We start from the raw sequence: 72,089 nt of genomic DNA, 5'->3' as shown, positions 1-72,089 counted from the left end.
TCTTCATTGGGAAAAAAAAAATCACACATTCAAAAAATGCACTGAAGAGAATTTCACATTTATTGAAACCACTGTCTGCACTGTCTCCTTTCCACTCAAAGTCACATACCATTTGAAAACAACTGAAGGTTCACATAGTTTGTCTCTTGGTGCGTTGGGTCAGCATATTATGGCTATAAGAGTGTAGAATATCATGGGATTGAGCCCAATCAATGGCATAACAAAGTACATCTTTATTTGGCTCAGGAGTTTACAGAATTCAGCTGACTTGGTATTGGCTCTGCTGACCTTTCTGTTCTTATTCATGCTTCACTGGTCAGTAATGGGTCACCTAGGCAGCTCTGTTGACCTTGCTGTGTTATTCCTGAAATGAGGGGTTTATAAACGATGCCCTCAGTTATAAATGATACCCCTGTTTTCGCTTGCTTTGTTTTTTTCAGAAACTGGGTGAGGCAAATTGTTTGGAAGAGGGAAAATAATAAAGGGACAGGCATAACAAATTCCCAAGCCTTTCTTGTACTTTCCACCTGCTAACATACTGTATGTTGACACTCAACAGAGAAGCACAAACTCAACACCAATCCAGATTTACAGTAGCTTGGGGAGTATGGTAGAAGGTGCTTATCAGAAATCCTGAAAGTCACAATAGAAAAGGCCGTGAGTACAGGGAGGGAGAAAGAATCCAGGCCATACAGGGGAGTCTACAATACCAGAAATATACTTTTATACTAGCTGCGCCATCACTTCTTGATGTTTATGGAGGCTTTATGTACAGTACATGAAGGAAAGCTACCTGTAATCTTTTCAGTACACATAGAATATTAGCTTAATGCTTTACTCCAAAGTTTCTTGTGTTCTATACTAGAGTGAGTTGCTTTATTATAAAACGTATGATAATTACAGAATAGTAATTATGTTTATCCTTGTTTGATTTTTTTTTTTAGTGTACTGGGAAACTTTAATAGAATCAGGATGTAAAATATTAATAAAGTTGAAGCATTTTAATTAAACTTTGAGAAGGTTTATAGTACATGCTTTTATATTATGTGTCATTTTGAAAAAAAAATTAATAAGAAGGGCACATAGTGTTCACGGCTTATTAGAAAGTGAGGAAAACTGTAGAATTAGGTGTACATTCCATCCAGTGTTTTTAAGTGAGCGCAGAACAAGTATTGCCACTTTACAGAACCCAGCAGCTCAGCTGATCTGAGCAGATCCTCTGTCTTTTCCGTATTCACAAACAAAAACCCAACCCGCAGCCCTATTGTTTATGGACTTGCAAAGTTATGCAGATGTTGGGCCCTTTTGTAGTCCCCAATTTTCTTTATCATCCTGCATTCTTGTGAGACCAGCTAGCTTGGAATGCTTTCTAATTGCAATCTTCCTAGTCAGACGTGAGCAGCTGGTGAAAAAAAAAACATTTTGTAGTCCTTGAATTTCCCACTCTTTTAGTTGAGTTTAATCAAAGCACAGTGACAGCCATGCTAATAGGAAAAGTTGCATCAAACAGGCTGTTTCTGCTCAAACTTAGGATGCATGAACAGAAAGATAGAAACATACATCTTGGCTCAAAATGTAAACTAATCTGTGAGAGGAAGGAAGTTTTAAAGTAATAATTCTCCTGTGAGCCTCTGTGTCATATAATAACTAATCACAATGTTAAAATAGCTTTGAATTTGTGGTAAATTAGTCTTTAACCAACGAACTCAATGAGACAGCTAGCAAGGAGAGTGTGGAAATCCACTACAGGTATGCCTGTGATATAAAAACTAGATTTTTAAAACTATGTCCCTGCTCTTTTTTAATTATTAATAGTATAAGACAGCATTACTTTTGTATTGGACAGATTCTTTTTCCATTGATTCAGATTTAATTCCAACAACAACTAGCTCAATAAAAACCCTTCCCAGCTGACTAGTTTGCTATGAGTCACTCCATACATTTGGTTCATGGATTCTTCCCCTTTTCTGTTATTGAGGTGTCACTGTTGCTTTTGTTCATTTGGTTTTTTAGGACAGGGTCTTTGTCTTTACCACATACTAACTCTACTGTGGCACAGGTGAGCCTGGTGTTTGTGAATTTTCCTATCTCAGCTTCCTGAGTGCTGACATCATATATGGCATCATAATGTTTTGTTTGTTAATCTGAGCTTCCAATAATCTAGCTTTCGGGACACTGTGGGAATGGAATTTCTGGGTCAGTGTTTAAGGGACCTCTGGGGAACTCCATCCTCCTTTTGCCCTCTGGAAGCACAAAAAATCATAGAACCTGAAACAGTTTTAGCTTTCTCATATAGGAAGCCTCAGGTGCATTGCACACTGTCTCTTCCAAGAGAATCTACTTACATATGTTTGCTATAACATGGACTTATTTAATCACTTGATAAATGAATAACCCATATGTTTAAAGAAAGTAATAATTCCTAATCAAATATTGATGCTAGTCTAGTAACTTTGATCAAAACGGTCAAAATCACTTGAGAACGGCTACAGAAACCATCTGTTAATAAAGAATGGTATTTCAAATTGAGGTTTTTATATGAACTTTTTGTTGAGTTTGCAGTTTTGCCTATAATTCTGGATGTTATTGAGTATATTTTGAATTTCTATATATAAAAGTTTGTTGAAAATAATATGTACTGATAAAAAGTAGAGATCCTAATTCATGTTTTCAAGGAAGAAATTTGCCTTTCATAATGGTAGCTCAATTATAGCTCAACTATATGATCTGATGAGAAAATAATCTGGTTACCTGTTATTTTAATGTTGCCAGAAATATGAAAGAAAGGGAAAAAGTCATAGTTTTTGAGAATACATCTTAAGTCACAGGGTCCTTGGAACTTTGTGAAATTGCAGTAAAATGCTAGCTATAGCATTTCACTTGATTTCTGCTTCTCAGGATGTACTGTGATCAGCACTGAGCTCATATCATCATCACCTTTCCCAGACTGCTAATGACACAGTTTGTTTGTTGGTTGGTTAGTGTGTTTGTTTACAAAACTATCTACTTATTTTTTTAAAAAATTTTTATTGGATATTCTCTGAATTTATATTTCAGATGTTATTCCCTTCACCCATTCACATCCCCCCCATTGCTTCCATGAAGGTGCTCCCTCTTCCACCTACCCTCTCCCACCTCAGCACCTTGGCATTCCCCTTCACTGGGAAAATGAGCCTTCACTGGACCAAAGGCTTCTCCTCCCAATGATGGCAGAGAATGCTGTCCTCTGCTGCTTATGCAACTGAGGTCATAAGTCTCTCCTTGTGAACTCATTGGTTGGTGTTTTAGTCCCTAGGAACTATGGTAGGTTTGGTTAGTTGATAATTTTATTCTTCCCATGGGGTTGCAGACCCTTTTAGCTCCTGCAGTCTTTTCTCTAGCACCTTCATTGGGGTCCTTGTGTTCAGTTTGATGGTTAACTGTAAGCATCCTTCTCTGTATCAGTATGACTCTGAGGAGGCATCCATATCAGATTCCTGCCAGTAACCACTACTTGGCACCAACAATAGTGCTTGGGTTTAGTGGCTGCATATGGGGTGAATTCCCAGATGAAGCAGTTTTTGGGTGATCTTTTCTCTAATCCCTGCTCCTCTATTTGTCCCTTTATTTCCTCCCATGAGTGTTTTGTTCTCCCTTCTAAGAGGGGCTGAGGCATCACTGTCTGGTCTTCCTTCTTTTTGAGTTTTATAAGTTCTGTGAATTGTTTCTTGGGTATGCCTGGGCTTTTTGGGCTAGTATCTGCTCATCAGTGAGTACATACATTAGTGTTATTTTGTGACTGGGTTACCGCACTCAGGATGATAGCGCCAAGTTCAATCTATTTGCCTAGGAATTTCACGAAGTCATTGTTTTTAATAGCTGAGTAGTATTCCATTGTGTATATGTACATCAATTTCTGTATCTATTCCTCAGTTGAAAAACATCTGGATTCTTTCCAGCTTCTGGCTATCATAAATAAGGATGCTATGAACAGGGTGGGACATGTGTCCTTGTTCGATGTTGGAGCTTCTTTTGGGTTTATACCCAAAAGTGGTATAACTGGGTCTTCAGGTAGTACTAAGTCCAATTAAGAATGCTTCTGTAGATAGTCTTTCTGCTGATCAGCAGGAGGTCTCTATTCAGCATCTGCATAGCACCTAAGAGCCAAGTGTCCTTATTACTATATTATTAAGGATGATGGAACACACAGCTATCCTTTATGGTAAATTATAAAATTCCAAATTTAATCTTTACTTCTAATGCGTGCACAATCAAAAGGGTTGACATTACAGAAATGTACTTGTAAAGGTTTTCTTTAAAATGCATACAGTATAATAATCATATGCATAAAATAGTAGGCTCTGTTGGAAGCCCTCAGTAGTCCTTCCTACTAGGAATAAAGGAACAGTTGTAAACAAACATGTTTAGATACAAAGCTGGCTAGATTCAGAGCTCTACTGACTGCTATAGAGGGAAATAACAGGCAGGAGCTATGCAATCATAAAGAAAAAACGGTACAATTCAAACCAAGCATTAAACACTTTGTGTGATATTTGGTTACTTTGAGCTAAATGTTCCATTTTTAGTCTGCACACTTGTATTAAGATTCTTTTATTGCCACCCCATGCTCCCCCATGCTTGCTTCTTATCTAGATCTTGTTTACTGGGCTTCTGAAACCTGGAGCTCCATGTCAACCACTCATACTCAGGGTAAAAATTAGAAGTCTCCTTTGATCTTCCCACAAGACAGCCAATTTATCTTATTTTTATATTTTCTAATTTAATTAAGAATCTTATGTATCAGTCAAGATAAAGACTTGTGAATTAATTTAACGTTCTGTCAACATATTCAATTATTCCTTTTCAAATGCGGTATTCTCATGTCCATTCCTCTCATGTAATTGATTAGTTTAGGTCATCAGGGATCCTGGATGGTACAATATTGATGTGTGCTTTAATTGGATAGCTGTTCCATTTTATGATTAATCTAAGGTGTAATTGTATTTTGAATGCTTGTCATATGGTATTTATTTCTCTATTTTAGTTTGTTATTCCATATAGTTTTAAGCTTGACTAAACTGCATAAAATAAGAATTATGTATAAATTATATCTTGGTCACCATGAAGTAGTCAATAAATACATACAAATGTAAAAATGTGATAAAATATGACATTAAAAAAACAGTAAAAAGGAATTTGGATCCTAATCTAGGTTGGCATTTCAAGGTTCAAGATTGCATTGTGTGCCATGTTCTCACTGTGAAGATCCAAATGGATGGTGCAGATGAGGAAGGGGTAGTCTTTTACACCTAAGAGTTCTGAGTAAGGAAAGATATATATTTAAAGACACAATGCTATTTTCATAGTAATACATATACATTTAAAAATGCACTGTACACATCAATAAAATTTGAAAAACTGATATAACAGTATTTGTAGACACAAGTATATTTTACAAAATCAAAATTCTGTTTCCCATTTGTGTCTTTGCTGAACAGGGCAATATTCAGAGATTTTCAGTCTTCGTATGAAAAATGTACCAACTTTATTGTACACAGAACACCTATATGGATGAGAGGACCGTTCTGTCAGGATGTTGATTTAATCTGTGGCATCAAAAGAGAATGCCAAATCATGTACCATTTGCCAACTGGCACCTTCTGTGGTGTTCTTTTTCTTTATAATAATCTCTTCTCAACCTGGAATTTCATTTGTGCATTGGCACTATAAATTTAACCTCACTGTATGATGCAAGCTTTGATTCTGCTACAATTTCTGTCAATGAAATTATTGGAGATTTTTCCATTAGACTTGTGTTTGAAAACATCACATTGTTGGCTGATTTGGAACCTCTTCATTGCACTAATTGTTTATAAAAATTACACTCCATAAGCTTTTTGAGGGAACAAGTACGTTAATGAGTACACCATTTTGAAAATTGAGGATAATTTACATGCTGTGGAAACACAGATACTAGGCATGTCTTTCAAATTATTTTAAGCGCATTATTTAGAGATCATTTTTTAAATTTATGGTAGTAAAAAATTATAAAATTCATGCTGCTTGATTTAAAAATTTTTTACATGAATATACTTACATGACCATTAGAGTAGATCAGAAAACTTGCTTATATATACCATGTCCTCAATTGCTGCTGACCAACGTGCAAGATCAAAGAGTTCTGCTACTGCTTGAGAGGGCAAAGATATAAAATTTAAGCTTGTGTAGATTCAAGATCCTACCTATACCATTACAATGGAGACTTTCATTACTGTGATCTTCATAATTTTGTGAAAACTACTGTATCACAGGCATACAAAGTTTTCCTAAAAAAGAAAGAGAAATGAAAAGCTTTGAGATGGTCAAGAAAAAAATGTATTGCTTTGCTGCAGAACAGGTACAAGAAGAGAGATTTTTCCTCCTTTAGCAAGAAGTAGAGATAAAGGGTCCTTAAGAGAATAATAGGAATATTAATAAATCCCTCTAAAGCCTCATATTCTACATATTCATAGAAATAATAGCTACTAACTGGAAAAATTTAAAAACACCAAAACTATTATATAATAAAACCCAACTTCAACTAAACTTCAGAGAATGAGCAATGACCTTCTCTGCAGGAGTAATGAGATAAACATGCATACATATAAAACAAGAGTATATTTTAGGGGATATATATTTTGTTCACTGAATGTCTCCCCACTCTCATGGATTGTCCGATTGACAGAGGACAATAGGGCAGAGTCACCAAAGGGGTTGCTGGGTCTAGAGTGGAGGGGTTCAGTGATTCAAAAGTCCTGTGAATACCTAAGGTGAATGACCAAACCTTCCCTGGGACCGCTATAAAATTTGGGGGAACTGAGGATAAGAAAATCCAAGATGGTCAAAGGTCATGGCTGGGGGCTTAGTGTACCTGAAATGCCTCATTAGCATGAAAAAGCATTTCAGGAATCTTAGGTTCTGGCTGAACAAGTTTTATAAGGATAAAGAAAACTAATCCTGTAATCTAATTGAGGCTAAGTAGTATTCCTTGGTTAGAGGCATTTGTGGAGATTTAGAATTCCCCAGAGAAGGTAAGAGAAGGAGAAGCCCAGTTAATGAAGGGACTCTCCCATACTGTTTTCAGTCCAGAGGTTAACTGGTAATGGTGAACTCCCATCTTATTTGGAAGTTTTTCTACACTTTAGCATTTCCTTTTCAAAAATGTCATACTATCTGTCATTCAGAAAAGGGTTGTGAGATTTTAAAAAGGCAAAAGCTTAGGAGTGTAACATGCTACATTTTTATTATTGTTCCTTCTTTTAATTTAATTTTTCTTTTTCTTCTTTTTTACACTCCAGATTTATTTCACTCCTGGTCCACCCCCTAAATGTTCCACATCCCATGCCTCCTCCCCATACCCCTGTCTCCACGAGGATGTCCCAATACCCCCGACCAGAACCCCTCCAGACCTCTAAATTCCCTGGATCTTCCTGTCTCTTGCATCTACTCTGACTGAACCCAGACACAAAAGACCTCTATGTGTTGGGGCCTCATATAACCTGCTGTATGCTGTCTTATTGGTGGTCCAGTGTCTAAGAGATTTTGGGTTCCAGATTAATTGAGGCTGCTGGTCTTCCTACAGGATATCCTTCTTCCTCAGCTTCTTCCCCACTTCATCCACTGGGGTTGGCAGCTTCTGTCCCTTAGTTTCATGTAAATATCTGTATCTGACTTTTTCAACCACCTGTTGGGTGTTTTGGAGGCAGTCTTGATAAGTTCCTTTTAATTATGGAAAGCTCCATAGCCTTAGTAATAGTGAGGTCATGGGGCCTCCCCTTGAGCTGGATCCCATTTTGAGCCTTCTGCTGGACTTTCTTTTCTTCAGGCTCTTCTTCAGACAGGAACAAATATGGGTCAGAGTTTCGACTTTAGGATGGCAACCTCATCCTTCACTTGGTGCCCCGTCTGTCTGTTGGAGGTGGGCTCTACAAGTTCCCTTTCACTATTGTAGGGCATTTCATCTAAGGTCCCTCTCTTTGAGTCCCGAGAATCTCTCACCTCCCAGGTCTTTGGTATAGTCTGTAGGGTCCTTCCAGTATCCTACTTTACAAGGTTTCCAGTTTCCATTCTTTCTGCTGGCCCTCAGGGCTTCAGTCTTTTTCCCCGACCTAATACCAGATCATGTTCCCTTTTTACCTTCCATTGTCCGCTTTTCCTCCCAGATCCTTCCCTCTATCATCCCTTGTGATTACTTTCTACTCCTTTTCAAGTGGGACTGAGGCAATCTCACTTGGGCCCTTCAGCTTGTTGAGATTATTGAGTTCTGTGAACTGTATCTTGGGTAGTCTGGACCTTTTATTATTTTTTTCTAATGATCACTTATTTGTGAGAACATGCCATGCATGTCTTTGAGGGTCTGAGTTATCACACTCAGGATATTTTCTAGTTCCACAATTTGCCTACAGAACTCAGCATGTCTCTGTTATTCATAGCTGAGTACTAGCTACTGCAGAAAGGCTATGAACATTGTGGAACATGTGTTCATTTTGCATGGTGGGGCATCTTTCTGATATATTCACAAGAGTAGTATTTCTGGGTCTTCACGTAGAATTATTTCCACTTTTCTGAGGAACCTCCTGGTTGATTTCCAGAGTGGTTGTACCAATTTTCAAGCCCCCCAGCAATGGAGGAGTGTTCCTCTTTCTTCACACTGATTGAAGCAACCATACTAAAATCACGGACAAGGATGCCCATTCTCCCCATATCTATTCAATAAAGTACTTGAAGTGCTAGCTAGAACAATAATACAACAAAAAGAGATCAAGTGGATACAAATTGGCCAAAAAGAAATAAAGGTATCACTAGTTGCAGAAAATATGATAGTATACCTATTATTCAACTAGAGAATTTCTTCAGCTGTTAAGCAAATTTAGCAAAGTATCAGGATATAAAATTAACTCAAATAAATCAGTAGCCTTCTATTATACAAAAAACAAACAGGCTGAGAAAGAAATTAGGGAAACTGCTTCCTTCACAATAGTCACCAATAATATAAAATACTTTGAGGTAACTCTAACCAAACAACTGAAAGATCTGTATGACAATAACCTCAAGTCCCTCAGGAAAGACATTGAAGAAGTTCTCAGAAAATGGAGAGCTGTTCCATGTTCATGGATTGGCAGAATTAACGTAGTAAAACTAGCTATTCTATTAAAGGCAATCTACAGATTAAATGCCACCCCATCAAAATTCCAACACAATTCTTTAAAGAAATGGAAAAAGCAATTCTCAAATTCATCTGGAAAGCCCCCCACAAACAAAACAAAACAAACAAACAAACAAACAAACAAACAGAATAGCGAAAACAATTCTTAATAATAAGAGAACGGCTTGAAGAATCACCTTCCATGACCTCAAGCTCTACTACAGAGCAATAGTAATAAAAACTGCATGGTATTGGTACAGAGACAGACAGGTGATCAATGGAATAAAATTGAACACCCAGAAATAAAACCACACACTATATAAGCTCGATTTTTGCCAAAGATGACAAAAACATACAGTGGATAAAAGAAGGAATCTTCAATAAATGGTGCTGATCTAACTGGCTGCTTGTATGTAAAAAACTGAAAATAAACTCATATTTGTTACCATTCACAAAGATCAAGTTCAAGTGGATAAAGGGCCTCAACATATAACCCTATACACTGAATGTAATAAAAGAGAAATTAGGAAAGAGCCTTTAACTCATTGGCACAAGGGAAAATTTTCTAACAGGACTTTAATGACTCACCCTCTAAGATAAAAAAATAAATCAGTAAATGGGACATAATGAAACTGGAAAATTTCTGTAAGGCAATGGACATTGTCAGTAAGACAAATCGGCAAACTACAGAATAAAAAAAAAAAAATCTTCACTAACCCCATATCTGATAGATGGCTAATATCCAAAATATATAAAGAACTCAAGAAGCTAACCTCCAAAAATCCCAACAGTGCATTCAAAAATGGGATATAGAACTAAACAATTCACAACAGAGGAATCTTGAATGGCTGAGAAGCACCTAAAGAAATGTTCAACATCTTTAATGATCAGAGGAATGCAAATTAAAATGACCTTGAGGTTCCACCTAATATCAATCAGGATGACTAAGATCAAAACCTCAGGTGACATGCTACTTTAGCAAATAAAAATGTAACAGACTTAAAGGTAGATGACAAAAGTGAATCTCAACACATCCAATCTGTAGTTTCAAGTTCTAGTACCTCCTAAATTCCCTTTGCCTCTTTACCCAGTCAACTTTATTTTCCTTCTTCTTTCACCTATAAAAGTGAAACAAACCAAACAAGCATAAAAACAAAGAATAAAAATAAAAACAAACAAATGTCAACAAAATAAAAATTTCAAGGCACAACAAACTGAAAAAAACAAAGATCAAAAACAAAAAAAGCAATATAGATTTGTTTTTAAATTTAATTTTATGTTGGGAGAATATTTCTGAGCATTGGGCTTTCACTGGTGTGTGATAGATATACTTACAATGTTTTGAGTGGAAGCGATTTCCCCTCATTCAGCAGGTATCAGTTACAAAAGTTTCTACATGAGGAGTAGGAGCCCACACCCCTTTCAGTTACTGGGACTGCATCTGGCTAGAACCTGTTTATGCTTTATGAGTGTTGCCACAGTTTCTGTGTGTTCATATAGATGAATGTCCTCTTGTGACTGGAAGACACTGCTTTCCTGAGTCATCCCTCCCCCTGCTGCCTTCTCTTCCACATAGATCAATTGTTCTCAGCCTTCCTAATGCTCTGACACTTTAATTCAGTTCCTTGAGTTGTGGTGACCCACAAGAATAAAACTATTTCATTGCTACTTCAAAATTCTAATTATCCTAGCATTATGACTCAGAATATAGATATCTGACATGTGATTCAAAGGGTACAGGACCCACAGGTTGAGAATGGCTGACATATATCCTTGGGGCTTTATGGGAAAGGTTCGATAAAGAAATTCCACTTGGAACTAAGTGTTCCAAAGTCCCCCACTCTCTGTACACTGTCATGACAAGGCAGCCACTTTTTACTTTTTTTTAAATGGAAGGCTCTCTTCATGAGATGGAACTAATTTCTAATACCAATAAAGTGATGGAGAGCTAGAGATAAGAAAGGTAATGGGCCTAAGGGAAAATCCACTATCATTCTTCTTCTAAGGGAGCATAGCAATGGAATGACTTCTAATGAGATTTTCTACATCCACAGGTCAGTTTTTCACTCAGCCCTCATCACTAAAACATTTTCTTTCAGTAGATGGATGTTAACACAGACACTCATAATTAGATGAGAACTTCGATCATTGATGTTATGTGAAACAAAACCGAAGAATTTTAACAGAAAGGTGGAACTTAGGAAAATGCAAAAAGACAATGTTAGAACCCCAAATCATGATGTCACACATGGAAACACTTATGAAAATACTCTGAAAAAAAAATCCATGATGCAGAAGAAAAAGCTTGGAAACCATCATAGTTGAACAAAACTAGAGAAGGGTAAAACAACCAAAATCAAAAAATACAAAAAGAACTAAAAGAAAAAAATAAACAAGCAGATAGCTATGAATGTGTGCAACATTATTAATAATTATGGAAGTAAAAGCTAATGTAAATATCATTGAGAATTCAAATATTTAGTTTATATATAGGATTGTAACACTTGTGTAAAAAGTGTAAAATAAGTAACCTAATAAACACTAATAAACTGAAATTAAAACAGCAACTTCTTTTACCAAATACCACAATCTAATAGTGTTGCTATTCCAATAATGTGCACATCATGTATCAGTGAAGTAATGTGAGCACAGTGTGATGAAACTTTCCATACTGCTTGAATTTTTGGTGTTTAAAGGCCAGTATTCAGTACAGGCCAGTATCCAAAGAAAGGAATTCCTATCCATGACCACTAAAAAGATAAAACCTATATAAATTTGGAGAATCTGTTACTATGAAGGCTAGGTTTTGGTAAGATTTACTGACCATGTGTCTGGTCTTTCTGTGCAAGTACACCTTCCTCATGCAATGCCTTTTCATAATATTTAAATTATCTTATCTTGACTTCCCTTTGGGAAGTGGTTTGAAACCTGCTTGTTCAATTGACATGATATAATATATTGATAGTATAACCTACAAGAATTGGCAACACCATATAAACAAACTCAAAGAACAAAATCACATGGTCATCTCACTAGATGCTGAGAAAGCATTTGACAAAATTCAACACCCCTTCATGTTAAAAGTCCTGGAAAGAACAGGAATCCAAGGTCCATACCTAAACATAATAAAAGCAATATACAGCAAACTAACAGCCAACATCAAACTTAATGGTGGAAAACTTGAAGCAATCCCACTAAAATCAGGGAATCGACAATGCTGCCCACTCTCCCCCTACCTATTCAACATAGTACTGTAAGTCCTGGCTGGAACAATTAGACAGCAAAAGGAGATCAAGGGGATACAAATCTGAAAGGAAGAAGTAAAAACATCACTCTTTGCAGATGACATGATAGTGTACTTAAGTGACCCCACAAATTTTACCAGAGAACTCCTATAGCTGATAAACAAGTTCAGCAAAGTGGCGGGATACAAAATTAATTCAAACAAATCAGTAGCCTTCCTACATGTGGAGAAAGAAATAAGGGAAAAGATACCCTTCACAATAGTCACAAAAACTATGAAAAACCTTGGTGTGACTCTAACTAAGCAAGTGAAGTACCTGTATGACAAGAACTTCAAACCTCTAAAGAAAGAAATTGAGGAGGATCTCAGAAAATGGAAAGATCTCCCATGCTCATGGATTGGAAAAATCAACATCTTAAAAATGGCCATCCTACCAAAAGCAATCTACAATTCAATGCAATCCCCATCAAAATTCCAACCCAGTTCTTCATGGAATTGGAAAGATCAATGTGCAATTTCATCTGGAATAATAAAAAACCTAGAATAGCGAAATCCATCCTCAACAACAAGAAAACATCTGCGGGAATCACTATCCCTGACCTCAAGCTATATTACAAGGCAATTGTGCTGAAAACTGCATGGTACTGGTACAGAAATAGGCATGTGGATTAATGGAATAGAATAGAAGATCCAGAAATGAGCCCTCACATATATGGTCACCTGATTTTTGACAAAGTAGCTGTAAACATTCAATGGCAAAAGGACAGCCTATTCAACAAATGGTGCTGGTCCTACTGGCACTTAGCATGCAGAAGAATGAAAATAGACCCTTTCTTATCTCCTTGTACAAAGCTCAAGTGTAAGTAGATCAAAAATCTTCATATTAAACCAGATACACTGAAACTATTAGATAAGAAAGTAGGGAAAACCTTAGAACACATAGGCACAGGAGAAAATTTTCTGAACAAAACACCAATGGCTCAAGCTCTAAGGTCAAAGATTAACAAATGGGACTTAATGAGATTGCAAAGTTTCTGTAAGGCTAAGGACATTGTCAAGAAAACAAAATGGCAGCCAACAGAATGGGAAAAGATCTTTACCAACTCCACATCAGATAGAGGCCTAATATTCAAGGTATACAAAGAACTCAAAAAGCTAGACACCAGAGAATCAAACAACCCTATTCAAAATGGTTTACAGAGCTAAACAAAACGTTCTCAATTGAGGAATATCTAATGGCTGAGAAACATCTAAGGAAGTGCTCAACATCTTTAGCCATCAGGGAAATCCAAATCAAAACAACCCTGATATTCTACCTCACACCAGTCAGATTGGCCAAGATCCAAATCTCAGATGACAGCAGATGCTGGTGAGGTTGTGGAGAAATAGGAACACTTCTCCACTGTTGGTGGGGTTGTAAACTGATATAACCACTCTGGAAATCAGTTTGGTGATTCTTCAGAAAACTAGACATAGTACTACCTGAAGATCCAGCTATTCCACTTCTGGGCATATACCCCAGAGACACTCCAATATACAACAAAGATACATGCACCACAATGTTCATAGCAGCTCTATTTATAATAGCAAGAAGCTGGAAATTACCTAGATGTCCTTCAGTAGATGAATGGATACAAAAATTGTGCGACATTTACACAATGGCATACTACTCAGCCATCAGAAACAATGACTTAACCAAATTCTTAAGAAAATGGTTGCATCTAGAGAATATCATCCTGAGTGAGATAACCCAGTCACAAAAGAACAAACATAATATGCAGTCACTGATAGTGGGATGCTAACCCCTGAGGCTCGGACTGCCCCAGAAACAACTCAGACTGTGTGAAGTTCAAGAAAAAAAGAAACAAAACAAAAAAACAACTACATAAATAACTGTCATGCTCAATCCTTACACACCAAGGAAACGTTGACCAATTCCGGGTTACATCCTGTTTTACATGTACTTTTTTCTCATTGTAACTAGTAAGACCTTAATGCAGAGTATCAAACCTTAAAAAAAAAAAAAAAAAAAGCAAGCACTGACACAATTGTATTTGTATACATTTATGCAAAAATGTTTAAAATTTTTTTCTTTTATTTTTGTTTTTTAAAATAAAGTTAAAAAAAAGGATTGGCAAAACACATACTAAGATATATGTTATTGGTCTGCCATAATGACAACCTAGACAGATGCATACAATCAACTTTCTATTAATTAGTTAATGAAAAAATGATTTAATGATTTACAAGGACAACTAAAACATACAACATGAATGTATGTGAAGGTCATTATGCTAATGGAAAAATTAGACTCTAAAATCTAAATGTAGTATTATTCCAGTTACACACATCATATGCAGATAAAATATACAGGGTTAGCAACACAGATATGTATTTTCCAAGTACTTGAATTATTATGTGGATGTAATATAATCATTCTACATCATAATGGTAGTTATGGTGGTAACCACATTACAATGGTAGCATCCATATGTCTATGGGCATTAATCTATACAATTATAGTTTAAGTTTTATTTAAACCTACCTCGATGAAGTTAAGATAAGATCATGGAACATGTGTAGAAATGGAATTCATAATAAGCAAATGAATTTCAGACTTAGCTGGACAAGGAGTCATTTTCTAGAGACAGCCAACAACATAGCACTTGTGTTTTCTCTGTTGGCTTGGTTAGTGTCCCAGAAGAACTGTTCAACCAATCTTTCTTAAAAGGTTTAACATTGGCTGAAATACTGTAGTGCAGATTTGGAGGGGATGCTCACAGTGCAGCATTCTGCTCTTGAGCCTGTACTTAAGGCAATTTTTTTTTTTTTTTTTTTTTTTTTTTTTTTTTTTTTTAGTAAAGTACAGGGTCTATCTACTTTAACAATGTTTGGTATCTCCTGCCTCACAGATCCCCAAGGTATTCTCTTCAGTGGACTGAACTTCAGTTGTCTGGCGGTTTAGGAGATCGACACCATTCATTTGAAAGCTAGCTGTGAGGACTCTGGGAAACTGAAATCAGACTTGCAGTCTTGGTCTCTTATTGCAGAGCACAAGGCTCCCCTTCTTCTTTAGATGCTCTGTTCTTTTAGGTCTACTGAAGATTCTTCAGAATTTTTTTTTCTATGTTTTGCTTTCATATTTAGGATTTTTGTTTTGTTTTCTAAACAACTTCATGGTTTCCTTCTCCCATTAAATTCTAAACTGCTCTGATTGGCTTGTCAGTAACGAAGGTTGTCTATCACTCACGTTCCTATTCCATTGACCTCTTTCATTATTTGCTTGACATTAAATACATTTTACATGGCAAGAAATACCTTTAATGGCATGATCTGGAAGAGAAAGTATTTGGAGTGTGTTTTCATCCACCATCATTAACCAAGTGTAAAGTATGTATATTCTCTATTTGCTAGGTAAATACAAAATAATTACTGAGGTTATCAAAGGAGGTGACACCATATGTTACTGTTAACAAAAAAGCAGGAGGGCTTGCACAGAAGCATTGCTAGGAAGTGCCACAGTAGCGTACCCCTTGTAGTGAACGGCTCACAATATTTTCATTTTTGTTAAGGACATTGCTTATTCAAGTGTCCTCTTATTATTATTTATTCATGCATTTAGGTGTTTGGCCCATACCATGCTTTGAGGTTGCATTCAAATTATACATAATAAGAATAATCTAAAATCACAGGCCAATTTACCCATTTTCAAAAGAAAATAGAGTCATCATGTGGGCATGGATATTTACAGGAGTTTGGCCAACACAATCTATTGCCTTAAGCAGGTTTCTATTGGAAGCCAATTTCTGTGTGGAAGTTTGCTGTAGCAGGGCAGAAAAGTCTTATGATCCAGATATTCATTGGCATCTGGATATGAGAGTGGTAGAGATGCCAGGAAAGCTGGTGTGATTGAGTCATTGGCGAGAGAGCCATTCCTTGGACAGGGCTTCTCTGCATCCTGCCAAAACATGCCTCTCTCCATTGCTTATTTTGTATGTATTTCCACTGCTAACATGGTTCTCTGAAAGAAGTACTTGTTTATTTACTTTGGATCCTTTCTGCAAGTGCTAATGTTACTTTATCTGTTTAACCTATAAACTGTTACGTGATATTACTTACTTATAAGCCTGAGATCCCAATATGTCAATATAGACTCTTCTGGACACTGCATACTTAGCAGAACTTGGGTTAATTATTGAGTAGTATTACACTAATCATTATACTCTGATTTCACTTACTAATAACATCATTTAAAATTAATCACCATACTAATAAACAGAATTTAACAATATTTTGGTTATTTTAAATAACTACTATGCCAATATAGATGTTAATAGGTGGCTTAATCTCATTTATTTTTAAAAATTAAAGATATAAAATTGAGAATTTTAAAACATAACATCTTGATATATATTTCTAATATACTTTAGTATATAAATTAATAAAATTTTGATATAGATTTTTGTCAATAATATTATTCTAAGAAATGTGAAAAATATCAAAGGAACATTTATGTCAGTTATCTTGTTTGTTTTGAGAAAATGTAACAAAACATAATTCAGTTATGTCTGAAATATATCCACTAAGACGAAAGTGATCACTTTGGCCTTGAGCCAATGTGTTTTAAATAAAGTTGTTAGTTATTCAGATTTTGTAGGGGAAAAGCAGATTTTTGTAAGTTTTCTTACACAGTCTAAATTTAATATTTCTTATATGCAAACTAAACACATGAAATGAACTAAATGATTATATAATATCAACAGTTTGTTAGATAATTTTGTCATAGTTTCTATAACAAAATTTCTATGTGACTAAGATTGTACAAGCTCAGATTTCTATCTCTGGCTACATGGCTGAGTCCAGTAAGTTTATCCTATTTCTAGTCCTTGTTAGGTTAATCAGAGTAGTGGCTTAAATGAGAAAATTCTACTCCATAGAGTTATATATTTGAATGTTTATTCCTTTGTTAGTAGAATTATTTCCAGAGGAATTAGGATGTGTGGCTTTGCTGGAAGAGATCTGTCATGGAGGGTTTGCTGTGAGGTTTCAAAAGTTCATGCCAGGAACAGTCTTTCTCATTTTCCTTGCTCCAGATGTGAACTTCAGGTATTACTTCAGCAACATGCATGCCAGCTAGCTCCTTTTCTCACAGTCAATGATTCGAATTCTGGAGCTGTAAGTGAGTCTTCATTTAAATGATTTCATTTATATGTAACTTTCACATCCCGAAAATCTCTCTTTGAAATTTCTAACACTATATTTAAACCTTACATTCTAATTCTTGCTACTCTAGGCTGTAGTGTCTCTTCACAACAATGGAACCATAATTAAGATAGGTAAGACTCAGAGAAAGAAAGATTGGGGGAAAACTGTTGAGAACTTTCTTGGAACACGCAAAATGAACAGCCATTTCTAGACTGGATTCCCAACACCTCAAAGCAAAATTATTAAAGAGGAGCTAAGAGATTTCTGCTTTTTCTTTAATTCGTTTAGTTAGAAACATAGCCTGCAAGGGGAATTAGTAAGCAATCTTTGTCATAGCGGAAGGGCTTTTCCAGGGCATGAATCAGGGTATAAGATTTAAATATAGCATTAGAGCATTTCAAAGACAGATTTTTCAGGATGTGTGATCCATGTGTTGGAAATTATACTTGAAGCTGAGGGAAGAATCAAAGAACTGAGAATGCTTTCAAGTACCAGAGAAGAGAATGGTGACAAGGGACAAGAAAGTGCAGAACAGAAGAGGAAACACATTGAAGACACACTTGAGTCCCTTCTTCCTGCTATTGGGATAATATCTTTTTGTCATTTATATAACACTTGAATATTTTCATAATGAGTTTTTTAATTTCTTGACAATGAACAATGCATTCTGATCAAATCCAGCCCTCCCTGCACATCATATCATACTATTCTCACCTGACTCACAGCTGAACCCTTCCTTCCAAACGAGTCACTCTCTCACTCTTATCTCCCTCCTTTCCTTCTCCCTTCCTGTCTTTTCATTTTTTCCCTACTTCCTTATTTTCTCTCAGTCTCTTCCTCCTCCTTCCTTTCTGTTTTTGTGCAAACCATGTACATGCGGATACACAGAGCTGCTCTGTGTTCATGGCACCAACAGCCATGGTATTTCCAGGAGAAAGTGATCAAAGTGATCGCTCCATTTCTCCTGATACCTCAGTTCTCCCATGCTTCACACTGAGTATTCAGTGGAGTGACAGCAATGTTGTTTAGAGCTAAATAATTAACAGACACATGCTTGCAGCCTTTTAGCATAATATTCCTTTTCTTGACACCATCTACTACTAAAAAAGGCTTCTCTGACCAAATTTGAGAGTTCCATTAGTCTTCTTGTACAAGCAAACATCCACATACAATTTACCTGTGTCAGTATTGTACCAGTGCACACACCTTTGACAGGTAATTAAGTATAATTGTGCACAGTATAAGGTGGAACTGATTATGTGGAAAATTAAATATCAAGGAAGAAGGATTGAATCACTCAGACAAATAAGATAGTGTGGTATTGAATGTAAGAAAAGGTGTATACGCAGTTTATTTAGATGGAAAAGCATATAGGAGTCTTAGCTGATGCTGAAGGTGATTTCCAAAGTCAAGGTTTTACAACTGCTTTGAATTATATCCATCAAGAAAAGAATCTAGAGATAAAAAATAGTGAAGGCTCAGAAAAAGGGTGAGAATATGATATGTGCCACACCATAAAGCCTTTTAGATTCACTTCTGGCCAGACATAATGCCTACTCTATTTCATAAGCCTGGATTTGAACATTAATTAACAGAGAATGCAGACATTGAAGGCCAACAGGACAAAAATGTCATACAGGCAAATGTATGAAGTCTTTTGTTTCATGTTTCCTACAAAATGAAGAAAATTCTTAGACATAGCAAAAAGAAAATTATTCATGATATCTTCAAATCATGAGCAAAAAGGAACTCTTTCTGTCAAGTGTTTGGTCACACTGTCAAGAAATATTGCTAGATTTTAGATGAGGATTTAGAATGCTCCTCATTGCTTTGTATGGCGTGGAAATCAATCCCACCATTTAAAAATGAGACCAAGCTACAAAGTAATGTGACCCTCAATAACATAGCTAATTTTGGTTTTCTCTGTATTTTACAGGGAAGCACACACAGTTCAAATAAATGGTTTTTATTTAAATACTGAAAAATTGTGCACTTCTGCAGTAATAAGAAGTAAATAAAATTTTTTTTTTCTGAAAACCTTGTATTATTTGAGAGTTACTACTGTTCTGACAGGTCACTTAATCACACTCTATTGTGTAAGTATTCTATTATTTATTCTCTTGATTACATCAAACAAGATACCATTGCCTATTCTTTGTTTTTGAGTTTCCCAAATGCATGAGTATTATCATAGTTTTCACAATAAATGACAGGATCAGGATGCAACTTTAATGACATGCATTATAAGAGTTTTGTAACTAGCTTCTTTTCATGTTTATTTGAATAGAACTAATTTCATATGTCAGATGTTAAATAAAAGGGGTAAATTTTAAAGACAGGAGACCAAATACATTTGAATGGCTAGCTTTTAACATAATTTTTACTATAAGAGAAAATATAAGAAGACCAAGAGAAATTATATTTCTAGCCTGTAACTTTAAACATGGATTCTATTATTCCTTATGTTTTCTAATTTTAATCATAGATTTGAATATCTATAGTAATCTTATTAACCTCTAGTTAATAACTAATTAGGTGAGGAAATAAATGTGAATTTTTCAGACTATTTAATTTGAGAGAAATAAAGAGTAGTCAAATGATGATCATCATTTCTCATATAAAGTGCCTTACTCAAGTATATTTTACCTTGAAATTTGTTGTTCAAGGGTATCTATCTGCTCCTTCTCTCTGACTGAATTGAGAGGGGCTGATAAGAAGTTAATGATTAAGCATATGCTATTTCTACACTAGTTGGATTCACTACCAACAACATAGTAGAGGATAAATTAGGCAAATCTAAACAGGAGTAATAGCATATATGATACCATCTACATAATAAGAAACATTATGATTTATTTCATGTTTACTTTATAGTGAGTATTTTTTATTCTAAGAACAAGTCAAACAGTCAGCAATTACAGACAAAGGGATTGGAGATATCTTTTAATCCATTAGAAAATTCCTTCCATGATAATTTTTAATAGAACTTGTTCCTAATATTTGAAGTCATTTGGAGGTGGTCCCTATTCTTGTCCACTGCTTTAAAATATGGCAGGAATCTAAATCACTTCTTGTATATTTTCTACTCAGAATAATTTTCTGTTGTAACTTTAAAACATTATAATACTTTCTGTTATGAAATGAAAGAACCCACTATTCAATGGAGAAGCTGCAAAGTCCCCCAAACTTTCTGCACTATTCCAGGGACATAGCTTAGATTATCCTTTTTTTTTTTTTTTTTTTTTTTTTTTTGTTGTTGTTGTTTTGCTTAGATTATCCTAACTACTGTTTGTCCTTGGAAGAAGACAAAGATTAACACAGATATCAGAAGAGACCCACTCAAGTGAAAAAGTTGGAGGGAGTAGCTCCATAACAAAAATTAATAGATTTTTAAAAAATAGAACTCAAGTGGACACACATACTCCCACGCCTATTTATTAGAGATCATTTTTAGTGTGGTGTACATTCAACCTAAAATAGAATAGTAGCAGACTAATATGAAAGTCTAATTAAAGTAAAAATGAAGTACATTAAGAGTAATTGCAAAAGCAGCAGTTAGATGTTTCTACTTAATGCAGAAGAGAGTTGTGAAACATGAGATGTTCTTTTCTTGGTCTGATGAGGAGTAATTTACAATAATATATGGACATAAGGGAAAACAATATACATATTGAAACTATCATTTTAAAAACTCCATGGTAAGAATAACCGATGTTAAAATTTTTTTTTTCATCTAAACCAGATAAAGTAGAATTCCAGACAGTCAAACTCTAAACAGTTTTAAGTATTAAAGTTGGTCGTCTGTCAAGAGTCTGAGGTTTCACTGGAAGTTCTGTACTGGTTCTCTCACACTATTCCATGTCTCAAAAAAAAAAAAAAAAAAAAAAAAAAACAATTAAAGAGAGTACTTGCCTCCTCAAATCCCTCCCTACTCACTTACTGGGGTATTCACTAATGAATAGTAAAATTTCCAACATGGAAAACATCCTTGAAGAGTGAGAATAAACTGTAGGCCAAGTGCTTCTGAGAACAAAAAAAAAATCAAATTTAATAAACTAGAGATGTCTCTGACCCCTCTACTCACTGCTTTCTAAGTGGTGAGCAGCTACTTAGGCCCCAAACAGAACACAGCCTGCTGTTTTCTAAGAAACTAAGCTCCAGGGCGCTAAGGTCTATTGTAACTTTTATTAAGATACAATTCAAAAATTATTTCTTGTTTTCATAGATGTAATTTGAGAAGAATATTTACTTTCCAGATTTTTACTTGCTAGTAACTAGCAATGGGACCTTCACATTTTACAGAGCAAAATGCAAATTGGACTTAGATTTCTTAAGAAAAGACTCCAGCTACCTCTTTGATACATTTTATGGTTGTAGAAGGCAGAAAGCCTTTTCTTTCAGAGAGGCACTTTAGTATCCTCCTAGGAGGCTCTGAGACTGAAGCCATGGAGACAGCAGGAACCAAGAGGAAGGATGGCCAGCTTATGTAGTTCATTCTTCAGTGGACCGCAGGCATTGTCTAGGCAGCCCTGTGTAGTGTGGTAGCCAGTCTTGTAAAGAGCTCTGTAGTGGGATAGTCCACCATGATTCCTGTGCTATCTTCCTACATCACTAACTAAACTTATTTGTTTTTGTTGTTTTTTGTTTTTTGCATTTGCTTAAAAGAAAAGTTTTCAAAAGCTGTTAACCATTGTTATTCATGTACTTAGGGTTGTCCTTCTTAACATCTCTTTCTCTGACTGTGACACCAGGATATTCCCCTTGAGAAAGAAAAGTATTTCTCATTATATCTAATTTCAGCCCTTTCTGTTGGCTACTAAGCTTCAAATGACTCTTTTGGCATTGGTTCTATGTAGTCATATTGTCTAACATTAAGAAGTGCCTTTGATTCTTGGAAAATGGTGAGAAAGCTGAACGCTATTACCAGTACTGCAATTATATAACCACAGTAGGAGATGCTTCTGGTGGACAATGTATTTTGCTGCCCCTGGGGAAAAGATGAAAATCAGATATGTCTAGATGTTATTTCTCTAGCCTTGGTTTTATTTTATCATGTCCAGAAGATAATTCAAACACCACTAAGAATTACTCTCAAAGATTATTATATTCATATTGGGAACTGCCATAAATTTCATATAATTTAATTACTTTCTCACTATTATTCTTTAAATACATTTTATATCTAAAGAAACTTAAATATAAGTAAGTTCAAAACATTTTGCTGAAGATTACAAGAAATGATTATACAAGATACAACCATAAAACTTATGTCTGACTTTAACATGAAGTAGGAATGTTCCTTTCAATCAAAAGATGCGAAATTCGGCATCTATAGTTCATAGGAATATTAAATCAGAGATTAGTGACTCTTGGATTTATGAGGAAACATCATTTATGATATGGTTCAGGAACATATGTAAAAATCAGTTTGTTAAAATTATAGGCAAACTTGTTCCAGATTTTTAATGAGTTCTTACTCATTAATAAAGATTCTGATAAGAAAATAAGAAAATAAAACAATATTATAAATCAAGTTTTAATAATGGCAACCAGAAGTAACTCAGCCATGACAGAGATCACTCTTTAGCCAAAACTAGCTTTCATATGATAGCATTATCATGACACACTGCATTATATTATGTCAAACATAATATATGTTTCACATCATTTTAAAAACATATGTATAACTCCTATTTCAGTTGCTCCTCTTGAAAAATATGTATGATCTAAAAACATGTCTGTACATCGAATCATATGTAGGTACAAAGGTGATTAGAACAAGCAGAGTATATTCAGTATAATAATTTATTTTTTTAATCAAACACCTGGAATGGAGAATAAATAGAAAGCTTCTTTGATACCATACTTCATTTTCTTCAATATTTTAAGTCCTTGCCAAAGTGAAACCTTTTTTCATTTCTAAAGTATGCTTTAGCAACTAAAGAAATTAGGCTATACTTCAAACTTTATGAGAAGTACTTTTTAAGATAACCCCAGTTGGCCACAAACTCATGATTAGCCTGCCTCTCATACCAGTTCCAGACCTGTGGCTGTGTGTCAAGAATCCTTGCTCAGAACAGAACTTCTGGTTTCAATGATATGAGTGTCTTAAAACTCTTGGAATTTTTTTCTCAAAATCTGCATTCTTTAATGAGAACGGCCTTGTCATATCTAAATGAAGTGCTCTTAGTCAGCTCTCATGAGCTTTGTATAAACTTCCTTACTGAGAGAGACTCTAATGGATAAATTAGTGTTTTTCAGTACCATATACACTAACTTCTTGGCTTGACATATTAATTTTTCCAAATGATTTTTATAGTGTTTGTTTGTATTTGTGTTTATTGAAAATAGATTCTTAAAAATTTATTTTTATATTGTTTATTTGTATTTGTGTTTATTGAAAATAGATTCTTCTCTTATACAATAGTTTCTTTCCCCTCCCCCATCCTCCCCTCCCCCTGAAACTTTACTTTCCCACACTCACTCACATTCCTTTTCATCTTCAGAAAAGAGCAGGGCTCCAAGAGAAGACAGCCAAGGAGGACCAGACAAGATACAATAAAACAAAGCGGAGCCCTGTAGCCGTTCGTATTAGGAATGCTTATTATTTTCCCTAAAATCCTGTTTGTATGAGAATGTCTACACATAGCTTTTGGGAATCTACCTCCAGTCAGTTCTGATTGGCAAATAAAGATGCCGACAGCTAATAGCTGGACAGGGCAGACAGAGGCAGGATTTTAGGAATTTCTGGGTTTGGGACAGGGGCAGAGAGGATCTGCCATGACAAAAAAATGTGGAGGAGAGGAGCAACGCCACGCCTGAGAAGAGGGCAGAACAAAGAGGAAGAGCTGCCACGTGAAGGGTCCTGGAGAATTCAGCCCAGAGGGCTGCCCAACTGGCTCCAGGGCAGCCAAGATAGAACGTGGGAAAAGTAAGCAGTAAGTTGAGAATAGCCACATGGAAGTTAGGCAGTAGCCCAGGTATTGTGCTGTTTAAGGCAGATTAAAATATAACAGCTGTATGTGCGTGTGTTTCATTCAAAATCATAACTCATTAGCAGACCCATCACAGGGATGAATGAATGAATGAATTAATTCAACAAAGCCCTCATATTGAGGCTGGAGAAAGCAAATAAATAGCAGGAAAAATGTAGCAAGAGCAAGCAAAAGAGTGAGTGATACATCTGTTCCCACTGTTAGGAGTCGCACAAAACTGCCAACCTGCAGTCAGATCGTAGAGAGAGCAGACCTGGTACATACCCATGCTTGCTTCATGTGTGTCACTTAAGATTCTATGAACCCATGTAAGCCCTGATTAGTTGATTCAGTAGGCCAGTTTCTTGGTACCCTTCAACTACTGTGCCACCTAAAATGTTTTCTTTTCCTCTTTTATTGTTTTCACCAATTTCTGAGGAAAAGAACCTCATGGAGATCTTCAATTTATACTCTCCTGCTGACACTCTGCATAATGTCGGGTTGTCGGGCTCTGAATCCACTCAGTTCTACTGTAGGAGGCAGCCTCTCTAATGACTGGAAAAAAGTTGATCTATAAATATAATAAAATAACATTTCACTCACACATGTGTGTATATATATATATTTGCACAATATTCTCTATATCCTTGTATTCTGTATGTGTGTGTTTGTGTGTATGTGTGTGTGTGTGTGTGTTTTGTTTTATATTTTATTCTAATTCTATGAGCAAATTATTCTCTTGTTCCTCACCATCCAGACAGTACGGAGTATGGGGTCCATCTCCTGGCCTTGACCTCAAGTTAACCCAAGTCTTGGTTGACCTCTCCCACAAGTTCTGTACCAGCTTTACGCAGAACATCTTGCAGACAGAACAGACTGTAGGTGGAGTTGTTTATGGCTAGGTTGGGATCTACATTTCTATTTCTGTGGTCTGCAGAATATCTTCCCACACCAAAGAGACTAGAAAGTAGCAGTGACTGTTTCATTTGTCCACCAACTCAAACTCTCCAAGTTCAATGAGATGTGCAGATGCTCTTTTTGTCATTGTGGTCCATTAGTCATTTTTTAGAGAGCCACCTTCTGTCATAACATCATCTTCAGTTGTTTAGGGGTCTTCATGGAAACCCCTCCACCAACAACGTAACCAAATGCAACCCAGTCTCACCAGTACAAATTGTACTTGGCTACAAAAAGATACCAGTTCAGAATCCATGCAGTTGTCTGTAAGTGTGTGGATTTAGGTTTAAGTTTCATTCCAGTGATCTCTGTATTTATGCTAATTTTATGTGGGTTTTATTATTGTAGCTCTGTAATCCAACTTGAACTCAAGGATGGTGTTATCTGGAGCAGTTCATTCACTCTTTAGGATTCCTTTAGCTATTCTGTTTTTTTTCCCCACACGATTCTTAGAATATCTACAATGTTGTAATGTCTGTCAAGAATTGTGTTGGAATTTTGATGAAAATTGTGTTGAGTTTATAGATTGATTTTCTTAGAATGGCCATTGTTAACTATGTTAGTCCTACTGATTCATGAGCATGGGATCTTTGCATCTTCTGATATCTCGTTTGATTTCAGTTTTCACTCTTGAAGTTTTATACATTTTTTACTTGCTTGGTTAGAGCTACTCCAAGATATTTTATATTATGTGAGGGTATTATGAAAGGTATTCTTTTCCTGATTTCTTTCCCATTTTTTTTATTTCTGTATAGAAAATATACTCCTTTTTGTGAGTTAATGTTAAAGTCAATTCTTTTGCTGCAAGTGTTTATTAGAACTAGAAGTTCCATGGTGAAAATTTTATGGTCATTGCTACATACAACTATATTCTCTTCAAATAAGTTCTTCCTTTTCAATTTCTATCCTTTAACCTCTGTCTGTTGTCTTTTTGCTCAAGCTAAAATTTCAAGTACTATAATTAATAGGAGTGGAGATAATAAACAATGTTGTCTTATTCTGATCTTAGTAAAATTGTTCTGTTTTATTTTCCCCCTTGATTGGAGGAAGGCTATAAGCTTCCTGTAAATTGTCTTTATTACGTTTCAGCATGTTCCTTATATCCCTGGTATTTCTTGGACTTTTATCATGAATAGGTGTTAGATTTTGCCAAATGCATTTTGGGTATCTAATTGATATTCATATGTCTTTTTTTCTTAAAGTTTATTTATGGTAGGTTATATATAATGATTTTGCATGTTAAACCCTTCTTTGTCTCTGGGCTGAAACACACTTGATCATGATGGTTTTTAATGTGCTCTTGGATTCAATTTGCAAATATTTTTGCATTTATATTCATAAAGAAAATTGGTTGCAATTCTCTTACTTTGTTGAGTCTTTAGTTTAGATGTCAGAGTAACTTGACTATAAAATAAACTTCTTCATGTTTCTTCTATTTTGAGTTCTAGTAGAAAGCTCTAGGTTAGTTGAAAGTCTGGTAGAACTGTGTGTTAAAACTGTCCAGCTCTGATCCCCTGCCCTTTTTTTGAGTTAGAATATTTTTAATGAATCCTTCTAGTTTCTTAGGGGTTAGAAGTTTATATAAATTATTATCTGATCTTGATGTAAATTTTGTTGTGGTGCATATTGCTAAAATTATTCATTTTTAGACATTCCAATTTGGTGGAGTATAGGTCTTTGAAGTATAACTGAATTTTTTTTGATATGCAGGTTTTTTGTTATATACTCTTTTTGACTTCTGATTTTACAAAATTAGATATTGTCTCTCTGTGTATTTTAGTTTGTTGTGGTAAAGCTTTGTTTGTTTTCTCAAAGAACCAAGTTTTTGTTTAACCGATTCTTTGTATTGTTTTCTATGTTTCTATTTTCTTGATTTTAGCCTTACTGTATTTCTTACTGTCTACACTTCCTGGGTGTGTTTAGTTCTTTTTGTTAGAGAGCTTCTAGGTGTGCTGCTGTGAGGTGCTAGTATAAGATTTCCACAATTTCTTCTTGTAGACATTTAGTGATATTAATTTTTCTTTATACTGTTTTCATTTTGTCCCAAAAGTCTGAGTATATTGTGTATTAATTTTCCTTTAATCCTAGAAGCCTTTAAATTTCTTCCTTTATTTCTGTCTTGATCCATTTTTTATTCAGTAGAGAGTTGTTCTGTTTCCATGTGTTTGAGTTTTTGTTTTTTTCTGTTATGCTTGATACATACTCTTTATTCATGATTCTTTGGTCAAATGCCAAGAGTTATTTTCTTTTGTATCTGCTGAGATATGCTTGTTTCTCAGTTTGTGGACAGCTTTGTAGAAAGATGCATGAAGTGTTGAGAAGATATATTATTTTTATTTGAGTGGAATATTCTGCAATATTTGAAAGGTCCATTGGTTTACAACACCAGTGAACTCCAGTATTTATCTGTTTTGTTTTGAGTGAATAATCCATACATTGTTGAGAGTAGGATATTGAAGTCTTCTATTATCAGTTTGTAAAGATCAATATGTAATTTAAGCTATCTTAGTATTTCTTTTACAAATACAGGTACCCTGGTATTGTAAGCATTTATGTTATGAATTGAAATTTGTGTTAGACTTTTACTTCAGTGAATATGTAGTGTTCTACCCCATCTCTTTTGATTAAGTTTTGTTTGAAATCTATTTTGTTAAATATTAAAATTCAAGGTTGCTTTTAGGTCCATTTGCTTGCAATATCCTTTCCAACTCTTTACCCTAGGGTAATAACTATCCTGGTTGTTGAAGTATGTTTCCTGTACATAGCAGAAGGATTGTTCAAATTTTCATATCCACTTGTTAAACCATGTATTTTTTACTGGAGAAATTGAGTCCATTGTTACTGAGAAATATCAATGACTATTGTTTGTTAATTTCTATTATTTTGATTGTAATAGTGGTTATGGTTGTAGTTGTGGTAGTTTTGGTGGGTTGATTTTTGTATGTATATGTGTGCTTCACTTTTTTTAGACTTGTTGGTATGAGATTATATATTTACTGTTTTCATATGTAAAGTTAACCTCCTTAGTTTGGATTTTTCCCACTAGTTCCCTTTTTATGGTTGGATTATGTATATATTATGTATGCTTGTGTGGTTACATGTATTGTTTAAGTAGAATTCATCATGGACTATCTTATTCTATCTTATTTTATTCATCTATGATGATTGAAAGATCTTCTGGGTTTAGTTATTTGGGCTCCCAACTGTGGTCTCTTAGATTCTGAGAATACCAGAGAAGGGACAAGTTACAAATGGGTACAGCCAAACAAAAAGGATATATCTTCTCAGCACCTCGTGGATCTTCCCCCAAATTGGCCACATACCGGGAGACCAAGGAAATCTCAACAGATTCAAGAAATTTGAAAGAACTGACACCCCATTCTGCAATAACCATTAAATGTCAACAGTCCTTCAACAAAGGATGGGGCCTCATGGCATCTTCCATTATGTCCTCTGACTTCCTTAGGGTTGAGCTCTTGACCAAGTTTACAGAAGCAGGCTTGAGGTCTTTCTTTTTGTGTGTGACTCATATCTAATCAGAAAATGACTGGCTACACCCTGTCTTAGTTTCTATTGTTATGATGAGAAACCAAGAAAAAGGCAACTTAAAGACAAAATAATTTATTGTGAGATCACCTATAATTTCATATGTTTAAGGTCCATGACTATCATGGAAGGAAACATGGCATTAAGATACACATTTTACTGAAACAGTAGTTGAGTACTTATGTTTTGGTTCATAAACACAAGGCAGATTGAGAGAGAAAGAGAACTAAGAAGTATCCACTCACATGACTTATGTCCTCCAGAAAGGCCATATTTTCTAATACTTTACAAACTGTCTACCAAATGGGTATCAAACATTCAAGCATAAGGGCATGTGAGAGTCTTTCTTATTCAAATTACTACACTGGCACGCAAGTCATGCATCTGTTGCAGAAACATGAGACACTTTGAATTCCTCAATCCTAGGTGGGATGTCTTCACTAATGTTCTCCACGCAAGATTCAGAGATCAATGCAGAAAAGAAGGCAGTAAGAGTGTAAGAGCCAGAGATGGTAGATAACTCCAAGAAAACTATGTCTTCCAGACCTAGAGGAAAGAGGTCTACATGAAATCACAGAAACTCTAAAATTATCCACAAGACCCTTATAGATTCAAGTCATACAGGGTACTAGCATTGAGGGGAGGTCATGGTTATAGACTTCTACACCAAATGAAGAAGCTATTTGCAATTGATACCTGATGGTAAAGGAAAAAGAACTCTATTCTAGGTCAAATCCAGGACTCCATGGTTTTTGCTTGATTGTTTTTTTGTTTGATTTTTTGTTTGTTTGTTTGTTTTGTGGACTGTTCATTAAGTTTTGACACTTTTTTTCTTGTCTTATTGGTCTTTTCCAATTTGCTTTGATTTTCTTTTTTGTGTTTTTGTTTGTGCATATGATTTTCTACTTTTATGTTTTTGATGTGTATGTTGGAGATAGATAGATAGATAGATAGATAGAGAGAGAGAGAGAGAGAGAGAGAGAGAGAGAGAGAGAGAGAGAGAAAGAGAGAGAAACAAAAAGAGACAGATAAGGGGAGAGTCACCACAGAAAGAGAAAGAGCATATATATATATAAAGTTGGATGTGTTGACAGGGAGGTGTATCAAGTAAATTGCAGAGACATGATCAATTGTGTTGTATAAAATGTAATTTTAATTAAAATTTTTTGTAACTCCTTAACAGTGTATATATATATATATATATATATATATATATATATATATATATATATGTATATATATGTATGTATATGTATATATATTATAAAATACAGACTGAATATTAAAAAGAGAAAAATACAGCTCAGTTGTATGCAGCATAATGGCAATTTATTCTCACCACTCAGACTGGGTAGCTCTGTCTCCTGCTAACAAACATTAAGTTCTCATTCCTTTACAGATGATTAATCATGGCAATAAAAGAGTGTTTATGTAGCATGTGCCATTCCAGTGCTGAGGTGCAAAGGAAAATCTAATAATATTTGTATTGCATTAGTATGAAGTATTAAACTGTTTTGTGTGAAATTTACTTGAGGAAAATGTCCTATTTCAATTCCATTTGAAATGATTTGCAGAGGTGGGTTGATAGAAGGGAAATAGGAGTATGGAAAAGCAAAGGACGATTTCAACCATCATAGGAGCTGATGGCACTGGAGTCTGCTGCTGCTGTGATTGGGAGATCAACACCCATCAATAGGACAGACCACAGGTCTGCACAGTGGGGCAGCCCTTTATCTTGTTTGGGTGTCAGGTGTACATTTGTATGTGTGTGTAAATGCTTTTTGCTTTGTTCACATTTATCATATAAGAAACTCACAATTATCATGAAACTATGTTACGTTGCCACCATATATTGAATTAGAGCAATGAGAGACTGTGAAATTATCAACTTTTTCCAACTTTAAGTACTGAATACACCAAATTTTAAATATTCATTTTTTTTGTGCTGGTTGCATTGAAGCCCAGCTTTAATCCCAGCTCTCAGGAAGCAGAGGTGAGTAGATCTCCCTGTGTGAGAGAACAACCTAGTCACAAAAATAACTCTCGTACAGCCAGTTCCACACTGAAAAACCCTGTCTCAAAGTTAAAATAAAATAATATATGCTTTTATGATCTTTGGTGACCTAATATGCTCTTAATAATTGTAGTTAGAATATATGTTTAGCACAACAAAGCTATGTAACAGAGTTGTATGTGATGGATAGATCTAAAAATATGCTTATATATGATAATTCAATTTCTGAATAAAATCAGTGAATTCCAGTATTTTAATACTTTTTCATTATTTTAAGCATGGCAAATTTGTTGACTTTTCATGAAAACATACCAAGGTTATTAATATATCTCACATTTTGAAATGTATAGAAGGTAAAATGTCACACACTACACAAGTGTGACATGTTTATTTTCAGTGTCATTTTCCCATGGTAAGTGTCCAAGCAAACTGTCAGTTTGCTAGGAAGTAGAATTTTGCATTTTCTTGCACTGACTTATTCCTCTCATTTCCAAACAATGTTTCATATTCTACCAAAATTCAATTTGCAATCACATACCATTTTAAAATATTGTATTTCTCTTCTAACTCTAAATAGTGAAAAGCTTCAGCCGATACTGAGCTTCAGATAGGACCACAAAGAGAAATTTTTATTTAACTGGCCAATTCCTAAATCTGTTTAATTAAACAAAATGGTTTAGAAAATAAATGCATAACACAATACAAACTACCACAGATCCTCATATAAAGAATGCACCACTTTGTCTCAGAGGAAATGAATAACCAGATGTGCCTGTCTTTACAGATGTAGACTATCATAACTTAGAGAAGTATTATAGAATGTATAACCTTCAGTTAGATTTTAGAAATGGCTTTAATATTCTCTCAGATCTTCTTCCAGCACAACTTTGAGATTCCTGGGATGTGCAGCTCTCAGGCTGTCCTTGATGTCTGAGTTTTGCTTATGTTATTCAAAACCATCCCTAATTCTCAATTAGGCGTTTCTGTATTTGAGCCCTAATTTATTTCTCTGTAGCTTGTTACTCACAGATCCCAATCCCACATTCTGTTCAGAGCTGTTAGCTATCCAAGAGAGAAATTATTCTAAAGAATGGATTAATCTGTTTCTTAGCATTTGTGAGTTGAAAAGAAGGGATAGAGGACATTACTTTAATGGATTGTTATGTCATATGATATGTGCTTTTATCACTTCGGTAGAAAATGAACTGTCATAATCAGGTGAGCTTCTCAGAGAGAGTGAGAAAAAGATGTTTTGTTTGATTGTTTTTCTTTTTAATTATTTATTTTTTTACACTCTAGATTTTATTTCTCTCCTGGTCTACCCTCCAAATCTTCCACATCCCATATCTTCTCTCTGCCCATTCCATGTCTCCAGGAGGATGTCTCTACCCCACCCACCCACCAGACCTCTAAATTCCCTGGGACCTCTATTCTCTTGAGGGTCATGTGCATCTTCTCTGACTAAACCCCAACCTGAGAATCCTTTGCTGTGTTGGGGGCCTTATATCATCTGCTGTATACTACCTGGTTGGTGATCTAGTCTTAGAGAGATCTCAGGAGTCCAGGTTAATTCAGACTGCTGGTCCTCTCACAGGGTTGCCTGCTACCTCAGCTTCCTCCAGCTTTTCCCTAATTGAGTCACAGGGGTCAGCAGCTTTTATTGATTGGTTTGGTGAAAATATCTCCATCTTGTGAAGGAGAAGAAAGGAACCACAAAGTGGGGGGGGGGTGTGATCGAGGAGGGAAAGGGGCAGGGGTCGGGTGAGAGGAGGGAACATGATCTGATGTAGGAAAATACTGAAACACTGAGGGTCAGAAGAAAGAATGGAAACAGGCGATCTCAGGTTTAGGAGATTGAGAAGATTCTCCAGAATGTACCAGAGACCTAGGTGGTAAGAGACCCCCAGGACTCAAAGGGAGGGACCCTACAGTGAGGAGAGGGAACTTGTAGAGCCCACCTCCAGCAGAAATACAAGGCATCCAGTAAGGGAGGGAGTTCTTATCCCACAGTCAAAACTCTGACCCATAATTGTTCCTGTCTGAAAGAACTGCAGGGACAAAAATGGAGAAGTGCCTGAGGATAAGAAGGTTCGGTGACAGACTAAACTGAGGCTATGAAACACTCATAAAAGGGGACCTATTATGGCTGCCCTCTGAAAGACCCAACAAGCAGCTGAAAGAAAAAGGTTCTTTCCCAAGTGACAGCGGAGTGCCATGGAATAGGAAGGAGTTTTTAGTCAAGCAGCCTAAATACTAGTTTAGCTATTAATTATTTCAGATTATGCCAAAATACAGATGTTTCCTTAGTTTCAGGTTAAATAGAAGATAGTGAGTCTCTAAATGTGTTGTCAGTGTTTCTTATTGTTAACAGGTACTACTTACTCTAGATGCATAAGGTATGGATGTAATACTAGGTAAGGAAACACAGGAAATGACCCATATGGATTTTTTTAAATTAACATTTTATTTACCCATTTAACTTATGCATATAAACAGAGTATATATAAACATATATGTGAAATTCACATTTTTGCTAACTATAGAAAATTTATAGTGGTGACATTTATTGTGAGTCACACAATGGCTTGCATAACAGAACAGAAGAGGCATCAAGTTGTTGTCATCATAGTGTTGGTTTACTCAAAGACCTGATATATGAGAAAGGCATACTTTCTGGTATCTAGACAGCCTTCTTTTGGGGTTAAAATTTAAACATATGACTTTGAAATAGTTAAACATATGTAGTTCAATGAGTCATGCAATAATTTACAATTTTGATATTTAAAAAGTAGATTTATTTTACGGAGTGAGAAAGCAAAAATAATATAAGAACTACATGTTCCAAAATATAATGCAGATAAGCCTGTATCTATCTATCTATGTATCTATGTATGTATCTATGTATGTATCTATGTATGTATCTATGTATGTATCTATGTATGTATCTATGTATGTATCTATGTATGTATCTATGTATCTATCTATCTATCTATCTATCTATCTATCTATCTATCTATGTGTGTGTGTTTGTATATATATGCATAGTTTATGAATATATGAAATATTTTATATTTTCCTCAGCGCTCATCTTTCTTCTCTTGTCTGGTCACCCTGTCCATCTCTTACCCATTTTTTTAATTGAAAAACTTAATTTTAAAAACAAAGATAAATGTACAGATTTAAAAAAATTTGGATAAAAGTATATGAATACATTTTTGTCAGTACTTGAATTTGTTAAAGGTTTAATAGTATGCATTAAAATCTTACTAGTTACAATGAGCATAAAGTACATGTAAAATAAGATGTAACCTGTAAATAGTCAAAGTTTTCTTGGTGTATAAAAATTAAGCATAATGATTTTTCATCTTTATTTTTTTGGTCTTTGTTTTTCTTGAACTTCATATAGTGTGTGAGTTGTTTCTGGGGTGTACAGAGCTTTCACGGGTTAGTATTTAATTATCAATGACTGCATATTATGTTTGTTCTTTTGTGACTGGGTTACCACACTCAGGATAATATTCTCTAGATGCAACCATTTTCTTAAGCATTTTATAAAGTCATTGTTTCTGATAGCAGAGTAGTACTCCATTGTGTAAATATACCAAAATTTTTGTATTCATTCATCTACTTAAGGACATCTGGGTTCTTTCCAGCTTCTGGCTATTATAAATAGGGCTGCTATGAATACTGTGGTGCATGTGTCTTTGTTGTATGTTGGAGCTTCTCTGGGTTATATAACCAGAAGTAGAATAACTGGGTCTTCAGGTAGTACTATGTCCAATTTTATGAGGAACCAGCAGACTGACTCCCAGAGTGGCTGTACCAGTTTACATCCCCACCAACAGTGGAGAAGTGTTCCTCTTTCTCCGCAACCTCGCCAGCGTGTACTGTCATCTGAATTTTTGATTATAGCCAATCTCACTGGTATGAGGTGGTTTCTCAGGGTTGTTTTAATTTTCATTTCCCTGATGGCTAATGATGTCCAGCACTTCCTTAGATGCTTCTCAGCCATTCGATATTCCTCAATTGAGAACATTTTGTTTAGCATTGTACCCCATTTTTAATAGGATTATTTGATTCTCTGGTGTCTAGCTTTTTGAGTTCTTTGTATACCTTGGATATTAAGCCTCTTTCTGATGTGGGGTAGGTAAAGATCTTTTCCCACTCTGTTGGCTGCCGTTTTGTTTTCTTGACTGTGTCCTTAGCCTTATAGAAACTTTGCAATCTCATAAAGTTCTAGTTGTCAATATTTGACCTTAGAGCAGAAGTCATTGGTGTTCTGTTCAGGAAATATTGTCCTGTGCCTATGTGTTCTAAGGTTTTCTCTACATTCTCATCTAATAGTTTCAGTGTACCTAGTTTAATGTGGGGATCTTTGATCCACTTGCACTTGAGCTTTGTTCAAGGAGATAAGAAAGGGTCTATTTTCATTCTTCTGCATGCTGAGTGCCAGTTGGACCAACACCATTTATTGAAGAGGCTGTCCTTTTTCCATTGAATGTTTATAGCTTCTTGTCAAAAATAAAGTGACCATATATGTGAGGGCTCAATTCTGGATCTTCTATTCTATCCCATTGATCCACATGCCTATTTCTGTACCAGTACCATGCAGTTTTCAGCACAATTGCCTTGTAAAATAGCTTAAGGTCTGGGATGGTGATTCCCACAGACATTTTCTTGTTGTTGAGGATGGATTTCGCTATTCTAAGTCTTTTGTTATTCCATATGAAATTGCACATTGCTCTTTCCAACTCTATGAAAAACTGGATTGGAATTTTGATGGGGATTTCATTGAATCTGTAGATTGCTTTTAGTAAGATGACCATTTTTACAATGTTGATCCTTCCAATCCATGAGCATGGGAGATCTTTCCATTTTTGAGATCTTCCTTAATTTCCTTCTTTAGAGGTTTGAAGTTCTTGTCATACAGGTCCTTTACTTGCATAGTTAGAATCACACCAAGTTATTTCAATTTGTTTGTAACGATTGTAAAGGATATGTTTTCCCTAATTTCTTTCTCTACATATTTGTCCTTTGAGGATAGGAAGGTTACTGATTTGATTTACTTTTATATGCAGCTACTTTGCTGAACTTGTTTATTAGCTGTAGAAGTTCTCTGGTGGAATTTGTGGGGTCACTTACATACACTATCATATCATCTGCAAACAGTGAAATTTTTACTTCTTCCATTCCAATTTGTATCCCTTTGATTTCCTTTTGCTGTCTAATTGCTCTGGTCAGGACTTCCAGTACTATGTTGAATAGGTAGGGGGACAGTGGGCAACACTGTCGAGTCCCTGATTTTGTGGGATTGCTTCAAGTTTATTACCATTAAGTTTGATGTTGGCTGTTGATTTGCTGTATATTGCTTTTTTATGTTTAGGTGTGGGCCTTGGATTCCTTTTCTTTCCAAGTCTTTTAAAATGAACGGAGGTTGAATTTTAACAAATGCTTCCTCAGCCTCCAGTGAGATGACCATGTGTTTTTTAAATTTTAGTTTGTTTATGTGGTAAATTACATCGATGGGTTTCCATATATTAAACTATCCCTGGATCCCAGGGATGAAGCCTACTTGATCATGGTGAATGATTGTTTTGATGTATTCTTGGATTCGATTTGCATTGATTGTGTTGAGTATTTTTGCATCAATGTTCATAAGTGAGATTGGTTTGAAGTTCTCTTTTCTTGTAGGGTCTTTGTGTGGTTTGAGAATGAGGGTTATTGTGGCTTCAGAAATGAGTTAGGTATTGTTCTATCTGACTCTATTTTGAGGAATAGTTTGGAGAGTGTTGGTATTAGGTTGTCAATAAATTTCTGATAGAACTGCACCCATCTGGACCTGGGCATTTATTGGTTGGGGGGATTTTGATGACTGCTTCTATTTCTTTAGGTGTTATGGGATTTTCTAGATGGTTTACCTGGTCCTAGTTTCACTTTATTATCTGGTATCTGTCTAGGAATTTATTCATTTCCTCCAGATTTTCCATCCTTGTTGAATATAGGCTTTTGTAGTAGGATCTAATGATTTCTTGAATTTCCTCAGTTTCAGTTGTTATGTCCCCACTTTCTTTTCTGATTTTGTTAATTTGGATACTCTCTCTTTGCCCTCTAGTTAGTCTGGCTAAGGGTTTATCAATCTTGTTAATTTTCTCAAAGAACCAGTTCTTAGTTTTGTTGACTCTCTTAATGGTTCTTTTTGTTCCTATTTGGACAATTTCTGCTGTGAGTTTAATTATTTCTTGCTGTCTACTCCTCTTGGGTGTATCTGCTTCCTTTTGTTCTAGAGCTTGCAACTGTGTTGTCAACTTGCCAATGTATGCTCTCTTCAGTTTCTTTTTGGAAAGACTCAGACGTATGAGTTTTCCTCTCAGTGCTGCTTATAGGTTTGGGTATGTTGTGTTTTCATTGTCATTAAATTCTAGAAAATCTTTAATTTCTTTCTTTATTTCTTGTTTGACCATGCTAACATTTAATAGAACATTGTTTAGTTTCTGTGTATATATATATGTGTGTGTATATGTGTGTGTGTGTGTGTGTGTGTGTGTGTGTGTGCTTTTTTTTTGTGTTTGTTGTTATTAAAGACTATCCTTAGACCATGATGATCTGATAGGATGCATGGGAGTATTTCAATCTTCTTATATCTAGTGAGGTTTGTTTTGTGACTGATTATATGGTTAATTTTGGAGAAGGTGCCATGAGGTGCTGAGAAGAAGGTGTATTCTTTTGTTTTAGGATGAAATGTTCTGTAGATTTCTATAAATTTCAATTGGTTCATAACCTCTGGTAGTTTTACTGTGTCCTTGTTCAGTTTCTGTTTCCATGATATGTCCATTGATGAGAGTGGGGTGTTGAAATCTCCCATTATTATTGTGTGAGTTGCAATGTATGTTTTGAGCTTTAGTAGGGTTTCTTTTATGAATATGGCTGCTCTTGTATTTGGAGCATATATGTTAAGGATTGAAAGTTCTTCCTGACAATTTTTTTTTCTGTAATGAGTAAAAAGTGTCCTTCCTTATCTTTTTTGACAACTTTTGCTTGAAAATCTACTTTCTCTGATATTAGAATGGCTACTCCAGCTTATTTCTTGGGACTGTTTGCTTGGAAGTTTTTGATGAAGATATTTACTGTGCCTCTTAGTTGATATTCTTCACCTTCTTCTATTCTTATTATCCTTAGTGTTGCTCTCCTCATTGTATCCTGGATTTCCTGTACATTTTGGGTTAGGAACATTTAGCTTTTGCATCTTTTCTGACTGTTTTGTCTATGTTTTCAATGTTTTCTTCGGCTCCTCAGATCCTCTCTTCCATCTCTTGCAGTCTGCTGGAGATACTTGCATCTGTGCCTCCTGATTTCTCTTTGGTTTTCCACCTCCAGAGTTGTCTCTTTTAGTGTTTTCTTTATTGTTTCCATTTCCATTTTCATTTCCTTCTTAAATTCCTTCATCTCTTTGGTTCTGTTTTTTTCTAGTTCTTTGACTTCTTTGAATATTGTTCATGCTTCCTCTTTAAAAGCTTCTATTTCTTTTAGCTTTTTCTCCTGTTCTTGTTTAAGGATCTCCACCATCATCTTGAGGTATGATTTCAGGTCTGAGTGTTCTTTTTTTGGAGTTCTTGGCATTCTGCTGTTTGCTGTGATGGGAGAGCTAGGTTCTGATGTTGCCAGGTTGTCTTGGTTTCCATAGGGTAAGTTCTTTCGCTTTCCTCTTGCCATCTTGTTGTTTGTGGTTATAAGTGTTCTTGTCAGTTATTGGTTCCTGTCTCTCCTATATACCTGGCATGTGTCCCTGGATCTCCTCTGTTTCCGGTGGCAAATGTCCTGTCCGCATGCATGGGCCCTCTGGGTAGAAACTGAGTCCCTATGGCAGAGTTCCTGCTCTCCTGAACCAATTGGGGGGGTATGAGGTGTGCTCTCCCCGTGTTTAGCTCAGACCTCTCAGCACCCTGGTTACTCTCAGCACAGTTTCACCAGGCCTGTGTCCCTGGATCACCCCCCCCCTTTTTTACCTTATGTTAGAAATAGACAGTAATGATTCATCTTGAATTAAAAATAAATATTCTGCCAACATGTCATTAATTTGAACTTATGTGTCAAATATTGCAAATAATTATTTTTTCATTTCTCCATGGGCACAGCATTTTACTTATTTTTCAATTTATTAAAGAAAGCATTGTATTTATGTCTCAAAGCTCCAGAGGATTAGACATGACTATCACTGTGGGAAGCATGGCAGTAGTCAGACACTTATGGCACTGGAGTAGTAACTAAGACAACAAGGACCAACCACTGAAGCAGCTGAAGGAGTTACCAACCCCATAGAAAGAACAACAATATCAGCCAACCAGAGCTCCCCCCCCCCGAGCTCCCAGGGACTAAACCAGCAACCAAGAGTACAAATGGAGGGATGCATGGCTCCAGCTACATAAGTAGCAGAGGATGGCCTTATCTGGCATTATCGGGAGAGGACTCCCTTGGAACTGTGAAGGCTTGATAACCCAGTGTAGAAAAATCCTAGGGCCACTGCCGTAGTGGGTAGGTGGGTGGGGGAACAATTTTATAGAAACAGGGTAAACAGAAATTGCTGCATGCTCCTCAACCAGCAAGGAAAGACGACCACCACCATAGGATTCTTCTCAGATCACGCTTTATTGTGGGAGCCTCTTGATTGAAGGGGAGAGCAGGAAGAGTTGTTTACCTCAAACGGTAAGGAAGCCAGCGCCATCTTGTAATGGCATCCGCATTCAGCTCCCCACAGGGAATGTGATAGAGGGCTAGCAGAGGGAAAATAGGGAAAAAGAGGAATTGTATTTATTTACATTTGAAATGTAAATAAATAAAACATCCGATTAAAAATTCTATACTTTAAAAAATATATTTCTAACATTTCCTGAGACTCGTTGTGGGCACATAGCCATGGGTACCTATAAAATTCAAAATTGGAGTTACATACTTGCAAACCATAATGGCAAACAATAAATATTTCTACTGCTGAAGTGAAGGAATGGGATAGAAACAGGATAAATCTAAGTTCAACCTCAGCTCAGTAGAGAAAGTATCATGTTCTACAGGTCTCTGTCTACTTTCTGAGGCACTTGCCACAATATCAGCTTCACTGGTTTGGACGACTCTGGTCTTACAAGCGATCTGAGTGTAGCTCATATGGCTTCTCTGTTGGCTATCAGCTTTATTATTTTATAGATTTTCATCTCAAGGGGTACCTAAAGGGACTTTCCTCAACCGTGTCATACCGCACCTGACCATCTAGGTTTCTCTAAAGCTGTATTTAAGCTTCCATGAGCCTGTAACTTTTGCAGTTTGCATATCTATAAAATGAGCACAATCTAGATGATGCCAAGGTCTGAGGTTGGCTGGAGGTAGCTGAAGTTTCTGGAACAGGGTTTCAATTAACATTGACTACACTGACTTTCATCCTGCAAAAGCTCTTTTCTTATTTAACTGTGCAAATAGAGATACTCAATGGTAATGCATTTTGAAAAGAAAACATTTGAAATAAATTTATAATTTTCTATCCTGTAGCCCATATAAGCTGCTATCTGACTAATTCCTAAGATACCCATAATACATACTTTCTTTCTACTTTTCCAGGACAAAATTGAGATGATTTGAATGAAAGTTTCCCCCATAGTCTCTTAGAGAATGACACTATTAGGAAGTGTGGCCCTGTTGGAGGAAGGGTGTTACTGGTTGTGGAATTAGATTATGGTTTCTGATGTTCCAGCCAGTTCTTAGGTTGTTCTCTTCCTATGGCCTGCTGACTTTGCACCATGTCAGCCTGCAAGCTACCTACCATGTTTGTGCCATGTCAGTTATGGACTACACACATGAACTGTAAGCCATCCCAATTTGATGTTTTTCTTCATAATAGTTACTGTGGTCATGGTGTTTCTTCACACTAAGACAAATATGCTTAGAATTCTTTGTAAAGGTAGTAATCATGTCTTTAGCAACCAACTTAATCTTATCTGACCCAATTATACTTAGACAACTTTTTGTGTGTTTGTTTTTATTTTGGCAAGTTACATGTTTATCATCTTTATATTCTAACTTTTGCTCCTGAGTTTTTAAATAAAAATCAGAACAGTCAGCATTAATCATTACATAACCTCAGTTCTATCCAGCCTTGAAATATCTTCCTACAAATTAATTAGAAACAGCTTTAAAATTCAGCTTCATGTAAAGTCTCAGAGAAAAGGGATGCCTTGACAATATGGAATACATTTGGATTCTAGTGTGTTTTACCTAGAGTTCTCACTGCCACACGAAACCTTATGAGTACAGTTCTACCAATTTGCAGTTTTATTATCTTAGACCCTACTGGAATCTTCCACTGTTCCCTGCTTACAGTACACTAAGGCCTCTCTCGTTGATTTTGGAATATTTTCTAAATCTAGCCATAAAAAATTAAAGGATTTTAGAGTTATATGGTCAGCTTTATTGATAGCAATAACCAGACTTTTAGTGCCAATATTAATATATATTTTTATCTCTGGTCACTTTGATTAAAATACCCTGCAAAGGGAATTTAAGAGGAAATCTACCTTCAGAGATTTATACCTGTGGTTATCTAGCTCCATGTGCTTAGAAAGATGATATAAAACTGGTATTGTGTGCAAAAGGAACACCTTTCTTTGTGTTGAATAGTCAGAGGATTAGAAAAATGAGGCCACGTAATATTCAAAGCAAAATAACAAGTGATCTATTTCTTCTAACTAGTCTTTCCCTATTAGCTGTAAAACAGGCAAATTCTTGGAAGGTTCTTTTCCTATGCAAAGTACATTATTTTTTCAAAGACCCATGTTTTAGTGAACATTTCTTTAATATCTTATTATTATGGATGACTTATGCCTAAAATATTTTTAGAATCTTTGCTATCTCGCAATATTTTGGTATTCCTCCTATCAAACTTGCATTTTTTACCTCCTCCACTAACACTCATATCTTAGGCAATAATTTCAATATATTTATCACCATTATTCACATAAATCCAAAATGTTCTTTCCTCTCATCTTAAAATCCCATATGACTAGATAGAATCGTCACATTCTTCATTTAGTGGATAGATAATTGTCTGCTAGTATACCAATCAATGTTTAGTACATTATAAAACTAATCAATGAAATGAGAGCCACAGATGTGTACCCTCAACTTTTCTGTATAACTCCAAGTTCTAATAAACTTATATTGTTGGCAGCTTACATTTTCTTAGGGAGATATGTTTTCTGATGATAGTGGAGTGTTTCTAGTAGAAAAGTTATAAGAATTATATGATTACTGGTATAGCCTCCAACATGATATCTACAGTGGCTTTATATAGAACAGAGTCCAGAAAAAAAAAAAAAAAAAACATTCATATTGGTAGTAACCAGGGAAGGGAATATTTAAAGACAAGGCTTAGATTATTACATTTCCAATAGTAAAGACCTGGTACTGGATTTTCTCTAATGCTGAAGCCAGGGAGATGATGGCATCTCAAATTATCAGGGTCCCAACAATTGCTCCCATCTCTGAGAAATTCCAATGATGAAATATCTGATGGTGAAACAAAAAAGTGATCACATCACCGGTTGTGTTGGTAATGGCATCTGACTCATGTGATGACAGGCCTGGGTGATGGTGTCCGGATTGACCCAGCACAGGTAATAGTGTCATGAGTAACAAGGTTCAGATCATTCAATGACCTTTCCAATGATGCAGCCAAAACAATGGATGGTAATAACGCTGGTGATAGATTTTCATTCCATAAGTATATTCTATTAGTGAGACTCAAGTGGTCTAAATAATACATCAAGTATCAATAATAATAATACATTCAAGGTAACAACATCTCAGATGGTGGCAACAGTGTGATGGCAACTCTGAATATCAGACCCAAACTTTGATATTCCTAACAATTATTCCCAGGAGATAATATATCCATTGCATTCAGACAATAGTGTCTTTAATGGAAAAAAAAAAAAAAAAAAAAAAAAAAAAAACAGGTAATAGCATCCCTAGCAGTAGTATCTTTAGAAGTGAAGCATCAAAAATTATATCTATAGTGGATATATAAAGATTATGGTGTCTAGACAATTGCACTTAGAACTTTCTAGTTGTGATCTACAAGGAAATAAAACTAGTAATAATTGGTGTACGCTAATGTGTGAAATCATAGGTAATGGCAGTTTTAGTAGTGTTATGGAGACAATATTATCTCCAGTGTTGTGGTACAATAGATACCCATTTCAAAGGTTGAGATTATTTGAATGCAGGTCTAATGATGGTGCCCAAAATAATATAATGACTAATGCATCGACCCAATTGATGACATCCTTAATAGTGTGTCTTATGAGGTAACAATTACAATGTTGAAATCCAGTAAATATTGTCTACAATGATGTGCCCCATATTTTGTGATTTCTGATGATGTAGCCCAGGCAATTGAATCTCTAATAGTAAGTCCCAGGAAATGATGCCTCTAACTGTACAGGTAGTTAATAGCATCTCTAATAGTGAGGTGAGGTGATAGTGAAGAATGAGCAATTATATCCTTTAATGTGAGGTTTTGGTTATACCATCATTAATGATGAGACACAGGGTTGTGCTGTTCAAAAATGAGGCCTAAACCTTCTCATATTTAATGGTGAGATAGTCAACGCTGCAAAAACAAGTTACATACAACAGTACATTTATTGAGGAAGCACATTTGATGGTGTTATATATTGGCGAGGCCCAAGTGATTGCACATATAATGGAGAGTCCCTCATGACAATTGGAACAATTGGAGTCTATGTGATACTATCTGTAATTTGAAGTCTAATACATTGATTTTTCTGTGGCTGCCCTACTCAGTGGCATACAGACCTTGTATGTCAAGGTGATAATATCTGTATAATGTCAAGGAAATGGATTATTTAATCTTGCAATGCAAATAATAGAATCTTTAATGGCAATGCCAAGGTGATGGTATCAATATTGTTACAGCACAAGTGATATCAAATCAATAGAGTGATCAAAAAATAGTATCATCTTTAGTAAAGTCCTGGTGGTGACATCTCAAATGGTGATGTGTAAGAGCAATGGTGTCTCTAATGTCCAAAATAATATTATCTTTAATGGTAAAGCTCAAGGGATGAGATCTAGACTATATGGCAAAAGTCCATACCAACTCCATTGGTGTAGTCAAGGTGATAATAATTCCCTGTCAAATTCTAGCTTATCATTTTTCTAATAATGGGTTCATTCAATGGCATAACTAATTTTGAAACAAGAAAGAAAATAACATCTATGATGGGTTCAAATTAATGACATTGGCAATGTTCGTGTCAACACAATGGGCTTCACTAAAGGAAGGGTATAAGAATTGACATCTCTAACAATTAGTTACAAAAAGTGAGACTTCACTAATAATGCTCCAGCGGTGGAATCTCTAATAATGACATTCAGGAAATGACAATCATTATGGTGATGCCAGTGTAACGACATTTCGAAAGGTTCAGAAAAAAACCTTGACATTTGTAGGAGTTTGATTGAGATCAGCCTCATAGGCTCTTGTATTCGAATGCTTGGTTTCAAGTTAGTGGAACTGTTTGAGAAGAATTAGGAAGTATGGTATTGTTGGACGGTGTGTATTTCTGTAAATAGGCTCTCTGAGGTTTCAGAATCCCAGGTTGGCCGAGTGTTCATTTGTCTGCTCTCTGCTGGCTGTAGTTCTCATGACGTCAACACTGTCTGCCTTCCTGAGAACATACTCCACACCATGCTGATCATGAACTAACTATTAAATTGTAAGCAAGCCCCAATTAAATGCTTTATTTTATAAGATGTCTTGCTCATGGCTTCTCTTCACAGTTATATAACAAAATCTGTGATAAGTATCTTTGCCTTATTTAGATGATGACTTCTAAAGCCTTATTTGCAAACCATATCCTCTGTAATGTGATTTTCAGTTAATAAAATTTACTTTTCAGGATAAGAAAAATGAAGATATCTCTATTGCCACAGTACAAACATTACAAACGTAACTCTCAGATGAATCTTGGAATTCTTAATGGGCTATTACACTTGATTCAGACTTTAGCATTAAAAGTATTTCAATGAATTTATATCTCTGATGGTGATATCTATATAAAATCATCTCCAATAATATAGTTCAGATTATAATATCTTTATGGAAAAATACACAATAATGGCATCTTACAGTTGCTTAGATGATGTACCTCTAAAGGTGTGACTCACGCAATAATTCATATAATGTTGAATTTCAGGTTTTTCCAGTGGTGGAGTTCAGCTTTTGGTATTTCTATTGCCGAGGCCCAGAAAATGGGCTATTAAAAATAAAATTAAGCTCAAAACTGTCAAATTTCTAAAGTTTGGTACAAGTCTTGACATCTCTGATGATGGGACTACTGTAATGGACCTCAAACAATTTTGCTTAGGCAATGGCATTTACAAGGTTAAACTGTCATCTTTCCAAGTGAGGTCATTCAATGACATCTCGAACAGTGAGATCTAAGACAATAGAATCAATGAATGGACCTAATTTCTGGTATCTTTAATGTTGAGGTACCAAGCACTGGTATCTTCAGTAGTAAACCCTACGATATAGCAAGTCAAGTAATAAAGTCTAAGCAATTGCATCTCTAGTGTTCAGATCCAGTAGATGTATTTCCCAGTGATAGGGTTCACAATTTGACATCTGCAATAGTGAGGGATAGGAGATCACACTTGTAGTGATGCTTCCAGGAAAGGCAGCCACTTTGATGAGGCTTCCCCATGGCAGACCTAGGCTTTTTCATCACCCATGGTAAATTCCAGGCAATGGTACCTCTGCTGATGCTGTGATACTAATAATATTTTGAGGTTCATGTGGTGGAGTCTTCAGTAGTGCATCCCAGGTGATGGGCTTTCCAGTGCTAAGGCCTAATAGGTGATTTTTTTTTAAATGGTGGTGCTCAGGATATGGCACCTCTGATAGTGATTCACAACTGATGACATTTGTAATAGTGCCAATGAGGTGATGACAACTGTAACCATGGGAACTAGGTGATGCCTCTCTCAACATGTAGACTGGGCAATGTCATCTCTAAAGGCTCTACATAGGAATGGCCATGCAGAATATTTGGTGACCTTATTGGCAATGGTGTGGGCCAGGAGATAGACTCTAGTTTTGAGGCCTAGGTAATGAATCTCTGAAGAATAGACCCAAATCATAGCATCTTTAAATATTTAGCCAGGACACGGTTTGTATATTTGTAGTATTTAAAATGCAGTTGCGCACAGGAGCCAGAAGTGGGTTTCAACTTCCCAGAGGGGCAGTTACAGAAAGTCAGTTGGGAGCCACCCAAAGTAGGTGTTTGGAATAATAATACAAATAATTTAATAAAAAAATAAAGGTGCATCAAGATTTCTTTGAAAATTTAAATGTGATGTGATGCGATGTGTGTGTGTGTGTGTGTGTGTGTGTGTGTGTGTGTGTGTGAAGGCACTAACATTCTAGCACTGGTCTATATCAATCCTTAAAGTCTCTGATTCTATGAAATTTTAATAGTTTTCACACTCTTCCCTTCCCGTTCAGTCTAAACTAGTATAGAACTATGGGGGGCAGCACAGGCAACATTAAGTCCTAGTGTGTTTATTTCCTTGAAATTTTTCATTTGATTTTTTTAAAGAACACGTATTATTTTCTGCTTCATAGGTGCATAATCTTTACTTAAAAACTTAAGTTTTTGCATTTGCTATAGCTCTTCTTACTCCCTTCCTATTGTCCCTCTCCGTCCCTTTTCTCCCAATTCCCTCCCCCTGCTCACTTCACATGTTTATGGCCAGGCTCTACTCCTCTTCTCTCTCTCTTTCTTCCTCCCTCCCTCCGCCTCTCTGTGCCTTTCTCTGTGCCTTTCTCTGTGCCTTTCTCTGTCTCTACTACCCCCTCAACTTCTCTCTGCATGCCCTAAATAAACTCAATTTTATAGTAAAAGAACAAAATCATGGTTTCCCCTTGATGAATATCTCAGGAAATAAACGTCTAGTTTAACCACATTGAGAAGTGATCTTAGGTTCTTAGGTAACATTATTCTTGCATAAATTTTCTTTGCTTTCATTTAATTTTTAAAAATAAATTTACATTTCAAATGTTAACTCCTTTCCTGGATTTCCCATCAGAAACCCCCTATTTAATCTCCCTCCCACAGAATCCATGTTGCGATTCTGTAAACCCCAACCCTCAGTTACCTAGGAGCAGCCATGTATACCTCACTCCTCAGTTACCTGGCAATAGCCAGGTATGCTCTGCCCCAGTGACCTGACACTATCAAAGGGGCTGCTTGACCCCTCCTCTCTCTCTTGCTCTTGCTCTCTCTCTTTTTCTCCTGCACTTACCCTTTCTTTTCCCCTTCCATTCCCTCCTCTCTCTCAATGTGTTCATGGCCTCTTCTCTACTCCTCTATTTTCCTCTTCTCTCTCTCTGCCTCTATTACCCTCTTAACTCCCACATGACTTGAATAAACTCTGTTCCATACTATATGGTTATGTGGCTGGTCCCTTGGGGGAAGGGATTCCCAGCATGGATCTCTCAGAGGCATCCCCCTCACCTCCAGGCCTCACCACACCTCTATAGGCATATCCTCTCCTACCCCTCCCCACTCTTTTTATTCTTTTCCTAATAATCAGGTTTAGAAGTTCTCTGGCGAAATCATATCATCTGCAAATACCAATATTCTGACTTTTACTTTACAATTTGTATCACTTTGATCTCCCTTTGTTGTCTAATTGCTCTGGGCAGGACCTACAGTACTATGTTGAATAGGTAGGGGGAGAGTGGGCAGCCTCATCTCGTCCCTGGTTTTAGTGGGATTGCTTCAAATTTCTCTCCATTTAGTTAGATATTGGCTAGTGGTTTTCCATATATTGCTTTTACTATTTTTAGGTATGGGCCTTGAATTCTTGTTTTTTCCAAAACTTTTACCATAAATGGGAGTTAATTTTTCATTCAAATGCTTTCTCAGTATCTAATGAGATGATCATGCATTTTTCCTTTTTGAGTTTGTTTATATAGTAAATTATGGTGATGAATTTCCATATATTGAACCATGCCTGCATTCCTGGGGCTGGTCCTCTCTTCTGTCTCTCGTATTCTGTTGGGGATGCTTGCATCTATGATTCCTGACATCTTTCCTAGCTTTCTTTTTTTTTCTTCTGTCAGGGTTGTCTCTCTTTATGATGTCTTTTCTTTATTATTTCTATTTCCATTTTTTTATCCTAGATTTTTTTTTCAATTCATTCATATGAATTTCTAAAGAATTTCTCCTGTAATTTTTTAAGGGATTTTGTGTTTCCTCTTTAAGAACTTCTACCTGTTTACATGTTCTCCTGTAATTCTGTAAGTTATTTATGTCCTTCCTCAAGTCCTCTATCATCATCATGAGATGTGATTTGAATCCATAATCGTACTTTTCTGATATGATGGGGTATCCAGGACTTGCTATAGTGGGAGAACTTGATTCTGACGATGCCAAGTAGTTTGGTGTCTTTTGCTTATGTTCTTCTGCTTGCCTTCTGCCATCTTGTTATCTCCAGTGCTACCTGCCCACAGTCTCTGGCTGTAGCCTGTCCCTTCTGTACCTCAGAGTCTGGCTGTCTTTATGATCCTGTGATTCTGGGATCCTGAGATCCTGAATATGTCAGAGCTCCTGGGAGTCAAGGTGCCACTAAGATTTTAAAATCCTGGTGTGGCCAAGCTTCTGAGATCCGGTTTTGTCAGAGCTCCTGAGAGTCAAGTTTTCTCTGGGTGTTACAGCAGTGGGTGGGGACCCAGAGTCTCTGGGTTTGCTATACGCACAGGTGGAAGGTAGAAGGAACCAAGGCCTCTGACTGGGCAAAGGTTTGTGTTTCTCTGTTCTTGTGGAGGTCCCAGTTTAGCTGGGTGTTGGGAATTGTGGCCTAAGCTGGGATCTTGGGTGTGTCAGAACTCAAGTTCTCCTGAGTGTGTCTGAGCTCCTGGGAGTCGAGCTTCTTTTATGAACCTTTGATCCTGGGCATTTCAGAGCACCTGGGATTTAGGCTTCCTCTGGGTATTAGAAGAGAGGATGCAGAGCCAGTACCCCAGGTCGGCTCCGGGTGCATGTTCAGGCAGGAAGGAAACCGTGCCACTGCTTGGGTTCCGGTGTCTCTGGATCCTGGAGGACCCAGTCACTCTGGGTGTTGGGGCAGATAATGTCTCTCCTGTGATTCTAGGCATTTCAGAGTATCAGGGTGTTGGTCTTTTGGGTGTTTTAGAAGTGGATGCAGAGTCAGTACCCCAGTTCTGCTCTGGGTGCTGCTTCAAACTGGAAGGAACCCGTGCCACTGTGATCCTGGGTGTGTTAGAGCAACTTGGAGTTGTGCTTCCTCTGGGTGTAGTGGGAATGGGTGCAGAGCCTGCTCCCCAGGTCTGCTCAGGGCACAGATTCAGATTGAAAGGGTATAAACTTCTACACTTCAAAAAAAGATTTTTAGAAAAAGCATCATGTAGGTAAAGGGCTTATAAATTTGCTGTATGTGGGAAAAGTACCATCTCCTAATCATTTCAAACATATTGGAACAATCACATTTGAATTCCTAGCTTCTGTATATACTCACTAATTGGACTCTGGGGAATTAGTAGCAAAAATTAAAATGCACGGAGCTGGCAGAGATGGAGCAGAAACATCGGGGCAGTTTAAAGAAAGTAGATAAATATCAATTCAAAGAATAAAATAAAATATTTTAAATGCAAGGAAAAGCAAAACATATGACAAGTAGCCCTAAATCCGAACCACATCCACGACCTTCTTTTCATTCTCAGATCAGGTCTTTAGTTCTGCCTTGACTGAGTTCTCTCGATCTTCTCCTTAGATGTATCTTTCACTGTCAGTCCCCATGTCTTTGTGTCTCCATGTCTGCTACAACTGTGCTTTGGTTTCTATGGATAGAAACTCTGTATAGGTGGTTCGGTCCTGAAAGTGATTCATTTAACCCCCTTAGTGTCATATGCTCTACTATTTATTAAATAAAATAAATCTATGCTCTAGGTCTTCACTATTAAAGAATCAGAATCTTTGTTCAGAAAATTCTATCTACACTCATAAAGGACACAAGAAACATGATGGTTAAAATTTCTTTGCTTTTATTTGGTGTATAAATTTGAACAGCAACATTGAAAAAATGGCTAAAATATTTAGGTTTATTGAATCTGACTTACCTCAACCTCCCTCCCCCCAAAAAACATAATTGTAGAAGGACACTCTTGGAATTTTCTTCTCATGCTGCCATTCATTTTTTTCAAGATGAAGGGGATAGAATTCGTGTACTCAGAACAAAACAACCAAATATATCGTTACTAACCTGACAAATATGCTTGCTATGTTTTTCTAATACAAATGTTTTTCGGGACCAAGAAACACAACCTAAGACAGACATTCACAGCTCCCCCTCTCCAGGATGGAATATTTATTCAGCTTTTCGATGGGCTATTGCTTAGATACCCATCAATCAATATAATCAGCACCGTAAACCTACTCCATACTCCTCCCTGATAGTTAGGTTTTTATAATCATATCACAAGAAACTTATCAAATACTCTGTTACTCTCCAGTGACAGAATAAATGCTACATGCTTCTTATTTATATCCACTGATCTCATTTAAATGCAAGAAAATAACTTCTTATAGGACATGGTTTTTGTATTCATGGGCTATCTAACAAATACTTTTTAATGTAGTCAACATTGTCAAATTGATTTCTGTTTTATGTAGTTCATGGGAGACTTGAATATAAAGCAATTGTTTGGGGAAAATTTTTATTCTAAATGTTACAAAAATAGCATGGTTTGCTTTTACAAATAAAGGTACATGAGTGAATCAAATTAATTTGGTTATACGGGAAATTTATATATACTACTTCATATTTTCATTTGTTCACATGCATAAAAAAGTGCACATCGGTAAATATATAATTAAGACTGAACTGCAAAAGTCAGTTATTATGTAGATAAACTTTATTAGGCTTGTCATATTTGAATGTTGATCGTTGACCAGTGTATTTTCTATGTTATCATTTGAATAAACTTTAAAAATAACTGAAATCAGCTGTACTGTATAAAATATTCACGTCGACACCTATTGAGCATATGTGATTTTTTTTTTCTCATAGAGAAGGTATGGTTGCATCAATTTTATTTAGCATTTTAATATCATGTCTCATTTTCAAAATGTGTAAGAAATGAACCATGGTAGTGCCCATTGTAAGTGTATCTTCTATGTGAAATCCAGTTTAATTTTGTCAGAAGCTTGACAACTGTTAAATCAGTCATTCCAAATGTGTAGAAAGGTAGGTGTTCCATCAGAAGTATTTGATATCCTTACATTTCTTTACATTTTATAATTCCACACATCTTACTGTCTTGGTAAAAATTAAGGTTGTTCATTTTATTCATGGGACATTGAAAATTAAACAAAAAGCAAGGAAGGGAACTGGTAAATATGTTCTGTTTCTGACAAAAATCACACTAGTTACACATGTGTCATTTATAAAAATGAATGTAGAAGAAAAAATAATTATGGTCAATATGACATCAAATATTTGGATTGATATCTTTGATTTGCTAGTTAGTATGTATTTGTTTGTGTGATGGATACCTGAACTTCCTCTCTAGCTACTTTAATGTTAGATTCTGATATTATTCTGGTCTCAGAAGTAATATTAATTTTTTTAATATTAAGCTAATTTTGCAAGTCAACAAAAATTTGAAGTTCAGAAAGATCAGTACTAAAGAAATAATCCATTTATCTTGCACTGAGCTTGTGCTTTAATTAGTGTCCTATTTAGTAAACTTTTCAACTATGGAAACAATTTTTCCATGCAAATTACATGTAGGCTTTATTTTTTCAGAAATTTAAGTGCATGTTGCACCTTACTGCTTCCCTAGTTACAAATGCTATCAAGCCATTGCCCTTTAAGCAGCCATGGGAAAGCTGGCAACTCTACAGCTTAATTTTGAGCATTTTAATTATTTTCTAATAAAACAAGTAAGCTGCAGTTGCAAGAGATGAGGTAATAGCTTCACGCATTAACCTTTCTCCAGTGAGTAATCAGGGACATCAGGGGTCCAAATATTCTGAAGCAAAAGAAGCAGCAAGAAGCAGCCCCTTCTAGAAAGGCAGAAATACTTGCCAATGTGCTTTTACTAGAAGACCACCAGACACAGTACGTCTTAAACATTCCATAGATAGTTCCTTGATTGATCCTGCCCTGTAATTTGAAAATTGATTTAGGATGGTCTCTCAGGAGACATGAGGCTTTTCTGAGCCATCAGTTGATTCCCTATCAGAGTTTAAAATTGCTTATAATATGACATTGCTTCAGTCTGCAGAGAAAGGCAATTTCTTTCCAAATTAAATGATATCAAAACAACAATCAAAATAATCTTGTAAAGTCATAATCTAAGGTCCATTGCTAGGAACGTCTAGGCTAGAATAATATGAGATACTGAACATAGAAAATTTGGCATTTTTGCCTGTAAATATAAACCCATTTGAAAGAGTGCATTATTTTTTAAAAACGATTATTAGATAATAAAAAGACAAAATGGGATTGTAATAATTTTATACTTGAAAAACTATAAAATACCAAGAGTTTTAACTAGTCTATTCATTACTGTCATTTTTAGTCCTGTGTTATAGTTTCAGTGTTCCATGTGCATGCAGTGTCTTAGTAAATACAAGTTAACATTACAAATCATATATTCTAGCTCTTGGTCATAAAACCTGTCACCTTTCATAGGACCTGTGTCCTACTAGCACTCTATCTAAAGCTACTTCCTGTCCCAACCCCAGTCACACCTCCATTTCCACCTCAGTCCCACCCCAGACATGATGGCACTCTACTTTTCTGGTTTCTATGTTTGTTTGTGTTTGTTTGGTTGGTGGCGTTGTTCTTTGTTTTGCTTTATTTTTGTTTTGTCAGATTGTAAACTCTCATCTGAAGGTTGGAAGCTGGGATCACAGATATGGGAATATATGGTGTTTGACTTTCTAGGTCTGGGTCACATCATCGAATATATTTTCTAGTTTCATGTTTTTAAGGTAAGAAATTTGAGATTTCCTTTTTCTTTGAATAAAATTCCATTTGTGTAAATTTATTCAATCTCTGTGTATACGTTATTTAATCTAAGTAGTCCTTTATAAACACATACTTATGAAATGGATTGGTTTTAAAATAAATATGTATATATGTGTGTCATGAGAATTTAAGAAGTCATAAATTTGAGAGAGATTTGTGGATATACAGGAGGAGTTCAAGTGGGCAAAGATAGTGGAGAAAGTGCTGTAAATATTATGCCCCTTCAAGAAACTCTTAACAAAATAAAAAATTAAATTCAAAACAGTTGAATGTTATTAATTCAGCATGGCTAAACCTCCGCAAGATATCACTGAACAGAATCATAACCATGTCTTTGCTAAACATCGCACAGTGTCTTCTAAGTAGATTGATAGTTTATGCTTGATATTTTCTTCCCTTTATAAAATAGCTGTCAGCAGCTGACATTGTCTACTCACTCTTTCTCTCTTCTTGGGGATACAGAAACCTTATTTGCTGACTTTGGAAAAGAGACCGGGCAAGAGTATCTCTGCATCTTCTTCTGGGGCCATTTTCTGAGTGTGCTCATTCCTGATTGCTCTTGGCAACAGCTGAAGGGTAATTAAAGGCAAGTAAAGAAAATTTCTGCAATTTACTTACATCATGTATATATGACCACATATATATATATATATATGGGTTTAATAGTATCATTCCAAGTATTAATATTTTTATTAGCAAAGCATAGGAAAACTACTTTGTAAGATATTTATAATTATATACTAAAAGAGAACTGGACACACAAAATTAAATGTTCTTTTGTGTACAACATTGCATTTTAATGAAAGAAAAGTCACAATATTTTACCACCACATGGTGGTTTCAGTACTGAATATATATTGGTCAATACTACTTTAGTTACCAACGTAACATCAAGCATTACAGTATAATATTTATAAAACCATAAAATTTAGTAGTGAGCACAATACATTACTTTAAAATACTGATAAAGTAAAAAAATAATATGTAGTATTTTTCTAAAAATAGTATATCTGATATCATGGACCACTAACTGATAATATTAAAACACATCACCATAATCTCAAGGTCATCTTTAGACAACATACCTAAATTATACAAAAAAAAAAAAAAAAAAAATAGCTTGGCATAGTCTTTTTTTTTTCATACTTCTTTTGATATTCTTTTTAAATTTAGAATTGAGTATTGCTTTCTGGATTAGATACATTTTTTCTTAGTTATTGGCCAGATGGGTTAGAAAAAAACCTTCTGCTGAGATTAAAGAATATTACGTTAATAAGTTATTCAGTTTGAGTATCCAGAAAACTAAACTTTCAAATTGATAATAAAGTGAAATGCTTTAAGAACCATGAGAGAAGAATAAAAAAGATTGACTTTGATGGCCTGTTAACATGGTAAATCCGGAAGAAATTTTTAGGAGGTTCAGAAGCTCTTAGTCATTCTGATTGGTATAAGATAGAATCTTAGAATTGTTTTGATTTTTATTTTCCCTGATGACCTAGGATATTGAACACATCCTTAATTTTAGCTACTTGAGGACCTTCTGTTGAATTCTCTGTTTATCTCTGCACACCATTTTGGTTTGTAGGTGTCTAACTTTTTGGGTTCTTTATAAATTTTTGATATTAGCACTCTGTCAGATGTAGAGTTGGGGAAAATGTTTCTAATGGTAATAATACTCAATTGTGTAAATAAACCACAATTTCTGAATCCATTTTTTTCTGTTGAAGGACATCTGGGTTCTTTCCAGCTTCTGGCTTTTATAAATAAGGCTGCTGTGAACATGGTGGAACATATGTCCTTGTCATAGGTTAGAGCATCTTTTGGATATATGCTCATGAGTGGTATAGCTGGGTCATCAGGTAGCATTATGTCCAATTTTCCTGAGGAACCTCCAGACTAATTTCCAGAGTGGTTGTACCAGCTTGCAATCCTACCAACAGTGGAGGAATGTTCCACTTTCTCCACATCCTTGCCAGCATGTGCTGTCACCTATTATTCCTGAAGCTCCTCTGGGTTCTCAGCAATCTGCAGGCAGGCCAAGAGTCCTGATGGTAGTCAGCTGACTCTTAAACTAATGATTCTTAATAAAGAAACAAAAACATGTGAAGAATGTGGTTTACTAGCTTTGAGGATAAGATAGCACATCTGTTGGAACCATAGAGAATAAATTTTGGTGTTAAATATTCAGTGAAATGCAGAATAATGGAAATAGAGTACAAATGATTTTATCAGTAGAAGCCTACTCAAGATGGCATGTTAGACCATTCTGCTGTTGTCTGAGTTTACATGTGTACTACAAAGCTGTGTTGTTAAAAGTTTGTAAGGTGATCCACTTTAGGATTAAATAGAGTTATTGAGAAGATATACGATATATATTCCCTTACATGTTGGTTTGATTCATATTTTGTTGAGTTGAACAAATGTATTTTATGTCCTAGTGATTTACTGTATCTTACAGGTAAAAAAAAATTAAAAATAGTAGTCTTGATTTGTGAAATATTTAACATTGACATATGAAACATTTGTAACCTATTTTATAAATGAGACTGGAAATCAAAAGTAACTTACATATCCTAGTATCAATATAAAATAGCTAATATCCCATGGTTATCAAGAAAATACTACCCAAAAATATACAGTACTGTATGGTTTTCTATATTACTTAGGAAGAATTAAACTAATTGAATTAACTTGTAGCCATGTTTTTTGTTGTGGATTTCGGACAATATCTTATTTGGGGAGTCCTATGTTCCTCTTCTATTAGGTTTTCTGTACAGAAATGAACGCACATTGATTCTGAGAAGTCTATCTCCTTATGTGAAACTCCACATAGAACAGCTGTTTTCACGGAACCACCAGTAGAAATGTTTGTCCACACTCTTCCTCATGTCCGGTATGGAGGAGACTTGCTGTACCTTTGCACACGTCCACATTTATTATTGTTTGTTAATCCAGACCCAAATTAGTTTAGTTACCAAATCCAAGGACTTCAAGTTACTCATATAGTTAGATTTGCCACCTATGATTGTCTTTTTCCTTGACACCGAGGTAGACTCAACAAACATGAAATAAATTCATCCATTATTTTTTTTTAATTGAACAGAAATTATGGCCATATTCTCAACTTTAATGCAGTTAAATTTCAACAAACACAATTGGATTAAACTGCCTTTAAGTTGAAAGAGATGCAAAATGCAATGAGATATGAAGACAATAGAGCAATAGGTGTAATTATAGTGTACAGTAAAGTACTGTATGTTTCACAAAACTTAATTTAAATACATGGGAACTGGCTAACAGAATTCTTTTATTTAGTATTGTTTGACTTTTAATCTTTTTATACCAGAACTTCTGAGTCTATGATATTTTCTTACATCATCACAATGCTGGTGCATACTTTATACACTAGAACTTCTGAGCCCATGGCATTTTCCTCCCATCACAATGCTGGTTCATACTGTGCAGAAAATTCTCCCGTATCCACCAGGAAATTATGTAGGCTTTGCAGATATGTACTCATGAGGCACACTTTCAGGGCACCCACAAATACTGGCTGCTTTACATGCACATTTTAAAGTATTATTATTATAATAGTTTTGCAAAATTTGGTGCTGTCATCCTAACATAGACCTTCCCAATGTAGGTATATCATTAGTAATTTTTAAAAGAGGAATTTTTTTTTCTACTGGTCAGGAAGATCACACCATATTATGGTCAACATTATTTTGCTGACATTCATACTCACATCTTGAGACTGTTATGTTTATCATGTTAAGGACAAATTTTAAAATATATAACATATTGCCACATGAAATATTGAATTCCTTTATATAACAATTAAGCTATCACATTCATCACTAACACAGAAAATGCTGCAATAAAAACATGAAGAAGATTTGGTTTCACTGCTGTATGATGTGCTTCTTATGATAATTTTAGTCTCTAAAATTAAACAAAGGACTGAAGTTCTCCCAATAACTAAGAGGGAAAAAACAGAAAACTTAGCCATGCTAGTAATTTAAAAAATAAAAAAAAAAAAAATTGAAGTAAGTCCAAAGCAGGGAAATATACTGGATTTGACAGCCAAAGGCATTGCTGAAGACTTACAGAGCTGATTCAGGGGCAGAAATCATTTTCCCCCAACCTTATAGTTTGGAATGATTTCATCACTTAGACTTGTGATTAGAATTCTTCCATAAGACACAGTCAAAAATAGCAGCTCTTTAAAAAATACCAGAACCCAAAATTTCATTTCAAAACACAGCTGTCCTAGCACCCATTCCCAGTGCTTATGATAATGTGGGATGTATGTATCACCATCCCTACACTATAAACTATACTGTATCTAAGATTTACTCACGAATTAAAGATGAGATAATGGAGAATAATAGAATGCAGTCTTTCAAGTGTGGAAATAGAAGGAGTATATCAGTGACTATTTTAGATCAGCAATAATTATGAATATAATATTTAACAAGTACAATATTCTCTACCTAGTTACTCATTCCATCTAGACAAGACTCACACTGACAGAAGAAGGCAGGATCTATATTTGAACTTAAAATACATAGCCCAGGAGAATATCCTGTCAAATATAAGATGACAGATAATTCCTCTTCCACCAAGTGAATGTAGTAATGAGTTTAAATCTGACTGAAATAGGACCATATCCCAAAATAGTTATACAATCTATACCAAGAAATGGGGGCAGCCATAATATTTCTTACTTCTCCGCAAAGCAGATTTGAATCTATAATGTTAGACTAATGAGCTACTAAGTCGACATCTTATTTCTAAATACCAATTTTATTGTTATATACTTACAGGTTCATCACTACATAAGATGGAATAACCCTAAAAAAAAAAAAATCCAAATGATACTGTAAAAGCTTTTTGCATAAAGTAAAATGCATATATTAAAATATTCTTCTTATTTGAAACTGCAAATTTTTTCCACATTTATTGTAAAGAGAATTTTCAATGTAGAAAAGCCAATTTTGTTAAATCTATGAAAGGCTGAAAAGTCCATGCAGTTAGCATAAACATTTGAGAATTATCATTTGCACCAGTCAATATTAGATATTTATTGTTAGAGATCTTCATAAAGGGTCAAGATTAAAATGGTTAAGTTTTTATTTTCTGATAAAAAATGTATTAATATTGCAACAATCTTAATATCTGTTATACAGATAGGGTTTTGTCATTGATTGATATCATGAATATTTTGTTAGTTTGTTTAAAACACCCTGGAAAGACTATTTAAAGGATGAAACAGAATATTTAGCTCACAATCTCATTATTCACTGGAGGCACGTTATAGAGTCAGGGACCTGAAGCAGATACTCACATCACTTCTACAGTCCAAGTAGAGTGAGAAGGATGCAAATTCTAGTGCTTGGCTTACCTTCTCCACTATTAAACTGTTCAGGATCTCCTAACTAGAGAATTAAGCTAAGTACAGTGGTCAGCTGCTCCCATATCAGTTAAAAGGTCCCACAATTGATATGTCCCACAGACATAACCAAAAGTCTAAAAGATCTAGACAGTCCCTCCTTGAGACTGTCTTTCCAGGTGATTGTAGACTTGCTCATATCGGCAATTAACACTGAGAATTACAACTAACGTTCTCTTCGTTCCACATCCAACTGAGCTTTTACTCAGGAGAAATACTTAGTTTTTCCTCTACTTCCCTTTTGATCTTCATCTTCAGTCATACTTGTTCGGTCTCAACTTAATAAAGTTTTTTTTATTCTTTAAAAATAAACATTTCTTTATTCTTCACTCATTCATCTCTGTCAGGATTAATCCCACATTGATTTGTGCCCATTCATGTTCCAATGAGTCTTTCTTTTTATTAGGTTTGACAAATTAACTCTTTAACTTTAGTAACTTGAGCTATAAATTATTCAACATTTATACACTCCTGTACAGTGTTATATTGTTTATATTTTATTTAATTTTAATTATTATATATTTTTAATATTTTATTTTTTTAAATTTTACCCCCCCAAATTTTTTAATTGGAAATTCTCTGCATTTACATTTCAGATGTTATTCCTTTTTCACAATCCCAGCCCCTGACCCCCTCCCATTGCATCCACGAAGGTGCTCCCTCTCCCAACCACTTCTCCCACCTCAGCACCTTGGTGTTCCCCTACACTGGGAAAACAAGCCTTCACTGGACCAAAGTCCTCTCCTCCCATTGATGTCAGAAAATATTATCCTCTGCTGCATATGCACCTCGGGCCATGGGCCTTTCCATGTGAACTCATTGGTTAGTGTTTTAGTCCCTGGGAGCTGTGGTGGGTTTGGATAGTTGATAATTTTGTTCTATCAATAGTCTATCCTTTCTATTTTCTGTAGGAAAACAGACCCAGAAACCTTTGAGAAGGGTTAGAAAATTTCACGCTTTCAGCCAACAAGAGTGGTTTAATTATGGAAGATGCAGAAGCTTGGGAATAGAGTCATTTCCAGGCTCCTTTACTGTGTAACTCATGTGACAGTTTTCTTCAGAGAAGACTTTTTTTTACTTGATTGTGTTTAAATGTTCTCTACTCACTATGAACATTAAGAAACAGTAAATCTAGTTCATGCTATTGTATCGATCCACATCATTTTATAAGCATGTCTTACAATTTGTACCATATGCCATTAGATAATTCTTGTATAACTAAGGTATTAAATGAAGTAGTGCTTCCCAGTAGTTAGTGTGCCAACCATAGTTATCACATGGGAGAAAAATCACTCTGAAATTAACAGATAAACAGAGGGAATCACCCACTATCGATGCTTGACAAGCTTGCTGTTCACAGCAACCACTGGATTTTCATCTTACAGGTGTCAGCATTCATTCATGTTGTATTTCTAATTATAACAGTGCTTAGATTAAGATTTCTCTCTCTCTCTCTCTCTCTCTCTCTCTCTTTGTGGTATGGTGCAACTGGGACCAGGATGATTAAGTGGCTTCAATTTTCCAATGCATTTGAGAAATATCATTTACCTAGTTTGTGTCAGACATGAACCTTTGGTGTGGATACAGGGCGATAAAATAAACAGGCATGAGCATCATTCTCATGGAGTTAAAAGTATGACTAGTGCTGCTGGGAACATCAAACAACACAAGGTCCACCCTCCAGTTAAGTCTTTTCTTCCTCGTTCAGTGTCTTTTACATAATCGAATGAGAGTGCTTATCTCTAGTTCCCACACCTATTGGCTAAATGAACATCTTTAAAATGATACCCTGGACAAAAGATGTACAAAAATAAATGTACATGTGAGTGGCATTTTGAAAAAACAATGTTCTAGGATGTCTACATTTAACTGAAGATTCGGAAAGTCATACTAATTATCAATAGTGGGGAACTATTAAAATGAATGGAGGGCAAATTGCTTCACTGAGTTAGAATTTCTGTGAAGTTTAACTCATCTCTGTTACCTTCCTTCCAAGCTATCCTATAGTATATGTTTTTTTTTCTTTAGCATAATTCAGTCCTTGTTTCTCTATTTTGGAATTTCAATCTAAAGAACATGCATTGAAACCTGCTCTGTGACTTCACTGCATTTGGGAGCAGAGCATAACTGGGACATCTTCCTGTGCTACCCAAACTTAGTCGACAGAAACTTGACTACAGGGCTATGCCCTCCTGATTATTCACTGTAGTCTAGGCAATTTGTGCTTCCAAGTATTTTTTTCTTTTTTTAGCCATTTTCTGGATGCATTAATAGACATTTGTGAATTTTATTTTTATCTTTAAAATTCACTGGCTATGTCAGCTCACAGTGGCCTATTTACCATTCAAGTAGGAAAGTTAGATCATGGCTCCATTTGAATAATCTTTTCTTTCCTTCCTCCTTCCCCTCCCTCACCCCTTCTTTTGTCCCGGCATTGAGATGAACTTATGAGCATGATAGATAAACACTCCCTGCTTTTTACTGTTCTTCTGCACAACTTCTTGTTCACTTTTTATCTTGATACAAGGTCCTGTATATGCACCAATGCTGCCCTTAAACTCATTGCCTGTCCCAGGAAGGTCTTGGACCTCATGCCTTTGCCTTGTGAGTCACTGAGAACAGAAATCTGAATTACCAGTCAAGGATCCATTTGTTGACTATAAGTTAAATCATTTTTCTTACAAGTTTTTATTTAGTATATAATTTGCTAACCACTAAAAACAAAAGAAAACAAACAAACGAACAACAAATGGTATAAAATCCCCCTCTTTCCTTTAACAGGAGCCATTATACATTTTGATTTCAAGGCAATTTCCATGGTCATAGTTCACTGCTGCAACTCTTCCTGGTGTCCTCACAGATAGTTGTGAGCTCTTCTTACTTACTAGTGACCTATAACATATTTTAACATTGATCTGACCCACAAACCCACAGCCATTTGAAAAAATAAAGCACAGAAAATAATACAAAACATCCATCACAAGCCAATCTTATTTTGTATTTTTCCAATTTTATACTTTGAAATAAAGAAAGCAGAGTGTGGATGGAATGGATGTAATAATGGAAAGGAGGAAGTTTAGGGCTTGTGTACCAGGGACCAATCTTTTCTTCCTCCATCCTCGATGAAGGAGGAACTGACCAGCTTTGCTCTGATGCCAGGAAACTCCGCCCACCAGTAGCTCTGGGTACCTGTTGATGCAGCCAGCTTTATTGCCCACACTCACCAGTGCCAATATAGAGTGAACTGCCTACAGACACATCACACAGGTGAACGTCTATCAAGCAGATGCTTCTAGCAGCAGCCATCACTGGTTCTGTGCTCACCTTCTCCTGTGGACCAGTGTCATTTGTCTCTGTCCATGCACATCACACAGGTGTGGCATCTAAAATCTCAGCCAGAAACGGGATGGTGAGAGAAAGCAAACATAGAGATCAGATAAAAGAAGGCTAAACCTGATAGTGAAGTGTGTAATGAAAGACTTCCAGCCTGAGAAGAAAATTCTCCCAGCCTGACTTGCCAGTCAAATAACAAAAAGTCCTATGCCATGTCAGCGAAGCGCGGGTACAGAAGAATCCTCCAACTGGAGACTGTACTGCATTCTTTCAAAATGTGAACCACTGAAAGCACTGTCGATGAAGAGGTTTTTTATTTTTTTGTTGTTTTGTTTTGTTATTTTTTGTTTTATTTCCTTTTTTTTAATTGAACAACTTTATTTTAAAAACAAATATAAATGTACAGATTTTAAGCATTTTTGCAGAAAACTATATGAATATATTTTTGTCAGTACCTAATTTTTTTAAAGGTTTGATAGTGTGTATTACTTACTAGTTACAGTGAGCATAAAAAAACATGTAAAACAAGATGTAACCTGAAATTAGTCAAAGTTTTATTGGTGGTTTAATTCCTAACTCACAAGGTTCAAGATTATAACTTGCTGGTAGTCAGGGAACTACAGGCCAAAATTTACTAAAAGCATCTAAGAAAAACATAAAAAAAGGACCTAGCAGTAAACAAACATATCCACAAACAGAAATTCTACCTAGAAAAAAAAAACCTAACCAAGGAGGTGAAAGATCTCTACAATAAATGGTCTACGGCAGTGAAAAGAGGAACTAAGGAAATAAGATATGATAGAAAGACCTTCCAGGTTTTTTATGGTCCTTTAACTAAATAGCCCACTATGGCTTTGTCTTATGGAGGGGGGTTGTACAATGCAGTTTGTTTTAGTACCTATTTCTGTCTTTTAAGTTATCAAATGTGATTTTTTAATTATGATAATTATTATGAAAAATAATTGCATTTTTAAAGTTGATGAGATGTTGGCAGATGTTCCTTCATTTTCTAGTAATGAAGGATTTCGGTATATAGATTCAATATTAGATTCTTCATAAGATGGTGATTAATTCTGAATACTAAAATATGTTAAAATTTAACATCTATCACTTTGGAAGGAAAGCTTATAAATGGCACAAATAAAACTTAATCTAAAACTCAGCTATGATACCAAAGTACTCTATGAAAGTTCTAATTATTTTCTTTCTAGTAGCAGGTTAAAAGTAGGTGTATGCATTGTTAGGGATCTGATGCAAATTGGATTCTTTGTGTTATTTACTTAGTGTTTTCAAAGCTCCTTCTTTGAATCCCTTGGAGGGTATACACACAAACAAATTCATTCAACGTGACATTTAATCTACAAAACTAATTTAAAATCCTTCCTCTCTAGTGGAAAAATGGAAGCAGAGGCAAAAAGCCAAATTTCTCCTTAGATCCTGGCTGGTGAGAGGTTGTTGTTGGCTGTGCCTGATTAGGGAGGTATGGAGTGCCTTCTTCCTTTTAGCAGTTTTTGTTTATCACCAATGCTTGTCAGTGTGGACATCTTCCTTAATTCTTTGATGTAAAACATCTGAAGCTGAACTGTCATCATTACACACTGGCCTGAAAGGTCTAAGCTGACAAATGACACCAAGTGGTTGCCCTGAGCTGTTGTTATACATATTGCTGTCACCTGGCTATTTCTTAGGATTGACCATAGATGACACCTCTGACCTCTCAGGGGAAAAGAGCTAGCTTGTTCCCCTGTGGGAATATATTTGTGCATGCTAAAGGCTATGATGTTGATATTGTTGAGTAAGATTAATTGGCATGCAAAATTTGTAGTATTTTGAAAGGAAAACAATTCTCTGTCTCTAGGACACCTTCCCTTTCTACTTACTTCTAATATTGAGCTTTGTCACATAAGTAAAACAAAATAATGCTATCCTTAAGTATTTCTCTAGTAAATACAGTATGGTATTTTCTATGTAAGTATTATCTGCATAAGAAATTAAAAAGAGATAATATTGCCTTTTATCATTGATCAAAATACTACAGAGTGAAAAATAACCTAAACTTGAAACACTAAAATGACACAGAGAAATATAAAAGTATATCCATTACTCTACTCATATCTTGAAGTAGATAGACATGTGCTTCGATAATAAGTTGAAGAAAAAGTGGACAGTTTTAATATCTGAGAGTATGAAACTATATTATAGTTTCTGAATTATAGCAAGTTTTCCAGACCAAAATAATTCTTAGAAGCCTTCCCAAAATACTTCTTGATATGAGAAATCTTATTTAGAAACCTGAATGCTATTTACATTTTAATATTCTCTATCTCTGACTCCCCCCCCCTCTCTCTGTGTGTGTGTGTGTGTGTGTGTCTGTCTGTCTGTCTGTCTGTCTGTCTCTTAAGGCAGCAAGGTGTTGGGTAGACATGTAACTGTCTGATATTCAGAGGAATGTCTGGGTTTTGTTCCTTAAACAGAAAGTTCTCTTTGAAATGAAATTCACCAAATAGGCTAGGCTGGCTGGTTGCAGGATAAGGTTTTAATATAATATAATTTTAAAAGGGTACATATTAAAGACAGTAATGATAAAATGTTATTTTTATCAGGTTGTAAGTTAGGGCAAGTAGATATAAAATATTAAACTAAAAATAATTAAGATTTAAAAAACAGCCATTTGCTGTCTATGAAGAAACACTGCAACTTATCAGCATAATTAACTACATTTTATTCATAAGATTTTCATATCCATAAATATAACAAATATTGAAAAATTGCAGTCATATATGTGTGTGTATATATATATATATATATTGTTTTCAATAATTGTCTTAGTTGTTTTTTGAGGGAGAAGGCAAGAGAAAAGACCACATAGTGAAGGGGAGATATGAGAGAGAGAATATGGAAAAAAGAGAAGAGAGAGAAGGGGAAAGACGAGGAGAGTGGGCAAATGATAAAAAAACATAGAGAGAAGAAAAATGAGGGGAAGAGACAGAAAAGAGAGGAGGAGAGTAAAGAAAAAACATACAGAAGAGGAGAATGGCAGCCTATATCGAGGAGAGGAGGGGAGGGGAGGGGAGTGGAGTGGAGTGGAGGGGGGGAGGAGAGGAGAGGAAAGGGGAGGGGAGGAGAGGAGAGGGGAGGAGAGGGAAAGGAAGTGGAGGGGAGGGGCGGGGAGGGGAGGGGAGGAGAGTGTGGGGGAAATGGAGAACTTCCGTGGTGAGGGGCAGGGAGAAAGGGGTGAGAGCAGAGAGGAGAGAATAAAAAGTGTGTGTAAGTAGAAGGGAATAGAGGAAGGTGAGAGAGTGTGGGTGCTGTAAATTGTTGATGGCAAAGCATTATGATGAGTTAGCATTTTGTCTAAAAGCTCTGTCCCATGGTTACCTGGCAACAGTCAGGTGTGCCTGACTCACTATAAAAGGGGCTTCTTTCCCACTCTATTCTCTTTTGCTATCTTGCCTTCTTTCTCCCATTCTGTCCTCTTAATCCTGCCCCCTCTATCCTATTGCCCCTCCAAGTGCTTATGGCCAGCCTTTCTCTCCCTCCCTCCCTCCCTCCCTCCCTCCCTCCCTCCCTCCCTCCCTCCCTCCCTCCCTCCCTCCCTCCCTCCCTCCCTCCCTCTCTCTCTCTCTCTCTCTCTCTCTCTCTCTCTCTCTCTGCATTTCTCTGGCCCTAGTACCCTCTCAACCTCTCAAGTCCCCTCCCAATTTCCTGAATAAACTATTCTATACTATATGGTGATGTAGCTGGTCCCTCATAGGGGAGAGTTGCCTCAGTATGGGCCCACGGAAGCATCCCTTACCCCACCCCTTACCACACATACTCATTCTCTCCCTTATCTTTTTATACAACACAGCATTTGATGCCGTGACTCAGATTTAGAAACTCCGAAGGTTTGCATCACATCTGCCACCACACACACACACACACACACACACACACACACACACACGCACGCACACACTCCCACTACATTATGGAGAGCCAAGGCTTGCTTGCCCAAATTTAAGTGAACTAGTAAGCCCCCTTCCAGCAGTGGTCAGAATACATGTCCCCATGGTGCTGAAGATGTGTTCTGGGGGCCCCACACGGAGATCTCTGGTCAGGGAGTGGGAATGGCTTCCACTGTCTCCCCTGCTGGGTCCAGCTAAGTGGGTTTAGGTGAAGGGGAAAGAGCTCAGGGCAGGAAGGGGGAGACCAGTTCCACCACCTCTGCTGCAGATGCTGTCCCCCTCTGTCTTCTGCAGTTCAGCTAGGTGGCTTAAACCAGTGGGAGACTGGCAGAGAGTGCAGGAGTCTTTCAGCAGAGCAGATCTCTTCCCAAGTGTCAGTGTTACAGCTCTTATGACAGAAACTCTCAGATGGTAATTCCTGCACACCTTCAATTTCGGACAGGCCTCATATATACACTTTTGAGATGATTCAGAGTCTGACAACAGGTGCTTTGCATTGGCTTATCCTGAAGACTTGGGGTTCCTCATCTACATATTTGGGGGTGTGGTCCTGCTTCTGTCTTGAGCCTCCTCTATGGCTGAGGACTTTGGGCATGACCTGATACCACTCAAGACAGTAGTTAGGCTGCAGGCCTAAACTAGCCCGGACATACTTAATGTCACTGCCTCTGCTGCTGTCAGCTCTCAGTTTTCTTTCCTTTCTGCTCCACACCGAGTCTAAGACAAGTGTATGTCTGCTAATACAAAAATGTGTTTTCCTATACCATGCGACCTTCAAAGTCACTTTACTTTTTTAAATTAAGCTTTACATTTCTATCCTGCCTTGGTAAATGATTATTGCTATCGCCGCTGTTATAGTGTGCTGTATTTACTATATACATTCTCAAGTAAGTAATTTAACACAGTAAATGAACGCGGATCTGACCAATAGATATAGCTCTTAATCTTGTCAGAAGTCTGCTAATATGTAGTATTCAAGCGTTCAAGCTTACGACAGACACAGGCTCCCAGAGCCTTTTATAAACCCCTCTGATAGCCATAAATAAAAAAGATGGGTAAGTGGTAAAGACAGGAAAGAGGAGAAGGGAAAGAAGGCAGTGGGAATCAAAGAAAATATATAGAAACAAGAAAACAGAAGAAATGAAAGAGAAGACTCCTCACAGAAATGGCTGGTGAGACTGTTCTCTAATTAAATGAAGCTACAAAGGCATGTTCCTGGGTGTAGGCTTCATATATTTGTCAGAGATCATGGACTCTATCAAGTCCGTGTTCTCACATTCTTTCACCTGCTCTTCTACATCGAGGTTGTATTTAAACAAATAACTACCCATCAGATAGTAAGGAATCTTTCCTCCCAAACGTTCAGTACTGATACTATATGCACATTTTTCTTTCTTAATCACATGGATTCATTAATGAACTAATTAGTAATAAATAAGCTTCTCTCAACTTGTTAATTTGACATTTTGTAAAGAAACTACTTAACTACACAATTCAATATTTTTATTACAATGAATTTTTATGTTACATTAAATGTATAAATATATATGTTTTATATTCATATTAAATGTAACAAGGAATAAAATTTAGAATGCCCTTTTTCAGAGAAAATTCCTAGTATATTTTTCACATTATATGTAATTATTTTATTTTTAATATTTTTCTTTTAAACCGCATAATAGTCCTTTCATTTATAATTTACCAAAATACCAACTATTAATGAACAATAATTGAAAGTAAATTTATAATATCTAAAAGAGTGTTAAATTTTTATAGGAATTTATAAGATTATGAATTATAGAATATATAAACATTTATTTACTCTATCATTCTAGATCATTTTGAATCTTATCAACAACTAAACCTTCCAGGGCAACATAGATGATAATACTTTAATATGAAAATGAACAGTTTGTCTTTTCACTTACTGGACTGTATGTTTTTTACATGTTTGCGTTTTGCCTGCATGTATGTATGTGTGCTGAGTCCCTTGAGTCCAGAAGGTAACAGATCCTCTGGAGCCTGAGTTAGAGATGTTTGTGAGCCAACATGTGAGTGCTAGGAATCTAACCTGGATGCTTTAAAAGAGCAGCCAGTGCTCTTAACCTGGAGACATCTCTCTAGAGACAGATTACATGATTCTTAAGAAGACACATTCTCACTCCGGAATGAAAGCCACTTACTGACTTAGAACACAAGGGCAGGAAAACCACCTACATGACTTAGTGGACCTCACTCCTCATGCTGTTATTAGGAAAATCATTATTTAGACTTCATTTCAAAGAATTTTAAGTGACATTTCCTCATATAAAATATCCAGCATAGGAAGTTGAAGACAATACTGTTTAAATAGTCAGGAGGAAGAAAGGGCAGAAGCATAGACAGGTATGTAGCTATATATCTAAAAGTAAGAACTTAAATGGCACAACTGCCAGCCTGCTAAAAACTGAAATATTTGAAATATCATGCAGCCATAAAAATGATGAGTGGTTCTTGGACATGTGTGCATTTTGCAAAGCTTATAATGGTTTCAACAAGCACAATGTCAATAATGATGTGCTGCGCAATCCCTTAAATATCAAATGTACTGAAAAGGGAACAATCCAATGTCTGACAGTCTTTCATTTTTTCCAAGGGGCTCCAGTAGGAGAGTAGGGAATAAATGGCTGATGTCTTGGTATGATGTGTTGGTATAATATCCTGGGGAGCAAAATTGCTAGAGAGGAATGATGCTTTACGCATACGTGACATATTTGTTACATCTCATATAATCCTCTTAATTTTGTTCATGTTGTAAAACTACTGAAAAAAACAATAAAATAAAATATCACACTTCACTGTTAGTTTTTCCTTAAACATGGGAAGGCTGCACCACAGTGCCTGAGGTGTAATCTCTGCACGAGAAGGTGAAGAAGGGAGGGCTGTTAGATTTCCAGGCCAGATTGGGCTATGAAGTGACTCTTTATTTAAAAAAACAACCAAACATTGCCAATGTCCCATGAATAGATTGTTTAATGCAGAATTTTACAGGAAGGAACAATCTGTGCATTTGAAAATGTTTCAAGTTCCCACATGGATATGTAGTTAGATTAACTCGAAATGCTTTGAACTCCCTCTAAAAGTGATAAAGATATTTTTGTTGAAGAGTTTGGCAGAAGGTTATTTGTATGGTTATTAAACATCTTGTTTTACATGTACTTTATGCTCATTGTAACTAGTAAGATTTTAACGCATACTATCAAACCTTTAAAAAAATCAAGTACTGACAAAAATGTATTCATATACTTTTATGCAAAAATGCTTAAAATCTGTACATTTATCTTTGTTTTTTTAAAATAAAGTTGTCCAATTTAAAAAAAAAAAATTGGTGCTTAACACTCTGAGTGTGTCATGAAAAATAGCTCTTGATTTTTACTTGCTCGATATCTAAGAAGTATGCCAAAAATTGTGTGTGTGTGTGTGTGTGTGTGTGTGTGTGTGTGTGTGTGTGTGTGTATGTATGTGTGTGTGTGTAAGATTGCATTTTAAATGGAAATGCTTCATAGGTAACTCTGAATATTCTTCATGTAGATGTCAGCTAGCATCACCATGATTGAAAACATTTGGTGGTCTTTCTAAAAAATAAAGAGTAGAATAACCTACCATTGAGTGCCCTTTTTAAAGAAAATAAAATCAGTATGTCAGAGACTTATTCATAACCCCATGTTTCTTGAAGCATGCAGCCACAATATATAACCGTTAACACAGTGGGCATCTACCTGCTGGCAGGGCCAGAGAGAGGGAGGAAAGGAGAATGCATGTCAGAAACACTGGATGAGGCTTATCCATAGTTTAGGTACCTATTTTGAGCCCTTTTAAAGGTATCTCAGGATTAAAGATACTAGACTAGCTTATTAAAGTGTGGGAGGCATGGAAAAATTCATATAAACCAAACATATTTTCCACTATGTACCCTGAATGTACAGATGTGTTCACTGGTAATTAGTATATAATATTCTTTAAAATTCATATACAAATATAATAACAGATGTAAAGCAAATTGTAAAGATGGACTATTAAATTTAATAAGAGAGGTTAAAGACATTATTTTTTTATCTGACATAAAACCTATTTTAAATTCATTCCAGCTATTAATCATGTAATCACTTTTCTCTGATACAGACACAAGGCGCTGACTTACTTTAAACTGGGATTTGCTTATAGCAATCATGAGGGGACAGAATACTTTAACTTGTTCTCAAGAGTTATAAGAAATAAAGCAGTTCATTTGATGTTTAAATTTTCTTTCTAATAACCTATATTCTTCTTCCATTCTTACATAAATTATTTATTATTCAATAAAATTTAGTAAAAACACAGGAAGACTTGGGCCATGCCAAAATGTAATATTAATATTAATATTCTTCCTGTCTTCCAATACAAGAAGTAAATGAAAACATAAACTGTAATGAGACCATATTGAAACTAAGCAAGGTTGTGAAATGGAACATGAATTTATCAACTATTGATAGAATTTATAATTCTTAGCAACCCAGTTACTAAGTGACTTTCATAATATTCCATTGTCTAGTTTTCTACTCTTATTATAATGGAAATTTTAAGCATGTTACTTAAAATATTTACTTTTAAATTTTAAAATTAAGCATCATGTTAAAAGAAACAAGTACCTATCTTTTATGTAATAAACAAATGAATATAGAAATAAATATTCCATTACACTGCTCCATTAAGCCTGTTTTATAGACCAAATTTTTCAATGAACTTTGACAACACCTATGGTATTTTCTCTTTCAAATCTAAAGATGTTCCCTAAACTTAAATTTAAAACACCGCTCTGAAGTTAGTTACCAGTAAAATTCTATAAAACTCCCTTTACTCTTTTGATGCCTATTCAGTTAAGAATTCATACTGAGAACAGTTTTCATAGTATTTGAAGTCACCCATTTGTCTAATTGCATGTTTGTGTGCTGTTCCACAGAATATTTTCTGTTATCCTCTACAAGATGTAATCTTGTATTATGAGGCTTCAGTCCTAAGTTTGCAGTTTGAAAGGGTCTTCCAAAAGGGGGTTCTCTCTTCAGAAAGCCACTTACTAAGCAGAGCCATTTTAGCTGCAAATTACCTATTATGAGCAAAGTGAATGTACCCTTTGAGTTAATAATGAACACACAGAAATAGGCTAGGAGAGCTGCTTTACAGAGCATAAGCATTGCTTATCAAGTTATAACTGTTAGCACATTGAGTTCCACATCTAATTTGTTTTTCTATACTTATTATTGAGTTTCACTAGAGATTGAAGTCCAGGATTTCTGTATGTATAGGAGCCAATGTTGAGGAGAGTGTCAGTTTTGATGCTATAGAAAGTCTATCATTTTATAGTCTATTGAGTAATGAATTTGAATTTACCTCGCAAGAAAACATAATTTTATTCAGGCACTAACCCTGATTTCTCTGTTACTTGGAGAACCCATATCACACTCTCATGCACACCTTAAGATATATTCTGGGCCATCATGTTCATAATAATGCATTGACATTTGTTTGGGAGAATTCTTTAAGACTAGCCTGTCAAACCAAACGTTCCTAAAAGAACTCTATGAAATTGTTCTCAAAATAATTCATTCCAAACTGCGGGTTCTATCACTTACGAGCATAAATATGGCTTTTATTGCCTATAGCTTTTCCACTTACAGCAGTTTTCTCTGTCCCGTAGACTGTGTGAGAACTGAGCTCCTCTGTGTGTCCCCTCTGAATCACCTCTCGGGCATTTTTTATTGCATCTTTTTCAAATCTACAATTTTACTGATTCCATTTCCCTTAGGTGAGTGCGCTATGTCAGAGCTAGGCATATTATTTATCTCCTCATCTTTGTGCAGAAATCACTGAGACAGCATGTCCTTTAGCCGAGGCTGACCTTAGATTTTATGTGATCAAGACTGAACTCTACGTTCTGATACTACTGCTTCCATTGGAATTACAGGCACTGGCAGCTGTCACACCTAGTTCTTATGGTGCTGGGAATTAAATCTAGGTTTTCCAGGATGCTAGTTAAGTATTCTGTCAACTTATGTACACAACAAAATTATATATAACTTTTATTTTCATTCTTCTCTGATTAGACAAAAG

This window comes from Micromys minutus (genome assembly GCF_963924665.1).
Source record: "Micromys minutus genome assembly, chromosome: 15".
NCBI classification, from domain to species: domain Eukaryota; kingdom Metazoa; phylum Chordata; class Mammalia; order Rodentia; family Muridae; genus Micromys; species Micromys minutus.
Note: the sequence above shows the minus strand (reverse complement) of the source record.